We start from the raw sequence: 72,089 nt of genomic DNA, 5'->3' as shown, positions 1-72,089 counted from the left end.
AAGCTCTTGGTATCTCCTGCAATTCATTCATCGAAATTCCTGTAAGATATATTCTGTCTCCTCAGGTCAAAAAATGAGCATAGTAACCTGTTTAATAACCTTACTGTAGATGCTATTTTGGCTTTGTTACACTTTTTCTTTCCTTTTATATCTTTTGACTTCACTGTTAGCTTGATAGTCGTGCTTTTTTTTTCTGCTTTCACCATTAAACAATTTGCATACGATTAATTATGTATATATTATTTATATATATGTTATGTTAGTGAGCAATATAAAGGCATAGAGTTGATGAAGAAAGATATGAGCATATGTTACCTTTGTTATTGCAGTATATAATAGAGAAGACTGCTTTAGGGATGAGGTTTTCTTTTGAACAGATGTGTTTGGGATAACCACTTTGCAATGTTTGGTTGTGATTGTATGTGAAGTTGTCTTATGAAATAAAATATCTCTGAAGATGTTCTTCTTGATTCTATTATTTGGAGGCATTAAAGAGATTGGATGAGTAAGCTACAATAGAAATTAGAGGGGTACCTTTTGTTGCTACAAATTTTCTTTTATCTATTAAGAAAAGAAAAACCTACTCTACCTAAAGTATTTCCTGTTACAGTTCAATCCCATTGCAACCACCAACTACAAATTGTTATCTCTGATTTTTCCTTTCTGCTATTTCATTCTCATATTTATTTCTTTATATTTTTTATTTCTACATATGAAAATCTGTTTGTTTTTCAGTTTTAAGCTTTTTGAGTTAGAGAGAAGAAAATTTAGCAAATTACTGCTTACTTATTGGTTCTATTTGATGAAAACATTCTGCCATGTGTTAATACTTTATAGAAAATTTATCTGGTTATCCACCAGTCTAAAATAGAAGTAAGAGTGGAGTTAATAGAAGTCTAATGTTTGTATGGAAAGATGAGGGAGATAAGGTGATGCCAAAACCAGTTATAGCCTAAGGGTGTTACTTTGTAATAGAAGAATAGAAAAGAAAAAGAAATGCTAAGCTATGTATTCTTGTAACTGGTTATTGGTTATTGTTGAAGTTGGAGAAAACTCTATGTCTTTCATGTTCTCTTTTCTTCCTTCAAATTGTGTTCTTTAAGTAATGGTCAGAACATGTAGCTTCGAGATGCTTTCTAGGAATCTTTACAAGTCCCTGATGTCCTCTATGGTCATATTAAAAAAGTGAATATTGTTGTCATCGGAATGTAAGATCCTTAGTATTGAAAGTTATCGAAACTGAGATTGCATTTATTTGCGAGTAAACTAGGCAACTCATGGGTAGAGATTTTGTATCTTTTATAAACTCAAGTGGAATGAAATTGCCTGTACTTCTGACCTTTTCTGGAACTAATTTTTATTTCAATTAAACTATTAGTTAGCTCTATATATGTTCTTTTACACCAGCTTTACATAGGCATCAGTAAGCATTGAAGCAAGTCCTTAATTTGAATTGCAGGATCTATGACAGAGTTCTTGTCAGCTAATCATTTGTTATTGATTCGGCAGATATAAAGCCATGAATGATAGAAAATTTTCACCTACTAAGTAGACAATGTAGAAGTTGGTTGCTAGTATCACACTATCAAGAATATTGTTCAACTATAGTACAATTTAATTCTCTTCTTATGAGTGGCAAAAAACATGTCGTGCAATTCAAATGGAAGTATTTTTTGTAATGTGATGTTTTAGTTCTTTGTAATTAACAATGATATTTTATGAGTATTAGCAATTTTTATGTATCTACATTTGAAACTATGATTACCATTTGGTAACATCAAGGAATAAAATATAAATATTATCTAATTATATTTATTAAAATCTAAGATTTGGTGAAGGAAAATTTGGTCATTGAAGTATTGTTATTGAAAGAAGCATACAATTAGTGAAAGGAATTTCGGTTGCTAAAAGCATTTTATAACGACTGAAAATGATAATTAGCGAAAGGAAATTTGGTCGTTAAAAGAAGGTATAACGACCAGATTTCTTGTTGTCGCTAAAGGGTAATTAACGACCGGACTAGAATCCGGTCATTTACTTTTAACGTCAGAGCCTATAACGACCGGTGACGACCGGATTTTTTTGGTCGTAATTGACTAATAGCGACCGAATTTAGTCTTTTAACAACCAAATATCCCTTCGTTAAAGACCTTTTTTCTTGTAGTGCTTGGACCGATCACTGAGAAATTCACGAGATGCCCCTCGTTGAACAACCGGGATACCTCCTCTCTAAGCTTCTTGCAATCCTCGGTCATATGCCCACGAGTACCATGATATTTGCACATCAAGTTGAGGTTCCTCTGAGAAGGATTGGTCTGTATAGGCTTGCGCCATCTAGTATCTCTAATTTGGCCAATGGATGAGACGATGGTCGAGGCATCGATGCTGAAGTTGTACTCCAATAATTGGGGTGCCTCCACCGGTCCCAAATGCTTATCAAACCTAGTTTTGCTCATGAGTCCCCGGGAACTTTGACCTTGATCTATTCTTTGATCATTCTGAGGTATGTTATGCCTTCAAATGTTCCTTCGATCCTCGACGTATGACCGATATCTTTCCTTATTCGACCATGTCCCCTATCTGCATTTCCTGAATCCTTTGCTAGTAACCTTCTTGGATAAACTAAGCCCGAGGGGGCTCCCAACTAGTCATCCTCGACCCTAATTTTTGACTGGTACCTGTTATGCACATCGCCCAAGTCACGGTAGGATACTCGATCAAGTTCTATATTAGCTACTTCAAAGCTATCGAACTTCGTTCATTTAGCTCCTGAGTGAAGGCTTGTACGGCCCAATCATCGGAGAATGGTGGTAACTCCATTCATTCTGACTGGAAACGGGACACAAACTCCCTCAGCATCTCGTTTTTCCTTTGCTTTATTTTGAATATATCAGACTTCCTTGTTATACTTTTATGGCACCGCCGTGTGCCTTTACAAATGAGTCTTCCAAAGTGGCAAACGAATCAATTGAATTCGGGGTTAAGTTATGGTACCAAATCATGGCACCCTTAGACAGAGTTTCCCCAAACGTTTTTAGCAAAACAGACTCATTCTCATCGTCTTCCAAATCATTTCCTTTTATGCCACAAGTATATGTGGTGATGTGCTCGTTAGGATTAGTGGTTCTGTTGTATTTAGGGATATCTGGCATCCAAAACTTCTTCGATATGGGCTTCGGAGCCGCACTCTGGGGGAATGGTTTTTGCACGAACTTCTTTGAGTCTAGTCCTTTCAAAACCGGGGGTGCTCCCGGTATGTGGTCGACCCTAGAGTTGTATGTCTCCACCTTTATGTCATTTTCTTCAATCTTCTTTTCTTCGGTCTCAATCCATTTGGCGAGCTCTTCGAGCATTCTCATAACTGTGAGGTCAGTCCCCGAGCCGCTTTCAGCAGGCCTTTCAAGCACTGGTTCAGCACGCTGAGTGTTCAGTGGGTCAGCTGTGTTTAGAGTTCTATTCTGACTCTGAAGTTGAGCGATAGCGACTTGATAGGCTTACAACATTTCGAATATCACCTGGAGGCTGACTCCTCCTTTTTCCATTCCTCGTGTCCTTTGGCCATCGGGTCGAGTTTCCCTGTGCACATTCCCTACAGGGTCTGCACCTGAATCCATGTTTAGAGCATTATGCAAGCTGATATCAACCGGCTCCATATTTGGCACTTCCTAAGGGTTTATGGGTGGTACATCGACCCTATACCGTTGTTTTCTCTAAGACCTTCGTCGTTGTGAATAGGTGCATTCTGTGTGCTAGACATGTCTAAGCCTGAGAATAAAAAAAATTGACAAGAAAAAGTGTAAAGATAATGTGTGTAATGACAATCAGTAAAGATATAATCACTATTATCTTTAGTCCCATGGTGGGTGCCAAACTGTTTACCTTGAAAAATTTGAGTAACAATTAAAGATAATTTGTGGTTTTAAAAATATGTGATTTAATCTAATACTAGTGAATATACAAGTAATATTAGGTTTAAGTAAGAAGAATAGATGAAGCAAACCAGTGTTGTTAGGGACCTCAAGCTCGATTATCTCGGGGGCCTCGAGGTGAGTTAAGAGCAAATAAAGTAAGAACAATAAAGTTAAAACAATAAAGCTAAAGAACAATTGTGGAGCACGAGAAAAGCAAAGTAGAATGTTCTATTACAGTGAATAATGTGTTCTTTATAAATGATTGGAGTCTCCTTTATATAGAAAGAGAAAACCCCAATATAGTACATTCCTAATTGGGGTAAAGGATTCTATTGGTACAGCTGTATAACAACCTAGTACGGACTCGTACTATTTCGTACAAACCCCATACTTTAATTTATGCCCTGATGCACGTGACCTTGAGAAATTCCCGCTCTTTCTTGAGTGTCATCGAAGTGTACTGTCCTCGAGGCAGAACATGATGGGTCTCTGATTTGCTTCTTGAGGTACGCATATCCCGGCCAGGCTCGATTCTTACTTCGAGCTTCCGAACTCGAGCTCGGAGTATGACCAAGTCTTCCAAATCGAGCTCTCTAATTTAGACCGTATACAATATAGATATCATATTGGTCTATGTTGATGATCTTCTGATTACTGGGAACAATCAACAATTGTTATGCAATACTAGATCAGACCTTATGAAGAAGTTCAAAATGAAGGATCTAGGAGAGCTCAAATTCTTACTAGGAATTGAGTTTGCAAGGTAAAAAAAAGGATTCTTATGTGCCAAAGAAAATATGCATTAGAGTTAATTTCTGAGTCAGGTTTGTGTGGTGCAAAACCAACTGGAACACCATTAGAACTGAATCAGAAGCTAACCTTAGTAGAGTATGATAATCACTTCAAAAGTGACAATGTCCAGACATATGAGAATCTTGACAATCTGGTGCTTATCAAAGACTCATTGGAAGGATGTTGTATCTTACTATGACAAGACCTGATATTGCATTTGCGGTTCAAGTTCTCAGTCAGTATATGCATTGTCCTAAGAAGTCTCACATGGAAGCAACATTGAGAGTTGTAAGGTACATAAAAGAAGCTCCCGGCTTGGGCCTTTTCTTGCATGCAGATTCTTCAAATCAACTAAGTGCCTTTTGTGATTCAGACTGGGGGGGTATGTATACAAACTAGAAGGTCAATTATAGGGTACTTGGTAAAGTTTGGAAGTATATTGATATCCTAGAAATCTAAGAAGTAGAGCCCTATGTCTTGGAGGTCTACTGAAGTTGAGTTTAGAAGCATGGCTTCAGGGGCAACAAAAGTTACCTGGCTGGTACGACTATTCAGTGAACTTGGTGTTAATATTGAGCTTCCTATAACTTTGGTGTGTGATAGTAAAGTTGCAATCCAAATTGCAGCAAATCGAATCTTTCATGAAAGGACAAAATACTTTGATATAGACTTCCACTTTGTGAGGGAAAAGCTAAGTCAAGGTCTGCTGAAGACTGAGTATGTCAACACTGAGAATCAACTAGCAAATATACTTACAAAAGAGCTGGTTATTACTGGAAAGAGATGAAAAAATATGCGAAAGACTTCGTTCAAAATTGCAACGTATGTGTCACACCTCCTTTTTCCGCACCCGCGAGGGTGCAAGGGAGTTTTTCCAATTAAAGGACAATCGAGACGGGATTGGTTTATTTATTTCAGAGTCGCCACTTGGGAGATTTAGGGTGTCCCAAGTCACCAATTTTAATCCCGAATCGAGGAAAAGAATGACTCCATATTACAGTCTGCGTACCAGAAATCCGGATAAGGAATTCTGTTAACCCGGGAGAAGGTGTTAGGCATTCCCGAGTTCCGTGGTTCTAGCACGGTCGCTCAACTGTTATATTCGGCTTGATTATCTGATTTTATACAAATATGAACTTATGTGCAAATTTTATCTTTTAACCGCTTTATTATTATTGTTTTTAAAAGAAATGTGAACATCGCTTAAAACACGTCTTTGGACTGCGTCACATGAAATGCACCCACAATCCGGAACACGTTTTATTTGATGTTTTGGGATTTGGATTCGGGTCGCATGAAATGCACACCCAGGCTTAAGAAAGTAAAATATTAAACACGCGCCTAAAGAGACTATCGCGTTATTATTTTGGGGAAGACCGTGAAATTCGCTAAACGGTCCTTCCGAATTCTAATTAAACCATACATTTTGTGAGGGCCCCGCAATCTATACGTTTTATTTGGCGAGGCTCGTCTCATTTTTATTTTTAAAGGATAAACCTACAATGACTATATTTTCTATTAAGTTCTTCTCTAAAATAAAAGAAAATCTCTTAATTATTTACATGCTGAAAAACGTAACTTATTAGTTATTAGTTTACGGCTAATGCGAATGGAAAATTGCGATCGAGTTTGTACAAAGAAAAACTGCTTTCATTTTATATTCTGTTATTCAATAATACTAGAACATGAGATTGACCATAATATCAAAACAGATTAATTATTCTCCGATTAATTTAAACTAACATTATTAGATGAAGAAAGTATACATATGCAACCTCATTATTCATTAATCATTCAACTACATCTTTATACGAAGAAAGAAAAATTATATTCAACCACAAATCTAAACAGGAGGAATTCAACAGGAACAAAGCCTGATTAATATTTCATTTTTTGCTTCAAGCCGAGATTGTACAAATGTGTACCTGGAAACAGCAGTACAAGAACAAAAGAAGGAGAAGTCAGCAGCAGTAATAACACAGCAACAACAGATTCAGCAACACCGCAAACCAGTACAGTAGGAATAGCAGAAAACCCAGGAGACTATAAACGACTCCAAGTATAGAGAAGAAGTAAAAGGCAGGAAGGTTCTGACTATTTCAGATCTTAAGCGAGGCAATGAAGCAGTAACTATTCTTTTTCAACTTTAAAACTCTCCAAAATGAATTTTGCCCCTGTATATTTAGTGTATCCAGAATGTATATCGGGTGTATACTTCTCACTCCGCCCCCTCTTTTCTTCTTCTCTCTATCTAGTTTTTCCTCTCTTTTTTTCCACCCTTCTTCCTAAATTTTCTCTTCTATTTATAGCACAATTTTCGAAATTTTCAGATTTGTTTTTTTATTATTTTTTTAATTAAAAGAAATCCTACTTACAAATTGCTTTTATTTTTTTAGAAAACGAAATCCCACCTTTATTTACTTTTATTTTTAAAATTCCAACTTTAATTACTTTATCTTATTTAAAATCCCACTTTTTATTTTTTTAAAAGAGAATCTCACTTTATTTAACTTTTCTTTAAAAAACAAACCACTATCTTTTCTTTTTCTTTTAAAAATGCTACTTTCAATTACTTTAAATTTTTTAAATTTTCAGATACCTTTATATTTATTTTTTAATTCCAACCTTATTTTACTTTTAAATTTTTTAAAACTTTTTACTTTTTTTAAATTTTCTACATTCTTTTACTTTTTTTTATTTTTTATTTTTTTAAAATCATTTCCGAAATTACTATATATATATATTTTTTAAAATAAAAAATAATAAATAAAATAAAATATTTTCGGATTTTTTTTTATATATAAAAAAAACAAAAAATAAAACTATTAATAGTGATAATTCACTTTTTATTTTTTTATTTTTTTGGTTTTGTTTTGTGTTGGACAAAAATGAAGAAGAGGTGTTGGGTTAATGGAGCGGACCGGATCGACCCGGTTTGAAACGGACCGGGTCATGGGGAAATTTGGGCAATTATTTGGGCCTGTGGTTTGAAATTGAAGAAGTGGCCCAATCCGATTTTTCTTTGTATTTTTGTTCTCTTTTCTTCTTTTATTTTTCTAAAACTAAATTATAAAAGTACTTAAATTATTATTAAGAACTAAATTAAGTTATAAAAGCGCAAATTAACTTCCAATAACAATTAACGCACAATTAAGTAATAATTAAGCATAAAATTGTTCATTTGGACATTAAATGCTAAAAATGCAAAAGATGCCTATTTTTGTATTTTTTATTAATTTAACAAATAAACATGCATAGACAAACATACAAATAGTTACACAAAATATCACAAAAATTGCACACCAAGAAAAATTATTTTATTTTTGAATTTTTTGGGAGTAATTCTCATATAGGGCAAAAATCACGTGCTTACAGCTGCCCCTCTTTGCCCGAAGACACGAATGGTTTTCGTGCAAAGATAAAGCGAGCGATTTTTGCCCATCCGAGTACTCCGTGTGAAGCATTTTTTTTATTTTTTTATTTTGAAAAAGATTTGACCGAACCTTTGCTTCAAAGGTTTCCTACATATCCTGGGCTAAACAGGAATCAGGTCAATGTAGTTCGGGAAGTTTTGGTAGTTGGGACTACCGTGGGACTACTATGTTACTGCTGTTGCATGTTGTTATCACTACTTACCGATCTCCTTGTTACACCGTGCTTAAAAGAAAACAAGAAGCTAGGCTAGATTGAAATTTGTTCTTGTTGCCTTGCTTTCTTGTCGACTTGTGTTTCCTCCGGTGCTTTTCTTCCGTGAATTTTGGAATGATACTGGCCACCTGCTTTTCTGAATACCAGTTTTCATCATTTTGCTCGGTCCGCTGGGGACATGGCTTTCTTCATTAAGCTTTTGGCGGTTCCTCTGGTGGGTACGACTTTCTTCATCAGACTTGTTATGTTGGGCATGATTTAATGTTCACTAGCTGCTTCTTTCAAGACGCGTCTTTTCTTCCTTTTGAGTCATGCGCCTGAATTTGTGTTGGGACCTCTTGTTGCAACCTTCTGTTTCCGGTGCTGAGATTTTATTGTTTCCTGTTGGAGATTCTTGTTGTAACCCTCTGTTTTATTGTCTTCTGACTTGATCTTGAAATGTATGCCTCTGTTATTATGGGCGGGCTCCCAACTTCAACACTTGAAAAGTAAAGACTGGAATGTATGCCTCTGTTATCTGGGCGGGCTCCCAACTTCAACACTTGAAAAGTAAAGACTAGAATGTATGCCTCTGTTATCTGGGCGGACTCCCAACTTCACTACTTGAAAATTAAAGATTGAAATGTATGCCTCTGTTATCTGGGCGGGCTCCCAACTTCAACACTTGAAAAGTAAAGACTGGAATGTATTCTTCTGTTATTATGGGCAGGCGCCTGGCTTCATCATCTTGAATTTAACAACCTCTATTCTCCAGGTGGGATCCTACAACCAAAACAAACAAAACAAACGAGAATTTCCTAACCCAGTTTGCACTGGGAAGATTTGTGAGTCGTTAGCAAAATTGTAACCTATTTATACTACTGATGCAATGATGAGAGTAAACTAAAGACTAGGCTAGGATGTGCATCTCCTACGAGTAAAACCAAAACTCTTGCTAGCAAATGTGTCTGCTAAAAAAACCTCAATGACTCAAACTAGAAAGTGCTTCTTCTATGGTTGAATCAGAATGAGCTAAACTAGGAAGTGCGTCTCCTAAGGGTGAAAACTTCAAAGAACTAGACTAGGAATTGTGTTTCCTATGGTCGAACTCAAAATGAATCAAACTACGAAGTGCATCTCCTAAGGGTGAAATCTCTATTCCGGAAGTGTGTCTCCTGAAATAAAGTATAACCTGAAAAAGCCAAACTAGGAAGTGCATCTCCCAAAGTAAAAGTATAACCTGAAAAAGCCAAACTAGGAAGTGCGTCTCCTAAAGTAAACTTAATTCAGGAAGTGCGTTTCCTATGCACGAAATTAAACTTAGGAAGTGCGTCTCCTAGGGGTTAAATAGTCTTAGGAAGTGCGTCTCCTATGGGTGAAACCTTAATGATTTTGAACTAGGAAGTGCGTCTCCTATGAATGAAAATAATTTAGGAAATGTGTCTCCTATGCGTGAAATCTTAATTTAGGAAGTGCGTCTCCTATGGGATAAAAGTAAACTTAGGAAGTGCGTCTCCTATGGGCAAAACTAAACTTTAAGGAAGTGCGTCTCCTATTGGGTACAATAAACTTAGGAAGTGCGTGTCCTATTGGTAGAACTGAACTTGGGAAGTGCGTCTCCTATGGTAAAACTGAACTTAGAAAGTGCGTCTCCTATTGGTAGAACTGAACTTAGGAAGTGCGTCTCCTATGGTAAAACTGAACTTAGGAAGTGTGTCTCCTATGGTAAAACTGAACTTTAGGAAGTGTGTCTCCTATGGTAAAACTGAACTTAGGAAGTGCGTCTCCTATTGGGTACAATAAACTTAGGAAGTGCGTCTCCTATTGGGAAAAACTAAACTTAGGAAGTGCATCTCCTATTGGTAAAACTTACTTAGGAAGTGCATCTCCTATGGGTACAACTATACTTAGGAAGTGCGTCTCCTGTTGGTGAAATAAACTTAGGAAGTGCGTCTCCTATTGGTGAAATAAACTTAGGAAGTGCGTCTCCTATTGGTGAAACTTTTCTTAGGAAGTGCGTCTCCTATTGGGTAAAACTAACTTAGGAAGTACGTCTCCTATTGGGTGAAATAACTTAGGATATGCGTCTCCTATTGGGTGAAATAACTTAGGAAGTGCGTCTCCTATTGGTACAATTAAACTTAGGAAGTGCGTCTCCTATTGGTGAAACTATTCTTAGTAAGTGCGTCTCCTATTGGTAAAACTTGGCTTAGGAAGTGCGTCTCCTACTAGTGAAACTATTCTTAGGAAGTGCGTCTCCTATAGGTGAAACTATTCTTAGGAAGTGCGTCTCCTCTTGGTGAAACTTATCTTAGGACTAACTTAGGATGTGCGTCTCCTCTTGGTGAAACTATTCTTAGGAAGTGCGTCTCCTCTTGGTGAAACTATTCTTAGGAAGTGCGTCTCCTTAGGATGTGCGTCTCCTATTGGTGAAACTTAGCTTAGGAAGTGCGTCTCCTTAGGATGTGCATCTCCTATTGGTGAAACTTAGCTTAGGAAGTGCGTCTCCTATTGGTGAAACTTAGCTTAGGAAGTGCGTCTCCTATTGGTGAAACTATTCTTAGGAAGTGCGTCTCCTATTGATGAAACTATTCTTAGGATGTGCGTCTCCTATTGGTGAAACTGACTTAGGATGTGCGTCTCCTCTTGGTGAAACTTACTTAGGAAGTGCGTCTCCTCTTGGTGAAACTTAACTTAGGATGTGCGTCTCCTGTTGGTGAAACTAACTTAGGATGTGCGTCTCCTGTTGGTGAAACTAACTTAGGATGTGCGTCTCCTCTTGGTGAAACTATTTTTAGGAAGTGCGTCTCCTTAGGACGTGCGTCTCCTATTGGTGAAATTTTTCTTAGGAAGTGTGTCTCCTCTTGGTGAAACTAACTTAGAATGTGCGTCTCCTCTTGGTGGAACTTACTTAGGATGTGCGTCTCCTATTGGTGAAATTGACTTAGGAAGTGCGTCTCCTAATGGTGAAACTTATCTTAGGATGTGCGTCTCCTATTGGTGAAACTTAACTTAGGATGTGCGTTTCCTATTGGTAAAAATAAACTTTAGGAGGAAATACATCTCCTATGGGTAAAAAACAAACTTAGGAGGAAATGCATCTCCTAAGGGTGAAACTAAAACAAACTTAGGAGGAAATGCATCTCCTATGGGTGGACCAAAACAAACTTAGGAGGAAATGCATCTCCTATGGGTGGAACTAAAACAAACTTAGGAGGAAATGCATCTCCTATGGGTGGATTAAAACAAACTTAGGAGGAAATGCATCTCCTATGGGTGAAACTAAAACAAACTTAGGAGGAAATGCATCTCCTATGGGTGGACTAAAACAAACTTAGGAGGAAATGCATCTCCTATGGGTGAAACTAAAACAAACTTAGGAGGAAATGCATCTCCTATGGGTGGACTAAAACAAACTTAGGAGGAAATGCATCTCCTATGGGTGGACTAAAACAAACTTAGGAGGAAATGCATCTCCTATGGGTGAAACTAAAACAAACTTAGGAGGAAATGCATCTCCTATGGGTAAAAATAAACTTAGGAGGAAATGCATCTCCTATGGGTGAAATAACTTAGGAAGTGCGTCTCCTATGGGTAAAGCTTAGGAAGTGCGTCTCCTATTGGCAAAACTAGACTTAGGAAGTGCGTCTCCTATTGGTAAAGGCTAGGCTTAGGAAGTGCGTCTCCTATTGGTAAAGGCTAGGCTTAGGAAGTGCGTCTCTTATTGGAACAGACGTGGAATGTATTCCCTTGTTATACAGGTGGGCGCCTAATGGTAAAGACATGAAATGTATTCCCTTGTTATACAGGTGGGTGCCTGAAATATGAAATGCACAGACAAAAAGTATTCCTCTCGTTATTCAGGTGGGCGCCTGTCTATACTAAGACATAAAAGTATTCCTCTCGTTATTCAGGTGGGCGCCTGTCTATACTAAGACATAAAAGTATTCCTCTCGTTATTCAGGTGGGCGCCTGTCTTCGAGAAAATTTTCACAATGAGAAAATTTTCTGCCCCGGTTTGATGATTTTCTTTATGGCCTGTCTTTCCGCCATCAATAACGTTTATTTTCCCTGTTTCTAAATCAAAGAAAAATTTGTTAGTTTAAAAACATGGTAAGCGGTCATGCCACTCTTGTTGGGGATGGTTTCCTCTTTCTCCTTTCCCAGCTTTGTGTTCCATTATGCTATCAAACTTGCTGGGGATGATATTAATTGCTGACACTGGCCCATCCCTTTTATCAATCTCATCTTGATAGGGATACCCTTCTTGACACGGGTTTTGCGCCTGTTCCTTGTACCACTTAGATGTACTAGTTGATGGCCTATTTTGAAGTCATTTCCCACTGGTTCCGACCAAACAGACTCTACTAGGGAATTTTCCTATGAAAGGAAAAAAATAAAAAGAAACAAAATAAAGACAAAGGAAAAGATGACTCTTTAACAAAAGAAACTATAAATAAAAATCTATCAAACGCAGATACCGACTCTAATGGCCATGACATGCGTATGTGGCCTATCCTCTGCCGTCAATCGTCTCTCAAGACCTTCCCTTGACGATTCCCCATCTGATTCCCAATCTTATTCGACTTGTAGTGCCCGAAAGGTTTTTTCACTATCAAGCCTCTCTCATTTTGGTTTTCTCTCAGCTTTCATCGCCTTATGGTGCCTGTGAAGGTTTTCACCGATAAGACTCTCTCATTTGTATTACTTTCCAGCTGGGGATTTGGAGTGTCGCCGGTATGACTCTTTCTGTTGGAGATTAGAGTCCTTTCTGCTGTGGAACAGAATGTTATGTTCGCCGGTAAGACTCTCATTTGTCTGACTTGGCATCTTTTGAAGACTGGTCAGAAGGTCTTTCTTTGGACCGTAATGTGGGTTTTGGATAGGCTAGAAAGAAAGGGTATAAAAGGCTAAAAAAAAATACATTAATTTTGGGTTATTAGTTACAACCTTCGGAATTAGATTTATTCACAATAAAAGCAACCTTTGCCCCAGTTTCTTGCATGGGGATATCTTAATTGATTGATTTTTTTTCATTTTTTTCAAAACTATGACCGAGCCGTGAAGCGCCTACGTATCCTCTTTGAGGAATCAGGTCAAACGTAGTTCCCAATTCCTCTTTTCATTCCGACTTTCTTTTGTTTGTTTTTTTTCTTTACTTTTTTTCTTCTTTCATTTTTCTCTTTTTTTGTTTTGTTGTTTTTTTTTTCATGCCATATGCTTGCATTTTCTAGTCGTTTTTTCTGATTCCGAACGAGGGGTATGACAAAAAATAAGTAAGGCTCAAAAGGGGTAACGAAGGATAAAGTGTTTAGGTAGCAGAATAAAATGTCTTCGTCATTCCAGTCTTCAAACTATGCCAAGTGCAAACAACACAATTTAAACAACGATTTGTAGCCTCTTCCGATGGTGCTGGACTTGACAATTATATTCAACATTTGCTTTTTCATTGGTCCTTTCTAAAGAACCGTTGGGCGACACTCTCATTATCATGAACGACCCTCATGCCAATTTGGCGAATCTTGATTTTAACGATTTTTCTTCATATTTTACTTGCCCCAGTTCCATATGACTCGAGCTCTGAATAATCTCAACCGTCCTTATTTCCTTTAAATGGTCTGATCGGGGTTTTATAATTAACTTTAAGATTAGGCCCCAAACTGTGTGCGCATGTCATATCACTAGAATCGTCGTTGAAAAAATGATAAAAGGACTAAACAAAAGAAGATTGGAAATAATAAAAGACCGGATTTTGCATTAGACTACCGGTGAAATGGTTTGAATAACAAAACAAACAAAACAAAGCGGAATAAAATCCTAAAACAAACTGGACAAAATTTAAACAAACGCTATGACAAAACGGAAAATTAAGACAGTCTGACACAAGACAATATCCGAATTTTAACCCTAAAAGTCCGAACAACAGAATGACCACAAAATAAGCCACCAAATGCCTCTTTCTTGCTAACCAAGGAACGGAGCGTCCTCCCACTTTATCAAAACTAGCATCTTAGCCACTGAGCTTTGCATCAGTATTGTCAAGACCATGGCCAGCTTCAATATCATCAACCTCCGTCAACAAGTTCCCAATAGGATTTGAGTGCTTCTGTTATCAGGCCTGATCCCCGCAGAGTGTGCATCATGAGATGCAAGTAAAGGATTCTGGGTGTCATTGTCCGGCTTACCACAAACCAACCACCTTAACTTTATTTGCAAAACAAACAGGTTAGAATGGACTCAGTCGGTCCTCATTATTGACAACATCTTTTTTTCTCTTTCTTTTTTCGATGTTTTTCTTTTTTTTTCTTTTTTTTCGCTTTTTCTTTTTCATTCTTTTTTTTCATTTCTTTTTTTTCTTTTCTTTTTGCTGTGGTCGAATCTTATGGAGATTGCCTACGTATCATGACCCCGCATGAATCAGACCTTGCGTAGTTCGGACCAATAAAGATAAACAATACTCAACATTTTTTTTTATTTTCATATTAAAACAAACTGGGTTTCAAAGGTTTAAAGATGACCTACAAACTTGAAAATCAAACAACCCGCATATTCTAATCAAAAGATTTACAAACTCAAAAACAAACGCTAGCTTCCTTTCCCCGTTTGTCAAATGCAACCAAACGGCTATTTTTGCAAATGTGGCCCCTTCCAAATTTCACATGAATTTTGAGGCCGAGGAGGATTATTTTATGACACTTTACAAACTTGTCCGTTATTTTACGAAAATAGCCTTTCGACAACTGAAAGATACTCTAAGGCTATTTCGGCAAGAACAGTTTAAGACGCGGCTGAAGTTGGCTTGGTTATTTTTGACAAAACCCAAAGGTATTCACCTGACCGCTGACTTTTTTTCCAAACTACAATAAAAACGTGGTGTTGCAAACACGGCCCTTCAGCGCCTCGGGGACGAAGATTTATAAGGCTGTGTGGGTCGACTAGACCAAAAATCCTAAACATGACCCAAAGGTGGCTATTTATGCAAAGTCAGCCTTCCGGCGTCCCTTTCGGGAACATTCGGCTATTTATGACAAAACAGCATCACCTGACTTATTTATGACTCTTTTTATCATTTTTTCAAATTAGAAAACTCAATATTGCAAGCACGGTCTTTCAACGTCTCGGGGACGAAGATTTTTAATGCTGTGTGGGTCAACTGGACCAAATCTTAAAAAATGACCCGAAGGTGGCTGTTTACGCAAAGTCAGCCTTCCGGCGTCCCTTTCGGGAACATTCGGCTATTTATGGCAAAACAACATCACCCGACTTATTTACGACAAAAATCAATATTTGACATATTATTTGTTTTTTATTATTATTATTAATTAATTGTTTTTGGCTTTTTAGCAAAAGATGGGGTTGGACCCGATGAGGGTTGCCTACGTATCTCACATCCGGTGAGAATCAAACCCGCGTAGTTCGGGCTGATCATGAATAAGTAAATGAACTAACATTTTTATTTTTTTTAATTGAAATTTGTGAAAGAACTGCTTCAAAAGGAGAAAGGAAGTATTTTTTTTGATTGATTTTCTTTTGAAAGAAAGACTTGTAAAAATTCCTTTTCTTTTGATTTGAACTTTGAGAATTTCAAAAGTAAAAGGAAGATATTTGTTTTTCTGAATTTTCATTTGTTTTTATTCTAAAGAAAAAAGAAAATATTTTTGGAATTTTACTTTTAATAAAAGAAATGCTTCTAAAAAGTATTTTTTGAATTTTGAATTTTCTTTTCAATTTGAAAGAAGAATCAAAATATTTTCGGATTTTTTTTATTTTTTTTTTAAAAATTTTTTAAAAAAAGAAAGCATTTTTATTATTTTTGTTTTATCAACAATGGAAAATAAAGATATTTATATTATTTTTGCAAGACATATCTTTTTGGAATTTTACTTTGAATTTTCTTGGCAAGACAAATACCTTTTGCAGCAAATAAAGATATATATATCTTTCGGAAATAAAAAAAACTTTTCGGATTTATATATATATATATATTTTTATATATATATATATATATATATATATATTTGCGACAAATAATGAAAGACTCTTTTTCATTTTCATTTTCATGGCAAGACAAATTATTTTTTTGAAAAACAAGACAGAACAACGACTCTTTTTTTCTATTTTTCCTTTGCTTTTAATAAAACAAACTAATAAGACATTCTTATTTTCTCAAAATTTCGGCAGAGTTTTGACAGTATTGGGGTATTGGTTTTTTTCAAAAATAAACAATCAATTCCCTAACCGCTATTTTTCGATTTCACAATATTCATAATATTCAAACACCGGTCAGCGAGACAAAATAAATGCACGGAAAACAAATAGGATGCATCAGGATGGTCTTTTCATATCAGGTTGCTAGTCCTAGACGGACCCAACCCCTGTGTTGAGTCCCCTAAGTCAAATGCAACATGATGCAAATAAGCGTTCCTACTAGGGATCCGACATGAAGTCACGTTATTCTATGTTCAAAACCTGGGTCGGTGTTCTAGACAGTGTACCCGAGCGGACAACTCGAGTTGAGGAAGGAGCTCCTTTTCGGGAACCAAAAGGCCAGCCGGCTTAGAAACTTTCCGAGCCTCTTTTATTTAGGGTATGACACTAACAGAATAGGGAGTCTCAACCAGTGAGCACATCCCCGGAGGTAAGAAGAGAAAGGTTTCGGCACAATTTATATACAGTTCAGATAATATCAAAGCGGTAAAAGCAGCATTTAGCACATTAGGCTCAAAACATGTAAAAATCAGATAAAGCCAAATATAACAATTTATCTAAGCTCGAATTCTTAACCCTGAACCAGTGGTTCTGGGTTTTATCCCCAGCGGAGTCGCCATAGCTGTCACATCTCCTTTTTCCGCACCCGCGAGGGTGCAAGGGAGTTTTTCCAATTAAAGGACAATCGAGACGGGATTGGTTTATTTATTTCAGAGTCGCCACTTGGGAGATTTAGGGTGTCCCAAGTCACAAATTTTAATCCCGAATCGAGGAAAAGAATGACTCCATATTACAGTCTGCGTACCAGAAATTCGGATAAGGAATTCTGTTAACCCGGGAGAAGGTGTTAGGCATTCCCGAGTTCCGTGGTTCTAGCACGGTCGCTCAACTGTTATATTCGGCTTGATTATCTGATTTTATACAAATATGAACTTATGTGCAAATTTTATCTTTTAACCGCTTTATTATTATTATTTTTAAAAGAAATGGGAACATCGCTTAAAACACGTCTTTGGACTGCGTCACATGAAATGCACTCACAATCCGGAACACGTTTTATTTGATGTTTTGGGATTTGGATTCGGGTCGCATGAAATGCACACCCAGGCTTAAGAAAGTAAAATATTAAACACGCGCCTAAAGAGACTATCGCGTTATTATTTTGGGGAAGACCGTGAAATTCGCTAAACGGTCCTTCCGAATTCTAATTAAACCATACATTTGTGAGGGCCCCGCAATCTATACGTTTTATTTGGCGAGGCTCGTCTCATTTTTATTTTTAAAGGATAAACCTACAATGACTATATTTTCTATTAAGTTCGTCTCTAAAATAAAAGAAAATCTCTTAATTATTTACATGCTGAAAAACGTAACTTATTAGTTATTAGTTTACGGCTAATGCGAATGGAAAATTGCGATCGAGTTTGTACAAAGAAAAACTGCTTTCATTTTATATTCTGTTATTCAATAATACTAGAACATGAGATTGACCATAATATCAAAACAGATTAATTATTCTCCGATTAATTTAAACTAACATTATTAGATGAAGAAAGTATACATATGCAACCTCATTATTCATTAATCATTCAACTACATCTTTATACGAAGAAAGAAAAATTATATTCAACCACAAATCTAAACAAGAGGAATTCAACAGGAACAAAGCCTGATTAATATTTCATTTTTTGCTTCAAGCCGAGATTGTACAAATGTGTACCTGGAAACAGCAGTACAAGAACAAAAGAAGGAGAAGTCAGCAACAGTAATAACACAGCAACAACAGATTCAGCAACACCGCAAACTAGTACAGTAGGAATAGCAGAAAACCCAGGAGACTATAAACGACTCCAAGTATAGAGAAGAAGTAAAAGGGAGGAAGGTTCTGACTATTTCAGATCTTAAGCGAGGCAATGAAGCAGTAACTATTCTTTTTCAACTTCAAAACTCTCCAAAATGAATTCTGCCCCTGTATATTCAGTGTATCCAGAATGTATATCGGGTGTATACTTCTCACTCCGCCCCCTTTTTTTTCCTTCTCTCTATCTAGTTTTTCCTCTATTTTTTTCCACCCTTCTTCCTAAATTTCTCTTCTATTTATAGCAAAATTTTCGAAATTTTCAGATTTGTTTTTTTATTATTTTTTTAATTAAAAGAAATCCTACTTACAAATTGTTTTTATTTTTTTAGAAAAAGAAATCCCACCTTTATTTACTTTTATTTTTAAAATTCCAACTTTAATTACTTTATCTTATTTAAAATCTCACTTTTTATTTTTTTAAAAGAGAATCTCACTTTATTTAACTTTTCTTTAAAAAACAAACCACTATCTTTTCTTTTTCTTTTAAAAATGCTACTTTCAATTACTTTAAATTTTTTAAATTTTCAGATACCTTTATATTTATTTTTTAATTCCAACCTTATTTTACTTTTAAATTTTTTAAAACTTTTTACTTTTTTAAAATTTTCTACATTCTTTTACTTTTTTTTATTTTTTTATTTTTTATTTTTTTAAAATCATTTCCGAAATTACTATATATATATATATATTTTAAAATAAAAAATAATAAATAAAATAAAATATTTTCGGATTTTTTTTTATATATAAAAAAAACAAAAAATAAAACTATTAATAGTGATAATTCACTTTTTATTTTTTTATTTTTTTGGTTTTGTTTTGTGTTGGACAAAAATGAAGAAGGGGTGTTGGGTTAATGGAGCGGACCGGATCGATCCGGTTTGAAACGGACCGGGTCATGGGGAAAGTTGGGCAATTATTTGGGCCTGTGGTTTGAAATTGAAGAAGTGGCCCAATCCGATTTTTCTTTGTATTTTTGTTCTCTTTTCTTCTTTTATTTTTCTAAAACTAAATTATAAAAGTACTTAAATTATTATTAAGAACTAAATTAAGTTATAAAAGCGCAAATTAACTTCCAATAACAATTAACGCACAATTAAGTAATAATTAAGCATAAAATTGTTCATTTGAACATTAAATGCTAAAAATGCAAAAGATGCCTATTTTTGTATTTTTTATTAATTTAACAAATAAACATGCATAGACAAACATACAAATAGTTACACAAAATATCACAAAAATTGTACACCAAGAAAAATTATTTTATTTTTGAATTTTTTGGGAGTAATTCTCATATAGGGCAAAAATCACGTGCTTACAGAGTGTTAATCAGCATGGTTAACCTTAGTTTATTTATAAAGTGTAATGCTAAACCATAATTAGTGAGTTAGTTAAGAAAGTTATTTTTAGTTCTTATAAGTAGTGGTTATTGTACAGTAAGTAAAAAGCTTCTTTTTCAGAAATGAATACAGCCTTTCTCTAATTTCCTCTCTTCTAGATTCTTCTTCCTATTAGCTCAGATCTCTCTTCCATGGCAGCTAACATGATATTTCCGAAACATGTAATTTTACATAGACAACTAAAACCAAATCAAAATTCAGCTCACTTAAACCAAAACAAAGCAATTAAAAAAACTTTTTGTTTTTGCACAAACTACTGAACTAAGTTCCAAAATACATATGAAGAAGAAAAGATCACAATGAATGTAAAGGTGTTAATATTCTAAGTCAAACCCTTCAAAATATTTTCAAAATTTCAAGATTGTAGCATAAAACACAAAATCCTTATCTTCAAATACAAAACACACAAGTAAATTCAATTACCAAATAGGGAAAAAAACTTTTCTTTTTTACAAATTAACAAGTTTCGAGTTGCACAAAATTTCAATCCAGATTCTCGCATTATTTATGTCACGACCCCAATCCCCGGTCGTGATAGCGCCCAACACGATGCTAGGAAAGCCCGACAAATTCGTCACTCACAATCCCTTATGTAGAATTCATTACCAATTAGTAGGATTTAATGCCAAATTAACATGATTATAACTTTGTAGTAATAGATAAACAGTACGGAAAATCTATAGACTACACCGTTGATCGACTGGTTTTACCGCAAATATGCCTTTTCTAGATTTAGGGGGGTAATAATATAGGAAGAGCGCAACCACTCATTATAAGCGTTGTTATGGTATTTGTTTGGCACGAGTGGAGTATGATGTTGATCATGATTATGCAATAATTAAAAGCATGTTGGCACATATTTACACGTTAAGAAAGCAGTAAATACAACAGTTTCATAATTTAAAGTAGTAGTAAAGGAAAGAAACAAAGAAAACCCGTTAGTTTTGCAATTGACAAGGGAATTGAATACTTAAAGAAATTAAACAAGTAATTGCCACATAAAGAGGTATAAATTCACAATAACAGTCTGAAATGGTAAAAGCCTAAAGTCCCCAGCAGAGTCGTCATGTTGTCGCGCCCCCTTTTTCTCGGGAAATCGGATTTATGACATTTGGTATGGGACAACTCGTTCCTTTTGGGAGCTAGGTTTTGCAATTTTGAAGAGTCGCAGCCTAATGATTTAAGGTGCATTAGGACACCAATGAGGTTCAATTCTAAGTTTCGTTTGAATAACCAGAGGGGTAAGGGCTTGAAATTATCCCAAGGGGAAGGTGTTAGACACCCCTCGGGATCCACTAGTGTTGTTTCTCGGCCAAACAGTTTATTGTGAATTTAGCACATAGACAAGTATGGGCTCAAATATTAGGGGATTTAAACGCATAAAAAGAAAGAACAATTAAAAGAAGAGTTTTGAAAAAGAGTTTGCAAATAAAGGGAAAGGGGATCCTAAGTTTATATTTAATATGGATCACATCAATGTGATACCCAGTATGACACTCCTCAAAATAGGGGATACACGTGGTATTAGCGCACCGATCATCATATCCATATCTACCCTTCCCATCCCATTAAGGTATTAAAGCGCGAATTGGTCTCGATTACTATTACATGTTATTACCCGTCCCATTCCTATCAGCCCCGGAGGAGCTTAGGACTACTATTCCTAAAGGGGAGGGATATTAGGCTAATTGGTTTCAAAGGATAAAAATTTAAGGCGACATACAAAACACATACTGTAAGTTGTGGAAAGCATATAAACAGATAAATGCCCATATACACCTCCTAAAACAAAAGCACATAACTAGCATGACTTGCACATACTTTTTAGGTCTAATTAAAATATTAAAGACGAGAACGGTTTGATTATTGAAGCAGATCTTTTTATTACATAACTCAGATAATAAGTCCGAATTAGGCCTGCCTACTGGTTGTAGCAACTAACAAAGGCGGATTCAGTTTTTTTATGGTTATTACTCTAAGGCTTGCCTAAGTGTTTCGATGGGATCATATAGGCATGATATCTAATTGATTCAGAATGTGGCGAAAAAGTAATAACTCAAAATGAATTGTTTGAAATCCTATAGGCATGTTTGCTAAACCTCGTTAAAAAAGGGGAATTAGATTATTTAAAACTGATTCAGAATAGACTGATCTTATATTGAACTATTTTCAGATTCTGCAGGCGATGATATCTACTATTGCTGATTTTAAACCCTATGGACACGATATCTAATGTTGAATATGAATGGAAACGAACCAGATTTACTTGGGAATCCCTATAGGCATGATTTCTATATATTACTGATTTCGATATTATGAACATGACACTTATTTATAGTCGTTTAGAACCTAAAGCATGATATCTAAGTGGCATGCAGTATGTAAATAAGTCCTATAGGCAGGTTATCTAGGTGTGACATTGACCATGAAGAAATTGAGATAAACCCTACAAAAATGGTGTCTAAAAAATGCATAATTGAACACAAAGAATTTAAAACAGTCCTATAGGTATGCTTTCTACCCTTGAGCATACATAGTTACCCTTTTCACTAGCCAGTCCCCAAATGTTTATTACAAATTATTACAAACTATAAATAATGAATTACATCAGAAAAGTACAAAGAAAAGTTACAACCAGAGGAAGCCTGATTTTTGACTTCCTCTCTGAGTTATGGAATAAACCACCTCAAAAATGCCATTGATCCAAAGCCTTTCTCGGACTTGAGTGTGTCAGAGTTCCCTAAGGGTCTCAGTAGGACCCCGGGCAGTGCTCACACTCAAGTTACATAACCAGAATAGGGATGAGTGTAGTTTGGAAATGCCAGCCCTTATGTGTCCAAGTTCAGAGGTAGCTCATGGGTCCCAAGGTAGGGCTCACATAAGGGGGCAAAACTTATGTCTAAGAAGATGGTGAAAGTGTAGAAACAGAGTTTCAAGAACTGAGGGAATAGAGGAGGGGAAAGGATGATATGGAGATAGCCATTAGCATTTTACAGAGTTAACAATTTCATACAAAGGGGTCTGGGGATTGGGAATCAATTGCAATGAGCCTATACACTTAGGTATGGGTTAACATTGGGCATGCACATCAATGGGAAGTGCTGACATGCCTGTAATCGAATCACAACATATGAGATAAACATGGAGGTTATGATCCCAGGGGAATCGAGTTTTGGGTCATGCACAACAATGTCCAATGTTGTCATGCCTCAAACCAACCACAAGTATTAAACACATTGGGGTAGGGATTTAGGATTCACAAGTCATGATACATTAATTTAGAATAGGAAAAAGGGGAAGTTACAACATGCTTTAATAATGGTATTGGGCTAAATACAAACAGTAGACAAGCAAGGATGCAAGAAACAGCAAATAAGCATGTTGTTATTGGTGCAGAAGCTTAATTAGAACATACCAGTAAGAAATGCAAATGCAAAGAAAAATAAGCAAGTTTTCCACAGCCTAGGTACAGACATGGAAACAATCATGATTCAGAATCAATTATACAAATGATTGCCTTTAATTAAGGGATCACTTGCTTAACGTGCAGTGACAGGTTCAAAATAAGGAAGAAAATCAATTTGTCAGCAGGGTGACAATTGTCATTAAAGAAGCAGTAAAACATTAAGTAAGCAATCGAGTCTAGGTATAAAAATACTCTAATTTAGGAAAGGATTTAGTACGGCAAAACAGGAAAGGAAATCAGTTAACCTTAACAGGCGAGTGAAATCAGAATTTCACAAAGGAAAAGTTTGAAATCAGTCACAATTTTGAAGATCAGTCAAAGAAGGAAACTCAGCATATAAATAAGGTGCATAAGCACTATACATGCGAGGCCAAGCGTGTTGGCAAAAGGAAATAACATACAATAGTAGCACAAAATCAGTAGATAGCAACATTCGAAGCATGATAGTCTAGTAGGTCAAGTCACATTGAATCAGTAGTGAAGAAAACATAGAATATCAAAGGCATGCGAAGATCTAACAGTGGAAGGTGAGGAAAATCCCCTTTGAAAAATTAGGGTTTCGAGCATAATCGAGTTTTAGAGATGATAGAAAACTAGAGTCAGAAGAATCACACAAAGGAATAAAAGGTTTTGAAATAAATAACTTCAAATCGAGTCATGCACTTAATCGAACAATCTCAGACTCAAAGCCATAGGATTTTCAACAACAGTAGAGTTTTAAAAGAGGATAAACAAACAAATCGGACAAAACTCAAGAAAACAAGCATTCGTCTAATAAACAGTCAAAAGAAATTAGGGCTTTTAACATGCAAACTTAGGTAGAAGAACGATATGAGCAAACATAGCAAAACATGTCAAAAATCAGAGAAAAGTTTTGAAATAACTTAACAAGAACCCTAATCGGAAAAGATAAGGGGTTTTGACAATAGAGTTTTAAAAAAGAAACTTCGAAAAAAACGCTTAGAAGTCTAAAGCAAACATAGATCTGAAGCAGATCTAAGAGAAATCGAAAAAACCTTAGAGGGTAGGGTTTCAGAAGAACTCCAAGTGATGCGAAAGGCCTTGAAAACCATCGATCTAAGCAGGAGAGTCAAAAGTCTGACTCGAATAGCCATGGCTGGCCGGAGAAAGGTCAGATATGACTGGAGAATAGTCATCGAGTAAAGACTGGACAAAACATTTTTAGGATCTAGTCATGAGACCACAGGAACGAACACGTAGGGGCCATGAGAGGTTGATACAGGTCTCCGATGACCTTGGAAGGCCATGTATTAGAGCGAATTAGGGTGGCGGAGGCTAGGGTTTGATGTGGTTGTAGAGAGTATTTGGGAGAGGAGGGGTTTCAGAGGCGGCATGTTGTGAAGAATGAAAAGGGTTTTGGGGGTCTTTGGGTATAATTAGGAAAGGATTAATGGGAGTCGTTGATCTAAACGATCAACGGCTGGGATTCGATGGGAGTCCGGGTGGGTCACTTAAATGGGTTATGGGTCAATTTGAATGAGAATTGGGTTAGGGTAATTGGGTTCAATTTGGGTTCAAAATCGAGCTATAATTGAAATAAAATGGGGCTAACATTTAAATAGCCAATATTTCCTATTTGATTTATAAAAAATAGTAAAATAATTTATGTAAATAAATTAAAGGTACTAAATGATTTATAGTACATAATTATCAAATTAAAAATACTGGATTTAATTTTTTATAGATATAAAAGTAATTAAATCTAAAAGAGGCTAACATTGCAATTACATGTAATTTAGTTTTAAAAATACTAAATAAATTTGTAAAGATATGCAAAAATTATATTAGATATATTTTAGTAAAAATATAAGGATCCAACAAATGAATCACCAAAAATGATAATTGTGGGAATTATTATTGGTTTTTAATGAGTAAAATCGGGGAATAAATTGGTTTTAAAATCTTTAAAAAAAATAGGAAAAATGATAAAACATTTGGACATACTTATACATGCATATTTATGCTATTTTGAAAGTACTTTATATATAAAAATATACAAGGAAAAATTGGGTATCAACAATGAGTACACCACAACGGTACTCAGTAATTGTCAAGCCTAACCTCAGTTGGGTAGTGACGAGGAAGGTCAGGGCCCTACCGAGGTTAAATAAAATATAAAGATGACAGTATAAGATAAGCAGTGCAATTGGGAATCTACAGTAAGAATCTATACAGGATAATAAGAGTACAATAACGGAAACAGAGAAGAAGGCAAACCACAAGGAAGTACCACTCATAACAAGGATGATAACCGGGGATCTCTTGGTATCCCGAGGATATCTTAGTACCCTCAATATATACTAGGGATATCTTGGTATCCCGAGGATCTCTCGGTATCCTCAATGTATGCTAGAGATCTCTTGGTATCCCGAGGATCTCTCGGTATCCTCAATGTATGCTAGGGATCTCTTGGTATCCCGAGGATCTCTTGGTATCCTCAATGTATGATAGGGATCTTTTAGTATCCCGAAGATCTCTTGGTATCCTCAATGTATGATAGGGATCTCTTAGTATCCCGAAGATCTCTTGGTATCCTCAATGTATGATAGGGATCTCTTGGTATCCCGAGGATCTCTCGGTATCCTCAATATATGCTAGGGATCTCTTGGTATGCCGATGATCTCTTGGTATCCTCAATATATGCTACAGATCTCTTGGTATCCTCAATATATGCTAGGGGTCTCTTGGTATTCCGAGAATCTCTTGGTATCCTCAATATCTCAGTCCAGATCATAAATACGTACAGGGGATCTCCCGGGATGTCGTCCCGTAGTCCCAAAGTAAAACACACAACAATGGCACAAGGAATACTCAAATAAACTCAACTTCATAACAAGGTAACACAGACAATTCTAACCTAGCACGCTTCACATAAAATAAATAAGGCAGTTAAAGCAAATAAAGCAATTAAGTCAATTAGACATGTTTCTCCAACTAACAACAGGTTTAAAGGTGCAAGTAACATAAATAGAAAGGGGAAAACACAATTAAAGTTACTTAATGAAAATCGGATATTCAGCAATTAGCATAAGTATGCACTCGTCACCTCACGTACAAGGCATTTCAATTATCACAATACCAATCCTTAGGGGAAAGACCCCCACACAAGGTTAAACAAGCCACTTACCTCGAACTGGCTCAAAAATCAATCTGAAACCTCGCTTTTGCCACGAGTACTCGACTCCAAATGGTCCAAATCTATTCAATTCAATTTTATAATGTAAATAACACTTCAAGTAACTGATTCTACAATTAAAGTCTAAGTTAATACGTGAAATTATGTAAAATGTCCAAAATACCCCTCGGGTCCACGTCTCAGAATCGGGTGAAATTTACATTTTCAGAGACCTCGTACTCTCACCAGTCTATACATCACAAGAACACTGAAATCGACGTCTAAATAACCCCTCAAATCCTCAATTAAATGCCTCTTAAACTCAAGCCCTAATTACCCATTTTTCCCAAATTTCTCACCACTAATTAGGTCTTTAATAACATAAAACGAGTTATGAAGTTAAGGACGTTACCTCCAAGTGATTCCCCTTTGTTTTCCTCGAAAATCTCTCTCAAAAGCTTCAAACCCTGATGAAAATGGTGAAATAATCCCTCAAATACGCAAAGGCAACTATTTATACGTTCTGCCCAGCGATTTCCACATTTGCAACCAATGCGGTCCCGCTTCTGCAGAAACTTCGTCACATCTACGATTATATTTTCGCAGATGCGACACCGCTTCAACCAAACCGAAGATGCAAAAATATCAAACGGAAGATGCAAAAATACCAGAAGCAGCAAAAATACAACAGCTGTAACATTTTTAAATTTTCTCGTTAACTATCCGAAATCATCCTGAGGTCCCCGAGACCTCAACCAAAGGCATCAACATATCCAAACACATAATTCAAACTTGTAGAAATCTTCAAAACACCTCAAACAACATCAAAACAACCAAAACACATCGGATTCAAGTCTAAGTTTGTAAAATCTTCTGAATTTCGCTTTCGATCAAAAACCCAACCAAAACACGTTCAAATGACCTAAAATTTTGCACACACATCCCAAATGACGCAACGGAACTACTGCAACTCTCGGAATTCCATTCTGGCTCTCGGATCAAAATCTCACTATCGAACCGGAAACTTCCAAAATTCAACTTTCGACATTTCAAGCCTAAATTAGCTACGGACCTCCATAACACAATCCGAACACGCTCGCTCCTAACCCCGAAATCACCCAATGGAGCTAACGGAACCATCGATTTCCGTTCCGAGTCCGTCTCTACACTGTTTCGACTATGGTCACTTTTCCAACACTTAGGCTCTCATTTAGGGATTAAGTGTCCCAAAACTCTTCGAAACTCAAAACCAAACATCCCGGCAAATCAAAATAGCAGAATAAACTTAGGAAAAACAGTTAATAGTGGATCAGGGCGTTAATTCTTAAGATGACCGGCCGGGTCATCACAGGCTTGATGGTGAAAACCCTTCGGGCACTACAAGTCGAATAAGGACTGTGAATCAGATGGGATAATCGGAGCATTGAAGCCCGATTTCATGACTCAAAGGTACAACAAGAGTTGAATATTAGACTTGCTTGACAGATTAGGTCACTTAATCCAAAGGTGCATGTCATGGTCATTAGAGTTGGTGTCCACACCTGATAAGTTTCTACTTTGTAATTTTTTTGTTAGGTATCGTCTCTTTCCATTGTCCCTTACTCTATTCCTTTTGTCTTGTTTACTTCCTCTTCTTGAGTCTGTTTGGTCAAAACAAGTGAGAAATGACTTCAAAATTTGCTACCAGCTTTCCAATTGCACAAAACAGAATCTTTCTTGCACATCAAAGTGGCATAAGTCAGGAAAGAACAGTATACGCACTAAATGAATAACAATCGGTGTGCTTTAGGATTCATGAGAGATGCAAAAGTTTGGTGAATGGCAATTCATGAGCATAATGCAACAGATAAAGCGTATTGGGTTTGAATGGATCAGAGGTGTTTTTTGTGATAAGGGTGACAAAGAAAGTGTTTTGTCAATGAACAAGCAATGTCTTTCAAGTTGAAATCAAAGTTATCATGGAAAGTGAAGGAGCAATCGCTGCAAAGTCAAGGCCACAAACCAACCACCATGTTTAACCTCACAAGTTTTCTTTGTCTAAAACAGGGATGGAAGCTATGTTCATATCAAAGTTTGGAAGCTTGAAATTTTCAGGTGTAATGCCCCAATTCTGCTTATGCAAAGGCTATTGGGAAGATCACACATCACCCCTAGGAGAAACACTTCCTAGTCTGGGTTTCCAAGTTATATTTTGTTGTAGGAGACGCACTTCCTAAATTGAGATTTTACCACTAGGAGACGCACTTCCTATTTGGTTCATTTAAGTTCATTCCTAGGAGACACACTCCCTAGTTTGAGTCATTGATGTTTCACCCCTAGGAGACACACTTCCTAGTATGGGTCTTTCGGGTTATATTTTTGTTTTAGGAGACGCACTTCCTAAATTGACATTTTTCCCTAGGAGACGCACTTCTTAGTCTGGTTCATTTAAGTTTATTAATAGGAGACGCACTTCCTAGCTTTGTTCATTTAAATTCATTCATAGGAGACGCACTTCCTAGTTTGAGTCATTGAAGTTTCAACCATAGGAGACGCACTTCCTAAATTGAGAGTTCATTCATAGGAAACACTCTTCCTAATTTGAGTCATTGAAGTTTCACCCTTAGGAGACACACTTTCTAAATTGAGATTTTACCACTAGGAGATGCACTTCCTATTTGGTTCATTTAAGCTCATTCGTAGGAGACACACTTCCTAGTTTGAGTCATTGATGTTTCACCCCTACGAGACGCACTTCCTAGTTTGTGTTTTTCAGGTTATATTTTTATTTTAGGAGACGTACTTCCTAAATTGAGAGTTCAGTCATAGGAGACACACTTCCTAGTTTGGTTCATTCAAGTTTCACCCCTAGAAGACGCACTTCCTAGTCTGGTTCATTTAGGTTTTATTTTTAGCAGACGCATTTGCTAGTCAAAATTTTTTATTTTACTCATAGGAGATGCACATCCTAGTCTAGTATTTAGTTTACTCTCATCATTGCATCAATAGTATAAGTGGTTTACAATATTGCTAACAACTCACAAATCTTCCTAGTGCAAACTGGGGCAAATTGTTTTTTTGTCTGTTTTGTTGTAATCAGGAGCCCACATGGAGAACAAGGGAAAAAGCAGTTCAAATTTCAAGGAAAAGCAGTGCAAGTATTGTAAATCGGGCACCCACTTGGAGAACAAAAGGAAAACATGTTCAAAGGAAGATAGTTCAGGTCCAGCAATTAGGAGCCCACCTGGAGAACAAGGGAAACAAGTCAAGTTTCGAGGGAAAAGCAGGGCAAGTATTGGAAATGAGGCACCCACCTGGAGAACAAGGAGGAGCATTTCAAGTCTCAAGGAAAAACAGTGTAAGTGTTGGCAATCAGGCGTCCACCTGGATAACAAGGAGAAGCGGTTCAAGTTTTGAGGGAAAACAATTCAAGTTTCAGAGGAAAGGAATACAATTCAAATATTTGTAATCAGGCGCCCACCTGGAGAACAAAGGGAAAGCAGCAATGTTCAAAGGAAGACGATTCAAGTTCAGCAATCAGGCGCCCACCTGGAAAACAAAGGGAAAACAAGTCAAGCTTCGAAGGAAAGGAAGATAATTCAAATGTTGGTAATCAGGTGCCCACCTGGAGAACAAAAGGAAAGCAATAATGTTCAAAGGAAGACGGTTCAAGTTCAGCAATCAGGCGCCCACCTGGAAAACAAAGGGAAAACAAGTCAAGTTTCGGAGGAAAGGAAGATAATTCAAATGTTGGTACTCAGGCGCCCACCTGGAGAACAAAGGGAAAGCAGCAATATTTAAAGGGAGACGATTCAAGTTCAGCAATCAGGCGCTCACCTGGAAAACAAAAGGGAAAACAGTTCAAGTTTCAAGGGAATACAGTTTAAGTTTTGGTAATCAGGTGCCCACCTGGAGAACATGGAAATTAGTTAAAGTTTCAAAGGAAGACAACACAGGTTTCAAGGGAAACAGTTTAAGGTAACAAAGGGAATACAATTCAAGTTTTGGTAATCAGGCGCCCGCCTGGAGAACAAGGGAATACAGTTCAAATATTGGCAATCAGGCGCCACCTGGAGAATAAAGGAAGTCATTTCAGAATGCAATTCAAGTCAGCAACAAAAGAAGCTTGCGGCAAGAATGTGAGTCAATAGTCCGAGATGATCAACGGAAGTTAGTCACAATCCAGATTAAAAAAAAAGGGAAAGGCAAGAAGTGAATCCAGATGCAGACGTTGATGAAAATGTGAGCTGCTCAAGACATGACTGAATTCAAAAGCATGGTATGTCCAGTTTTGGTCCAAAAAGCTGAAGAAGAATGAACTAGCACTTGCAACTAGCAAGCGTCAAGGTTCAAATCCAAAGTCTACGTGAAGAACCATTCAAGACTCAAGATCAAGTTTCAGAAGACTTATAGATAGGAATCTTGTAACTCATAGTTGACAGGTTTAGTTAGTCTTTTTTTTTAATTTTTGATGTAATAACAGGATCGCGGACCAGAACCTTGGCAGAACGGCACCTCGACCGCCTCTCCACCTCAGTATACTCCATCATCTCATTCACTTCTGAGCTACACGTGACCTGATTCCTCTATAGCCAAGGATATGTAGGCAGCTCAGATACCAGGGGTTGGTCGCATTCTCCTTCCTCTTAGTTTTAGTCTCCTAAATAAGGGTCGGGTCAAAAAACTTGTCTAGTCGTTCTTTGTCTGAAAATACTTCGTATTTCCATTCAAAGAGGGATAGTTGTAGACATGTGGATTTTGACCTTCCCCAAGATTTTTTATATTTAGGACGTAAATATTTAATTTAGGCCTAATATCGCTATTTCAACTAATTTTGACTCTCTTACTTTATTTTATCACAAAAATAAAAATTACAAAAAATATTTTCTTTCATTTTAGCTAATTGATATTTTATCTAGTTACTTTTAGTTTATCTCACTTTTCATAAAATAGAAAAATACAAAAAAAAAAAATAGTGTTGGTATTTTATTTTCCAAAAGATAAGAAGAAAAGCTTTACAAAAAATACATCTCACTTTAATATAATATTTAAGGTGTAGATTTTAGTTAATTATGCTTCTTTTTATAAACTATTTGAATTATTAAAAGTAGCAATCTAATTATCTTCTTTTATATCTAACTACTTAGTTTTGTTACTTAATAATATTTACCAAAAGAAAGAACAAACAAACAAAAAAAAAAGAAGAAAAAAGAAAAGGAAGAAACGAAGAGGAGGAAAAGAATAAGAAAGGCAAAAGCAGAAATGCAAAGGAAACCAAATTAAAAAATGTGGACCCTCCATAACAAACTACACACACCTCACGTTTCTTTCCTTTCTTTTAGGGATTTTCTTTCTTTTTATTCAAGAATAAAAATTCTCACGTGACGGGAGCACAAGGGGATGCTACCCGTATTTGATTTTCTTCTTCTCTAAGCATTTAAGGAAGGATATGCAACTATTTAAAAGGGAGGGGTACACACAAACAAAAAAATCAGGGAACAGTAGCAGAAAAATGACAAAAACCTAGGGCCGCAATTCACAAGGAGACCCTCCCCCATCGTTTTTCCCTTCTTCTTCACAGCAAATCCGCGTCTGTAACACCAGACAACAAACCCCTCCCCAGATCTTCATCTTTTTCAAGAGACCCCCATTCCCTTCAAAAGAGATCAATCGAAATCTACACAAAAAAGAATAAGAGGAACCACACACACAAAAGAGAAAAATGGCAGAGAGAACGCTTTCTGTTTCTTCTTCAAAAAACAATCGGCCATACACACACTAAAGACAGAATACGTGATCTGAAAGAAGAGCAAAAATTAAAGAGAACGTTTGAAAAAAAGAGCAAAAATCTTCATCTTCTTGATTAGGAAAATCCATCATCAAAGATCCATAGCTATCGCAACAACTTAACCCACCGTACAACACAGTAATGCCACCTTAGCTCCTCCTTAAACCACTGGCTGAAACTGACCCAAACACTAGAATAAAAGAGCTTTAGTCAAGGTTTGAAGTTCCATTTGATGTTTTCGGCACGAGTCTCGGTCAAGGTTTGTTTGTACGAGAGCTTAGCAGTCCGTTATTCTTTATGTATTGAAGATTATATTTAGACTAAATTGTTTGTCATTCAAATTAATAGGCTAGCTCGTTCATAAGAAATTAGCATGTTTATCGGTTTTTTGGTAGAATTCATTGATTGTGCTTGATCTTTATGTGTATCATGTCTTAATTGAGGTATATTACTCCTGAAATATGCCACTATTTTTGGGTAAAATGTTGAAGGATTATTGTGTGTATACAGAGTGAAAGCGAGACAATTGCACATATAAGGCAAATAGAAATTTTATAGCATATTGTGTCTTCATGATTGCTCAACGTTGGTGCCAGAAATAATTAGTACTATATGGATTTCCAAAGTAGATAAATGAATTAGAGTTATCTGGATATGATAAATGGGTACCTAATTTGCTTGGTTTGGTTTTGCGACTAAGGAGGAGTTTTAGAAAGATGAGGTGATATTACAAGGCGTCTGTCATATTTTCAATCCACTGATTTTTGCCTTGGCTTGTTTTACTTTTATTCGTCACTTTTCACTATGTCAGTTCATTTAGTTCATGCCTTCTGAATAACTACCAATTAGGTGTTTATTTGTTTAATTTGTATATGTCTCTATGTTTACAATTTGATCTTTTGATTTAGCTTAATTGGATCGTGTTTTCTAATGTTTACATGTTTATTTGAATGGAATGGTCAGGGATTTTGGGAGATAATTTGTTAAGAAGGATATGAGCATGAAATCTCTTTTAGCAAAAGTGTTCCATAATCACAGGCCTTTCAACCGTAATCTTAAAGTAGTTTAGAAAACAATTCATAAATATCATAGATTGTTTTAGGCACAATTAATTAAATAATTTGCATGGCTAGGGGTATGGTTCCCGTGACATAGTTGTGATTTGTAATTACTAAAATCCGGGGGTGCATTTCATATGACCCGATTCTAATTTCCAACAAGGTTAAATAGAACATGTTGTGAACCTCGGGTGCATTTCATGTAGCGTGGCTTGCGATATGTTTTAAATAGTGTTGAATTAATTCTTTCAATAATTAAAAGTGGCTAAAAGGTTAAATAATGCACATAGGTTTAAATGTGTTTTAAAATCAGATAAATAGGCCAATAATAATAGTTGAACAACCGTGCTAGAACCACGGAACCGGGAATGCCTAACACCTTCTCCCGGTTTAACAGAATTCCTTACCCGGATTTTTATGTTCGCGGACCGTAAATAGAGTCAAATTTTCTCGATTCGGGATTTTTAACCGGTGACTTGGGACACCATAAATTATCCCAAGTGGCGACTCTAATTTTAATATAAATAATCTCGTTTCGATTGTCACTTAAATTAGAAAAAACTTCCTTATACCCCGGGGGTAGAAAAAAGGAGGTGTGACAGCTCTAGCGACTCTGCTGGGGATAAGAACGCAGAACTTCTGGTTTAGGGTTTAGAATTCGAGCATAGAATATATGTTATAGTTGGCTTTATTTATTATCTAATTTTTATTACATGTTTGGGCCTAATGTGCTAAATGCTGCTTTTTGTCGCTTTGATATTATTGAACTATATATAAATTGTTGTGAAACCCTCCTCTCTCTGAGTCTTCTAAATCATCTGGGAAGTGTACACTTCGTGTGACTTCTCTTCTGTTAGAGTCATATTCCAATTTTAGAACAAGGTTCGGATAAGCTGCAAAGCCGGTGAAGCTTCTGTATTCCCGGTACGCTGCCCCCCTCGGCTCGAGCTGTCCGCTCGGGTAAGCCTGGTCTAGAACAAATAAACCTAGGTTTTTATAGCTAGAATAACATAGTCTCATGACGGATCCCTAGTAAGAACGCTTGTTTGCATCATGTGCATTTGACTTTGTGGACTCAACACAGGGGTTGGGTCCGTCTAGGACAGGTGTACCCAAAATAACATACCATCTTGATGCATCCTATGTGCTACATGTTGCATTTCTTCAAGGGTAAAAGGGTCATTTGGCATACCAATAATAGTTGAGGGCAAATGAAAAAAGAAAAAAGAGAGGGTGAAGTGTGAAAATAAAGCAAGTAGGGCCCAATTATGTTTCTGTCACATTTTTGTTAAGAAAAAAAACACACGAAAAATTCAAAAAAAGATTTTGCACTTTTTCATCATTTTCCGAAAATAAAAAAAATCAAAAAACGGGGGAAAATAAAATCCAAAAAGAGTTCACATGTTTCTTCGTTTTTTCAAAAAAAAAAAGAGAGAAAAATATATTTTCTCTAATTAGTTGTTTTTTATAATTCTCGCACGTATCCAATCTGCCCGAACTACGCATACCTGATTCTCGTCTTTCAGAGCGAGATACATAGGCAACCCACATAGGGCTTCCTAGTAAATCTCAGGTTCTTGGCTTTGCGGGGTTTTAGCCAAATTTTTGCACTTTTAGCCACATAGGTTAATTTTAGAAAAATAGTCACAATCATGTCTTGCAGGAAGGGCTATTATCTCACATAGCGTTCTAGGTCTTTAACTTATTTGGTTTTAATTTTCTCATACAGGTGTGGATCTACTTACCGGAGTTTGGGCATGACAGACGCCTTAGGACCATCCAGTCAAGAACGCTCATTCAGGAGTTTGTTTAAGGATTTTTTTTAATGTTATGTTTTGAGTTTTTTTATGTCGTCTGTCATCTTTTACCTTCTAGTTTTGTATAATAATACTAAGTCTTTTAGGTGATATTAGAGTCTGTCATAGGCTAGTTAAGTTTGTTGAGTCTTTTGTTATGGTATTTCCTATTTTGTATTTGAAAAAAAGATGTGTAATAAATCAAAAAAAAAAATATTTTGCGTTTTTATATTTCTGATAGATGTTTTCTTTAGAATACTAACTCTAGAAGTTCAAAAAATCTTTTGGGGTTTTCCTTAGGAAATTAATATCTAGAACTCAAAATAAAAAAATGTTTTATACTTCCTTTTGGTACATTAAGACTAAAAATTCAAAAAAAAAAAAGAATTTTCTTTTAGTACTTATTTAAAAGCTTTCATTAAGATATTAATTTACAAAAATCTAAAAAGATTTTCTTTTAAGGTTCTTCTTTGGGAAATCAATAAAAACCAAGAAAAAATTATTCTTTTTATTTTCACTAGAACTTTAGGACATTATACATAGAAGAAAAAAAACATACTTTATCTTTAGTTTATCTTTAAAGTTTCTTCCTTAGGTAATCAAAAACTGAAATCCAAAAATATTTTTTTTATCTAGTTCATTTCAAGTTTCGAAATCTTTCTTCAGGGATATAAAATGAAAATTCAAAATATTTTCTTTGGTTTATTCTTTAGATTTCTTTCCTAAAAATAAGAATCAAAAAAATATTTTTCTCTTTTAGGGTTTTTTCTTTAATAATTTCCCATAGAGTATTTGTTTCAAAAAGAAAAATAAAAAAAATGTATGCCCGTTAAGCTTGAGTTTGGACTAGGTTATAGAATATTAAGTCTAGAAAATTCAAAAAAAAAAAGGATTTGCTTCTTTTATTTCTCTTTTCTCATCATAGTAGTCATTAAGGTAAAAAAAAGAAAAGAAAAAAAAAAGAAAAAGAAAAAGAGAATGTTAGTTTGTTTACTTTATTTTCGATTTTCCTGAACTACGCAAAGATCTGATTCATGCGACATCATGATACGTAGGCAACCTACATAGGGTTCGATCGAATAATTTTTTTATTAAAAGAAAAAAAAAAGAAAAAAAAAAGAGATGAAATTATGAGATATGAGAAATGAGAGGAAAGAAAAGAGTGATAACTAGAAAAAAGAACAAGAAAAAGGGAAAAAAATGAGCAAGCTAAGAAGTGCTAGCAAAGAAAGAAAAGAGAAGATTGAAATGAACAAATTGAGATGATGCCAAGTGACCTTGTGACCCTAAAAGTCATTCTAGAACCGTTAATTGTTGCTAGGAGCATTGCACGCAATGTGATATTTTTAGTTGTTAAATGCCCTAATGCTAACAGGATGTCCCATTTTGTTCCTTTTGTTATCTTCATTGAGAAGAAGGGTGGTTGGTTTGTGGTTTTTTAAGTAACTCGTTCATATAACACAAGATCAAAGAGCAAGGTAGCCATGGCTGGCAAAAAGTTGGATAGAAGGGTTATTGATCCGTCTAAGGGAATTGTTGAATCAGAATCTGAGTCGAAAGAAGAGGTCCAAAGGGTGAAACAGCAGATGGTAGGAATGTATCAGTCTTGGATCAAGGGGCATCCTCTACCTTCATTCCCCAATAACTACACTGAAAACCCTGCAACTATCCCACCACTATCACAAGCCCAGGTTCCCACTGCTATTGATATCACCCCACAATCTTTTCAAACTCCACCCCTCAAAAGCATATCATATCCCGCTCCTTTGGCCACTCATGCTCTTGTAGCTCCTCCTCTAGCTATTTTTTCTCGATCCTCCAACGAGACTATGTTCAAAGTCCCCGATGCCTAACACTATGCTCCAGAACCAACTTCCAAGGTTTCAGATCCCTACTCTCACGCTCCTCATTTTGAGCCTCCCGGTGAAGATGAAAAACCTTCTAAGATAGTGGAGCAAGATGATATATCCATAAAGGTGAAAATTTTAAAGCAATATTTAAGAAACATGCAAGGGATAGGGAGCCAGATGAGCGTGGCTTACAAAGACTTGTGCTTGTTTCCTGACATCCAACCGTCTGCTGGTTTAAAGATGCCGAAGTTTGATTTGTATGATGGACATGGAGATCTCATGGCCCATTTGAGAGGCTACTGCAGTAAGATGAGAGGTGCCTCTGGGAATGACAAATTATTGATGGCATATTTCAGTTAGAGTCTGAGTGGGGCAGCTCTAGAGTGGTACACCCGTCGAGACGAGCAAGTGGCACACATGGGATGATATGGCTCAGGACTTTGCCCAGCACTTTCAGTACAACATAGAAATTGTCCCGGATCGCATGTACCTCACCAAGATGGAAAAAAATCCTAATGAAAGCTTTACGGAATACGAACTCAGATGGAGAGAGCAGGCTGCTAGAGTCAATCGCCCGATGGAAGAAAAAGAGATGGTTGAGTACTTTCTTCAAGCTCAAGAGCCAACTTACTTTGGGCATGTGATCACGGCTGTGGGTAGGACTTTTAATGATGTGGTAAAAATGGGATAAATGGTAGAAGATGGGTTGAAGTCGAGCAAGATCATGAGTTATTCTGTTTTAAAAGCAACAACACAAGCAATTCAGAACGACACAATAAGCTTGCTGGGTCAGAAGGAACATGATGATGTTGCCATGGTTGTTTTAGAGTCACGACATGGTCCAAAGGGTCCGCCTCACCAATAAGCCTAGCCTCAACGCCAGCCCCAAACCTATCCCCGAGCTCCACATAATCCACCTCAGTATTATCCTTCGAACAATGTCCGGTCATCTGTCCAACCACCAAGTCACTCCCTATGGCGAGCACCAACATCGCATAATGCATTCTTGCCTTCACACCATTTTCGAGCACCCAACAACCCTAGAAAATAAGGGCAGGGAGGGGAACAAAGGCAAAGAAATAGTTTCACACCAATTGGGGAGTCCTACACAAACTTGTTTGAAAAGTTAAAGCATTTTGGCCTGATTGAACCGCTCCTTGGCTATACTCCAGACTCATATGCAAAAGGTTTTGATCTTACTGTACGATGCATGTACCACTCTAACGTCCAAGGGCATAGCATTGAAGATTGTGGTGCTTTGAAAAGGGAAATAGAAAGAATGATTCAAGAAGGGACAATTGTGATCAAGGACAGTGACAGGGAGCATGCGAATCCTCTTGGGAACTTGCTGACTGAAGTTAATGATGTTGAAGTTGGTAATGGTCTTGGTCATATTGATGTGTAACCCAGTGGCTAAGATGCCATGCTTGGTAATTGGAAAGACGCTCCATCTCTTAGCTAGCTGGGGAGGAGTCTTGGTGGTTTATTTTGTTGTCATTTCTGTTGTCCGGGTTATTTTCAGGGTTGTAATACGGATATTGTCTTGTGACTCAAACCCTTCTATCCTTTTATTTTGCCTAGTTTGTTTAGTCGTAGTAGCCCGTTTAGTGTTGTCTTGTTCGTTCCAGGGTTGTAACCCCAGTTTAGTTTGCTTGTTTTGTTGTTCAAACCCTTTTACCATCTGTCTAATGCAATTTCCTGTTTCTTGTTATTTCTAGTCTGTGTTTGTTTAGTTATCTTTCCCTTTTATAGTTCTTTTCCTGCTGACTCGAGTGACATGACATGCACGCGCAATTCTCAGCCTGGTCTTAAAGGTTAGTTTAATCATGAAGCAATGAAATAATTTTGAAGATGGTAGGGACATTTGAGGGAAATAAGTAAGGCATTTTGAGATCCCTTCAAGCCCGAATTGTGAGAAATTGGGGTAGATAGAACATAAAGAAACACTATTGAAACGCATCCTGCCGCATCAGGTTGAAGCTAAAGGCGAGTTTGCCCCAAATTGGCAGGGGCCGTTCATGGTAACGAGAGTGTCGTCCAATGGTGCTTCATATTTAACAGATGTAGAAGGCAAATATGTGGATATGGTTATCAATTTTGATGCAGCCAAAAGATATTATGTATGATTTCTTAGATTTGTTTAATTTTGTTGTTTGTATTTGGCATGCTTTGAAGATTGGAATGACGAAGGCATTTTATTCTGCTATCCAAAAACTTTATCCTTTGTTACACCTTTGAGCCTTATTTATTTTCTTTTATATCCCTCTTTTGAAATCAGAAGCAGAGTTTAGAAATATGATACAGAAAAAAGGAGAGAAAAGAAAAAAAAGAAGAGAAAAAGATAAAAGAAAAATGGAAAAAGAGTAAAGAAAAGAATTGAAAAGAAAAAAAGAGAGAGAAAATACAAAACAAAGCAATTCCTATGTCATGAACTACGTTTGACCTGATTCCTTTTAAGGATACGTAGGCAGCCTCACGGTTTGGCCCCATCAAAATAAAAATTCAAAAGTCCCCAAGCAAAGAAACTGGGCTAGAAGTTGTGGTTGTTGTAAGAGATCTGATTCCAAAAGTTGTAATTTTGAGCCCTTTTAAGCTGTTTTGAGCCTTTATCCTTTCTTTCTAAGCCCATCCAAAAGCCCACATTACAGTCCAAAGAAAGACCTTCCGATCAATCTTTGAGTAGTTCCAAGTCAAGCGAGTTAGAGGTATGATTCACATCAGGGTAAACACATCATTCTACACAAGGAAAACAAAAATGAGAGAGTTATATTGGTGAAAACCTTCACAAGCACCATAAGGCGAGGTAAGTTGAGAAAAAGAACAAAATGAGAGATGCTTTGTCACGACCCCGGTTCGCCCTCTGTGAACCATCGTGACGACACCTAGTCTCTACAACTAGGTAAGCCTAATTTGCGAAAGAAAAACCAAAATTTGCGTAAGTAAATAATTTAAAACAGAAATCAAGCAGTAATAGTGTTCAAATGTGCCGCTCGACATACACCATATATAAACCTCAAAACCAATATCCAAATCCAAGACCCGGAACCCATGAATCACAAGCTAAGAAAAGTTAATACTACATAGCTTTAACTCCGGAAGTTGTCTAATAAGAACAGAAAGTACAGAAGGGCTAAATACAAAAAAAAGCAGGAATAGAAAGGGAATCCTCGGTCTGCGGACGCGGTAGATGTACCTCGAAGTCTCTAAGTAGTCGCCTCTCTCGAGAATGGTACCTGAGTAGAAGTACCTGGATTTGTACATGAAAAACATGCGCAGAAGAGGCATGAGTGTCGCGACCCCTTTTTCTCGCGAAATCGGGTTTATGACATTTGGTATGGGACAACTCGTTCCTTTTGGGAGCTGGGTTTTGCAATTTTGAAGAGTTGCCACCTAATGATTTAAGGTGCATTAGGACACCAATGGAGTTCAATTCTAAGTTTCGTTTGAATAACCAGAGATAGGGTAAAATCTTGAAATTATCCCAAGAGGAAGGTGTTAGGCATCCCTCAGGATCCTCTAGTGTGGTTCCCGACGAGACAATTTATTGTGAATTTAGCAAATAGACAAGTATGGGCTCAAATATTAGGGGATTTAAATGCATAAAAAGAAAGAACAATTAAAAGAAGAGTTTTGAAAAGGAGTTTGCAAATAAAGGGAAAGAGGGTCCTAGGTTTATATTTATTATGGATCACATCAATGCGACACCCGGTATGACACTCCTCAAAAGAGAGGATGCACGTGGTATTAGCGCACCGGTCATCATATTCATATCTACCCTTCCTACACCACTAAGATATTAAAGTGCGGATTGGTTTCGATTACTATTGTATGCTATTACCGTCCTATTCCTATCAGTCCCGGAGGAGCTTAGGACTACTATTCCTAAAGGGGAGGGATATTAGGCTGATTAGTTTCAAAGGGTAAAAATCTAAGGTGACATACAAAACACATACTGCATGTTGTGGAAAGCATATAAATAGATAAAGGCCCATATACACCTCCTTAAATAAAAGCACATAACTAGCATGACTTGCACATACTTTTTAGGTCTGATTAAAATACTAAAGATGAGAGGAGTTTAATTATTGAAGCAGATCTGCTTATTACATAACTCAGATAAGAAGTCCAAATCAGGCCTTCCTGCTGGTTAAAGCAATTAACAAAGGCGGATTCAGTTTTTTTATGGTTATTACTCTAAGGCTTGCCTATGTGTTTCGATTGGATCCTATAGGCATGATATCTAATTGGTTCAGAAAGTGGCAAAAAAGTAATAACTCAAAATGAATTGTTTGAAATCCTATAGGCATGCTTGCTAAACCTCGTTAAAGAAGGGAATTAGATTATTTAAAACTGATTCAGAATAGACTGATCTTAAATTGAACTAGTTTCAAATTCTGCAGGCAATGGTATCTACTATTGCTGATTTTAAACCCTATGGACATGATATCTAATGTTGAATGTGAATGGAAACGAACCAGATTTACTTGGGAATCCCTATAGGCATGATTTCTATATATTATTGATTTCGATATTATGAACATGACACTTATTTATAGTCGTTTAGAACCTAAAACATGATATCTAAATGACATCCAGTATGTAAATAAGTCCTATAGGCAGGTTACCTAGGTTTGACATTGACCATGAAGAAATTGAGATAAACCCTACAAGACATGGTGTCTAAAAAATGCAGAATTGAACACGTAGGATTTAAAACAGTCCTATAGGCATGCTTTCTACCCTTGAGCATACATAGTTACCCTTTTCACTAGCAAACCCCCAAATGTTTATTAAAAGTTATTACAAACCAGAAATAATGAATTACATCATAAAAGTACAAAGAAAAGTTACAACCAGAGGAAGCCTGATTGTTGACATCCTCTCTGAGTTATGGAATAAACCACCTCAAAAATGCCATTGATCCAAAGCCTTTCTCGGACTTGAGTGTGTCAGAGTTCCTTAAGGGTCTCAATAGGACCTCGGGCAATGCTCACACCCAAGTTACATAACCAGAATATGGATGAGTGCAGTGTGGAAATGTTAGCCCTTATGTGTCCAAGTTCAGAGGGAGCTCATGGGTCCCAAGGCAGGGCTTACATAAAGGGGCTGAATTTAAGTCTAAGAAGATGGTGAAAGTGCAAAAACAGAGTTTCAAGAACTGAGGGAATAGAGTAGGGGAAAGGATGATAGGGAGACAGCAATTAGCCTTTTACAGAGTTAACAATTTCATACAAAGGGGTCAGGGGATTGGGAGTCCATTGCAATGAGCCTATACACTTAGGTATGGGTTAGCATTGGGCATGCACAACAATGGGAAGTGCTGACATTCCTGTAACCCAATCACAACATATGAGATAAACATGGAGGTTATGATCCCAAGGGAATCAGGTTTGGGTCATGCACAACAATGTCCAATGCTGTCATGCCCCAAACCAACCACAAGTATTAAACATATTGGGATAGAGATTTAGGATTCACAAGTCATGATACATTAATTAAGAATAGGAAAAAGGGGAAGTTACAACTTTGGTACTAGGTTAAATACAAACAGTAGACAAGCTAGGATGCAAGAAACAGTAAATAAGCATGTTGTTGTTGGTGCAGAAGCTTAATTAGAACATACCAGTAAGAAATGCAAATGCAAAGAAAAATAAGCAAGTTTCCCACAGCCTAGCCTTGGCTTTTAGCTGTCTAGGTAAGGCAGCAATATAGTAGTAACAGAAAAAAAAGAGAGATTTAATGGAGTGTGTGTTTGAACTCAAGTTGTTTTATGCCTTGTGTTCGTGTCCTTGAAAGAAAAGAAGTACATGGTATTTATAGTTTTTGAAAATGAGTAAGAGAGAGGTAATAAGCTACAAATATGGAAACAATCATGATTCAGAATCAATTATTCAAATGATTGCCTTTAATTAAGGGATCACTTACTTAACGGGCAGTGAGAGGTTCAAAATAAGGAAGGAAATAAATTTGTCAGTATGCTAACAATTTCCATAAAAGAGGCAGTAAAATATTAAGTAAGCAATCAAGTCTAGGTACAGAAATTCTCTAATTTTGGAAAGGATTCAGTAACGTAAAATAGGAAAAGAAATCAGTTAACCTTAACAGGCAAGTGAAATCAGAATTTTATAAAGGGAAAGTTTGAAATCAGTCAAAAGTTTGAAGATCAGTCAAAGAAGGAAACTCAACATATAAATAAGGTGAACAAACACTATACATGCAAGGCCAAGCCTGTTGGCAAAAGAAAATAGAATACAATAGTAGCACAAAATTCAGTAGATAGCAACATCCGAAGCATGATAGTCTAGTAGGTCAAGTCACATTGAATCAGTAGTGAAGAAAACATAGAATATCAAGGCATGCGAAGATCTCACAGTAGCAGGTGAGGAAAATCCTCTTTTAAAAATTAGGGTTTCAAGCATAATCGAGTTTTAGAGATGATAGAAAACCAGAGTCAGAAGAATCACACAAAGGAATAAAAGGTTTTAAAATAAAGAACTTCAAATCGAGTCATGCACTTAAACAAACAATCTCAGACTCAAAGCCATAGGATTTTCAACAATAGTAGAGTTTTAAAAGAGGATAAACAAACAAATCGGACAAAACTCAAGCAAATAAGCATTCGTCTAATAAACAGTCAAAAGAAATTAGGGCTTTTAATATGCAAACTCAGGTAGAAGAACGATATGAGCAAACATAGCAAAACATGTCAAAAATCAGAGAATAGTTTTGAAATAACTTAACAAGAACCCTAATCGGAAATGATAAGGGGTTTTGAAAGCAGAGTTTTAAAAAAGAAACTTCCAGAAAAACGCTTAGAAATACAAAGCAAACATAGATCTGAAGCAGATCTAAGAGAAATCGAAAGAACCTTAGAGGTTAGGGTTTCAGAATAACCCCAAGTGATGAAAAAGGCCTTGAAAGCCATCGATCTAAGCAGAAGAGTCAAAAATCTGACTCAAATAGCTATGGCTGGCTGGAGAAAGGTCAGAGACGACTGGAGAACAGTCATCAAGCAAAGACTGGACAAAACCCTTTTTGGATCTAGTCATGAGACCACAGGAACGAACACGTAGGGGCCATGATAGGTTGATACAGGTCTCCGATGACCTTGGAAAGCCATGGATTAGAGCGAATTAGGGTGGTAGCGGCTAAGGTTTGATGTGGTTGTAGAGATAATTTGGGAGAGAAGGGGTTTCAGATGTGGCGGATTATGAAGAATGATAAGGGTTTGGGGGGGGGGGTCTTTGGGTTTAATTAGGAAATGATTAATGGGAGTCGTTGATCTAAACGATCAACGGCTGGGATTATATGGGAGTTCGGGTGGGTCATTTAAATAGGTTGTGGGTCGATTTGAATGGGAATTGGGTTAGGGTAATTGAGCTTCAAATTGGGTTCAATTGGGGTTCAAAATCGAGCTATAATTGAAATAAAATGGGGCTAATATTTAAATAGCCAATATTTCCTATTTGATTTATAAAAATAGTAAAATAATTTATGTAAATAAATTATAGGTACTAAAATTATTTATAGTACATAATTATCAAATAAAAAATACTGGACTTAATTTTTTTATAGATATAAACGTAATTAAATCTAAAAGAGGCTAACAATGCAATTACATGTAATTTAGTTTTAAAAATTCTAAATAAATTTGTAAAAATATGAAAAAATTATCTTAGCTATATTTTAGCAAAAATATGAGGATCCAACAAACGAATCACCAAAAATGATAATTTTGGGAATTATTATTGATTTTGTATGAGTAAAATAGGGGAATAAATTGGTTTAAAAATCTTTGAAAAAATAGGAAAAAATAATAAAACATTTGGACATACTTATACATGCATATTTATGCTATTTTGAAAGTACTTTGTATATATAAATATACAGGGAAAAATTGGGTATCAACAACTGCACATCTTTACCCGGGAAGGATGAAAGAGTTGTTGGGTAAAGATATGATGACCAATTTTGACCAAGCGAAACGGTTTGAAGAGGTTTAGGTTGCGGAGACTTTCAAGAACGGACGCAATATCCAGGACGGGGTGAATGGCGAAGGTCTAATAGGGCTGCGGGAATTGGAACAGGATCGCTCCTGCCGAGATGGCTATTGCTCGCCAGTTTACCTGCAAATAAGCAATACAAGAATATATCGTGCATAGATTTAAATACGATGCAAATTCCCGTCGGACCATGAATGTCGTCTTCAGACGATGAGAATGATGTCCTTAGACCATGATGTCCTGGGCCATGAAGCATGCAATAAAGGATTTGCAGGCCATGAAATGATACTCTCGGGCTATAAGGATGGTGCCTCCGAGCTATGATTCCTTTGAATAATGATACGCGAGAAAATTAAAAGGGATCCTCAAGCCATGACATGGTGTTCTTGGGCTATAAAAATGGTGCCTCTGGACGATGACGCCTTTGGATAATTTGGCGATCTTTCAGCCCATGATATGCAGTATGTGGCAATCTTTCAGCCCATAAGATGCAGTATGAGGCGATCTTTCAGCCTATGAGATGTAGTATGTGGCGATCTTCCAGCCCATGCAGATGTAGTATGAGGCAATCTTTCAGCCATGCAGATGTAGTAGGTGGCGATCTTTCAGCCATACAACATAGTAGGTGGCGATCTTTCAGCCATGCAAATATAGATGAGGTGGCGATCTTTCAGCCATGCAATGTAGATGAGGTGGCAATCTTTCAGCCATGCAAATGTAGATGATGTGGCGATCTTTCAGCCATGCATATGTAGATGAGGCGGTGATCTTTCAGCCATGCAAATGTAGTAGGTGGCGATCTTTCAGCCATGTAGATGATGTGGCGATCTTTTAGCCATGCAATTGTAATAGGTGGCGATCTTTCAGCAATGCAGATGCAGATGGAGGTAGAGTTTAACCTTGGAAGGCAGAATGGTAGCCTTATGCAATGCAGAAAATGCAGATGGACACAGCGTTTAGTCTTGGAAGGCAGAATGGTAGCCTTATGCAATGCAGAAAATGTAGATGGAGACAACATTTAGTCTCAGAAGGCAGAATGGTAGCCTTATGCAATGCAAAAATAGAGATAAAGACATCGCTTAGTATCGGAAGGCAGAATGGTGGCCTTATGCAATGCAGAAAATGCAGATGGAGATAGCGTTTAGTCTCGGAAGGCAGAATGGTATCATTATGCAAGAAATCAAATGACAAGTGGCAATAGAACTTTCTTAGCTGATATGAGGTTGCGATATTGTGACTGCTGGGGACATTGTGACACACGGAATGTCATTGGTGTGTATGGATAGCAAATGTGGGTAAGTGCAACGGTTCTGAGAGTTGTATTACTGAAATGTTCGTCTCGTGAGTGTATGATATGTTTGATGATTGCACAATCCAAGTGCCTGCATCCAAAGAAAAATCGTGAGTTTTGTAAAGGGGAAGGTTAGTCCCTGTTGTCTCTGCTTGACCTGCTCGGCTTTGATCTGGTGATACTGTATGTATCATTGGGGTAGCATTGCTAAACAAAGCAATTTCAGTAGTAAACATGCATGATTTCGTAAAAATATGACATAATAATAATAATAATAATAATAATTTTTTAGATGAACCGATGACTGTGACATGGTTCGGGACATTGCAACCTCTCTTGCTACGGAATTTTGAGGGCCTTCTTCAAAATTTTGCCCCAGTTTAATGGGTCGATGCTTCTGACTGTTTCCTGCGAAGATCGGCTAAAATTACTTCAGAATTTTGAGGGTTATCTACTCAAAATTCTGCCCCATTTTCCAACTGCGGGGGAAATAAATTTTTTATTAAATTGTGACTGAACCCATAGGGCTACCTACGTATCCCCTCTTAAACGAGAATCAAGTTAGGTGTAGTTCAAATTATATCATATAAGAAAAGCATAAAGATCACACATAGTAATGCTTGACTGAATCTGAATTGATCGGCTTTGGCTAGACTTCTGCCTTCCGAGACTAAACGTTGTCTCCATTTCTAATGATACCATTCTGAATCTATAAGGGCTAGTTGCTCGTAACGTCTTTTCACCCACTCTGCGTCGTCGAGCTCAACTTCCTGCATGATCCTTAGGGAGGAAATTTCTACCTCAACGGGAATGACGCCTCTATACCGTAAACCAGCATATAGGGGGTTGTCCCGATTGATGTGCGGACTGAGGTGCGATAACCCAGTAAAGCAAATGATAACTTCTCGTGCCACTGTTTATGCTTCTCTATCATTTTCCTCAATATCTTCTTGATATTCTTGTTGGCGGCTTCTATGGCCCCGTTCATTTGAGGTCTGTAGGTTGTGAAATTCTTGTGTTTGATCTTGAAGGTTTCACACATAGCTTTCATCAAGTTGTTGTTGAGTTTGGAGCCATTATCAGTAATGATCGACTCTGGAATCCCGAATCGACAAACAATGCAGTCGCGGACAAAGTTTGCCACGACTTTCTTGGTTACTGCTCCATAAGATGCTGCTTCGACCCATTTGGTGAAATAGTAGATTGCTACCAAGATAAATCTGTGTCCATTGGAAGCGGCGGGCTCGATTGGTCCAATAACATCCATCCCCCAGGCGGCGAACGACCTAGGTGAACTTGTTGCATTAAGCTCATTTGGAGGTACCTTTATCATGTCTGCATGTATCTGACAGCGGTGGCATTTCCGGACATACTGGATGCAGACCGTTTCTATAGTCATCCAAAAGTAACCAGCCTAGAGTATCTTCTTGGCTAAGACAAAACCGTTCATATGTGGACCGCAGGTCTCGACATGAATTTCCTCTAGTAGCTTGGATGCCTCCTTTGAGTCGACACACCTTAATAGTCCCAAATCGGGAGTCCTCCTATACAGGATTCCTCTGTTGTGAAAGAAATTATAGGACAATCTCCGAAGTGTGCATTTCTGAGTGGGGTTTGCAAATTCTGGGCACTCGCCTTTTGCCAAATATTCCTTGATATCATGAAACCAAGGCTTTCCATCTGCTTCTTCTTCGACGTGGGCATAGTAAGCTGGCTGATCATGGATCTTTATTGGAATGGGATCAATGAAGTTTTTGTCTGGATGCTGTATCATGGATGATAGGCTAGCCAACACATCGGTGAACTCATTCTGGATTATGGGAACATGCTGGAATTCAGTCTTTGTGAACCTTTTCCTCAATTCCTGTACATGATGCAGGTACGGGAGTATCTTGGAGTTCTTGGTTGCCCATTCTTCACGCACCTGATGTACGAGTAGGTCCAAATCTCCAATCACTAGCAATTTTTTAATGTTCATGTCAAAGGCCATTTTGAGCCCTAGAATGCAAGCTTCATACTCGGCCATGTTGTTGGTGCATGGGAACCTGAGTTTGGCAGACACCGGATAATGCTGACCGATTTCTGATACTAGGAATGCTCCTAGGCCAACTCCTTTGAAATTTGATGCTCCATCGAAATACATTCTCCAACCGTCATAGGATTCTGCAATATCTTCTCCTATGAATGATACCTCTTCGTCAGGAAAATACATTTTTAGCGGTTCGTATTCTCCATCCACGGGATTCTCAGCAAGGTGGTCTGCTAGTGCTTGTCCCTTGACCGCTTTCTGAGTTACATAAACAATGTCGAACTCACTCAACAGGATTTGCCACTTGGCTAGCTTGTCAGTGGGCATGGACTTCTAAAAGATGCACTTCAAAGGATCCATCCTTGATATGAGATATGTGGTATAGGCACAGAAATAGTGCCTCAGCTTCTGAGCTACCCAAGTCCAAGCACAACAGGTGCGCTCTAAAGAGAGTACCAGGCCTCGTACGGGGTGAACTTCTTACTGAGGTAATAGATGGCCCGCTCTTTCCTCCCTGTTTCATCATGCTGCCCCAGAACACAACTGAATGCTCCATCTAATACTGCAAGGTAGAGTAATAGAGGTCTACCTGGCTCGGGCGGGACCAAGACTGGTGGTGTTGACAGGTATTTCTTGATTCTGTCAAAAGCTTTCTGGAAGTCAGTAGTCCATTTGGTAGGAGCGTCCTTCCTCAACATCTTAAAGATTGGCTCACAGATAATTGTAGATTGCGCTATGAACCGGCTGATGTAGTTAAGCCTTCCCAAGAAACTCATCACATCCTTCTTGTTCTTTGGCGATGGCAATTATTGAATAGCTTTGACTTTTAATGGATCCAGTTCTATTCCTCGACGACTCCCAATAAACCCAAGTAATTTTAAAGCAAGAACCCCAAATGCACACTTTATGGGATCCAGTTTTAGGTTGTACCTTTGCAGTCTATTGAAGAACTTCCTCAAATCTTCTATGTTATCGGTGGATTTCTTAGACTTGATGATGACATCATCTACAATACCTCAATCTCCTTGTGTATTTTATTGTAGAAATTGGTGGTCATGGCCCTCATGTAGATGGCCCCTGCATTCTTTAACCCAAATGGAATCATCTTGTAACAATACATTCCCCACGGCGTAATGAAAACCGTTTTATCAGCATCTTCTTCATTCATCCAGATCTGATGATAACAAGCGAAACAATTTACAAACGATTGCAACTCATGCTTGGCGCAATTGTCGATCAGGATGTGTATGTTTGGCAAAGGGAAGTCATCTTTCGGACTGGCACGGTTGAGATCCCGGTAGTCGACACAGACTCTGACTTTCTTGTCCTTCTTCGGTACTGGTACGATGTTGGCTAATCATATTGGGCATTCTACTACCCTGAGAACCTTAGCTTTGCCCTGCTTAGTGACTTCTTCCTTGATTTTTAGACTCATATCAGGCTTGAACTTTCTGAGCTTTTGCTTTACTGGTGGACATGTTGGATCGGTTGGCAGTTTGCGAGCCACAATAGATGTACTCAGACCAGTCATGTCATCATACGACCAGGCGAATATGTCTCCATATTCTCTTAGAAATTCTTGTATTCCTTATTTTCTGACGACGATAAGTGAATGCTGATTCACGTTTCTTTGACGTTTTCTGCATCTCCCAGGTTTACAACTTCTGTCTCATCCAGGTTGGACTTAGGTCTGTTCTCAAAATTCTCAACTTCCTTAACAATCTCTTCTGGTATGTCATCTTTCTTTGAATCTATGTCTATTTTTTGCATTGTCTCATTGTATGTCACAGTCATTGGCTCATCAAGGTAAGACATAGTAACGTTGTATGAGTAAAGTAATAAGAGAAAAATAATAATAAGCGTCGAATTATAAGAAAAGTTAAAATTCTTGGATAAATTGCATAATTGTTTTGGAACATTGGAGCTCTTATTGTGGGAATTAAAATGCGAAAGAAAATCATTTAGTAAATAAAATAGTGCATGATTCTTGTTTTAGCCTTGCTACCCCGAGGCTCGTCTGGCTCTGGTTGTCCTGATCGTCCAGTTATTGAGGCGTGCTCCTCTGCTTACAACCTATATGGAAGGGCCTTCCTTCCCCTCCTCCTCGAGAACAACACAACAGTCCATGTCATTGTCTTCTAAGAATAAGTTATTCATCGTTGCTAGTGCTTCTTCTTCATCTGTCCCATAAATAATATCGGCCAGTTTGAAAGTCTACTCCAGATATGGTATCGGCTGCTCCAGTGGATAGTAACGACCACACCATAGTGGCGACCAGTTGTTGAATTCTTCCCAGGTGTACTCACATCCCAAACCGAAAGTGGTGTCATGCTTCTTGAGTTTTATGGGCTTAGTGATTCCTTGGAGGTTCTTGCCGAGCCCTTTGTCAGATTCGTACCCACTCCAATTCAGTATACTCTTGATTTTTTTATCCCACCATTTGTCTTTGTCAGCAGCATTTACCGTTCGATGTGATGTTAAGTCTATCCACCTAGCTTCTTTCTTCCTTCGATTGACGGAATGGTCTGGCGACTATATATAGGGTTGCTACCGTCGCCTTGAATGATCACCTCCTGGTGATTCCATTCAAACTTTACCGCCTGATAAAGTATTGATGCTACGGCCCCAAAAGCATGAATCCACATCCGTCTCAACAACAAATGGTAAGATGCTGGCACGTCTATCACTTGGAAATCAACATCGAACCAAGTTGGCCCCATTTGCAAACACAGACTAATCTCCCCAATGGTGGACCTTTGGGAGCCATCCAAAGCTTTCACATTGATAGCTCTGTCCTTTATTTAATGCAGTCCCTTACCCAACTTCTTGAGTGTTACCAACGGACAAATGTTGAGACTCGACCCTCAATCGATTAGGATTCTGGTGATAAAATTGTCTTCGCATTGCACGGTGATGTACAGTGCCTTGTTGTGACCCAAACCTTCAGGTGGTAGCTCGTCCTCATGAACTATGATCTTATGATGTTCCAATACCTGTCCTACCATGTTAGTAATTTCTCTTCCAATGATGTTGCTTGGTACGTATGCTTCACTCAGCACCTTCAATAGAGCATTCTTGTGCGCCTCAGAATTTTGTAGCAAAGTAAGAATGGAGATTTGCGCCGGTGTTTTGTTCAACTGGTCGATGACCGAGTACTCCATGGCCTGTATCTTTCTCCAAAGATCGTCTGGACCTATCTCAATAATGGGTGTCCGGTTGGAGGCCTGCTTACTTGACTCAACTAGATGTTTCGGGGTATAAACCCTACCAGTTCTCGTCATACCCTGTGCCGCAATAGTTTCCTCAAACCTAACCTTGCCTTTCCCTTGCCTAGACTGTATAGTCTCATGGTATAGCCTTTGTATGGAATGGCGTAATGTTTGACGTCGCCACTGGGATTGGCATGGCTATCTTTACTCCGAATGGAGCATGTGCCTTGGGTGGTAAAACTACAACTTCAAATGGTACGGGTACATTTGCTGGAGACACGAATTCGACCTCAATTGGTGTTGGTGTCTTTGCAGATGACGTTGCTTCAAACTCAACTGGCATAGACATATTTACCTCGGCATCCCCAGAGGGCTGAATCTGGACCACGATCGGATTAAGAGTAACTATTGGCTTCTTTGGGTCATCACCTTTTGCTATCAATCCGATTGATCCCTCGGGATCCCAATCATCCTCTATTTCAATCATGTGGATACCTCCATCCTTATGGTCTGGCAAAGGGTTGTTGTGGACATTTGGAGCGGGTTCCTTTGCCACAATAATCTTACTATCAATCATAGACTGGATCTTATCTTTCAGAGAACGACATCCATCGATGGTGTGTCCCTTCATGCCGGAATGGTATGCACAGGATTTGTTCGGATTAACCCACTAAGAAGGGTTCTCAAGAATTGCAGCAGGGATGTGGGTGACATAACCAACAGCTTTGAGTCTCTCGTACAATTGGTCAATAGGTTCAGCAATGGCTTTATATTGTTTTGGAGGTTTGCGATCAAAATTTGGTTGAGGTCCGGGGAAGTTTTGGCGAGTAGGAGGTGATTGATAGTGGGATAGTTGAGCATTGTAGGTTTGGTAAACATGTGCGGGTTGGGAATATCTGGGTGAAGTAGGCTGATATGCGAGAGGTGGAGGTGATTGATAAGTGGGTGGTGGAGTTTGGTAGGAGGGTGAGGGTGCTTGGTAGTTCGGAGTTGGTTGATATGTGAGTGGAGGTGTTGGGTAAATTTGGTATTTGACAGGAGATTTGGTTCTCTCTGCAACTATTACGACTCTTACGTCCCTTTTCTTGGACACACCACCTGACTGCAAGGCCTTATTTGTAGCTTGCAAGGCCTCGAAGTTTGTAACCATTCCGCTTTTGATGCCCTCTTCAATACTTTCACCCAACTTGATAATGTCAGAAAATTTGTGGCTCTCGATCATCATTAGTCGTTCATAATAATGCGGGTCCTAAGCCCAGACAACGAATTTGTTCATTTGTTCCTCCTCTAAGGTGGGTCTGACCTTAGCAACTTCGGACCTCTAGCGAGTAGTATACTCGCGAAATGTTTCTGTAGGCTTCTTCTTTAGATTATGAATATAGAACACATCTGGCGCATTTTCTGTATTAAACCCAAACCTGTCCATAAAATCGCACGCCATGCTTACCCAGCTTGACCATTTCTTTGGATCTTGGCCTATGTACCAAGACAAAGCATCTCCCTTCAAGTTCCTCATGAAAAGCTTCATACAAATTCTCTCGTCTTTCCCTGCTCCAACCAGCTTGTCAAAGTACATTCATAAACGGACCCTTGGATCCCCTGTACCATCAAATATTTCGAACTTCGGAGGTTTATACCCCTCGGGCAGTTCGACATCGGGCTGTATGCAAAGATCCTTGTAGTTCATCCCTTCAATCCCCTTACTTCCTTCAACGCCTTGAATTCGGCTAGTCAATTTCTTAAGTTCTTCAGCCAAATTCCTGATGAGCAAATCCTTGTCATTAGACTCGGGTGTGCTTGAGATGGGTTAGGTAGACTGTGGCATAGTCTCCACGTAGATAGGGGTGTTATGGTGGGTGTGAAAGTGGTCATTTGTGGGGTTTTGGAGTTCTGGGATAAGTAACGGGGTGTTGTTTGAGGTATGGCAGGTGTTGTAGTGATGGTGAGACGCGGGATGGTTTTGTTGCTTTGGGATATTCTGTGGAGGTGTGGGGTTCTGAGCATTTGGGAAATTGATATCTGGAGTGGTGAGGGAAAATGACAAATTTGCCAGATTCCGAACCTGATCAAGTTCTTCTTAGAATTTCATCAGCTTTTGTTGCTTTAGAATTTCAGCAGCTTTTCGGTGACTCTCTTCTTCACTTTTCCTTCCAATTCCAGCAGACTGTATTCCAGATATTCCAACTTTTCGCTAGCTTTGGCGGCCCTCTCTTTCAACTCATTGATTTGGTCACTTGATGGAAGACTCCTCCACCAGTCTAGCAAGAGTGGGAGTGTGCTAAACATACCGAAATTGGGGACCTCGTGCCTCATTTTCTGTAAAACAAAAGGGTTAGACCCTACCCCCACCAGACTCGACTATTTATCATCAACAATTAGCATGAAGCATTTAGTTCTCCAAATAAATGCACAGAAAGTGAGGATGTTCGTTTGGGTTTAGGAAAACCCAGTGGACTTTGGACAAGGCTATCTTAAAGAGTCATTATGCGGACAACATAACTGACTCGTCTAGGTTTGACCATGATGCACACACAGTTTAAATAGAGTGAGGTTTCTATGGAGTTTTAGACTAGTACCCTTGAGCAAAAAACTCAAGGGGGAAAGGCACGAAACCATCGACTACACCGTTGATCGACTGGTTTTACCGCAAATATGCCTTTTCCGAATTTAGGGGTAATAATATAGGAAGAGCGCAACCACTGATTATAAGCATTGCTATGGTATTTATTTGTCACAAGTGGAGTATGATGTTGATCATGATTATGCAATAATTAAAATCATGTTGGCACATATTTGCACGTTAAGAAAGCAGTAAATATAGCAGTTTTCATAATTTAAAGCAGTAGTAAAGGAAAGAAACAAAGAAGACACGTCAGCTTTGCAATTAAAAAGGGAATTGAATGCTTAAAGAAATTAAACAAGTAATTGCCACATAAAGAGGTATAAATTCACAATAACAGTCTGAAATGGTAAAAGCCTAAAGTCCCCAACAGAGTCGTCATGCTGTCGCGCCCCCTTTTTCTCACGAAATCGGATTTATGACATTTGGTATGGGACAACTCGTTCCTTTTGGGAGCTGGGTTTTGAAATTTTGAAGAGTCACCGCCTAATGATTTAAGGTGCATTAGAACACTAATGAGGTTCAATTCTAAGTTTCGTTTGAATAACCAGAGATAGGGTAAGGGCTTGAAATTATCCCAAGGGGAAGGTGTTAGGCACCCCTCGAGATCCACTAGTGTGGTTCCCGGCCAGACAATTTATTGCGAATTTAGCAAATAGACAAGTATGGGCTCAAATTAGGAGATTTAAATGCATAAAAAGAAAGAACAATTAAAAGAAGAGCTTTGAAAAGGAGTTTACAAATAAAGGGAAAGGGGTTCCTAGGTTTATATTTAATATGGATCACATCAATGCGATACCCAGTATGACACTCCTCAAAAGAGGGGATACACGTGGTATTAGCGCATCGGTCATCATATCCATATCTACCCTTCCCATCCTGTTAAGGTATTAAAGTGCGGATTGGTCTCGATTACTATTGTATGCTATTACCCGTCCCATTCCTATCAGCCCCGGAGGAGCTTAGGACTACTATTCCTAAAGGGGAGGGAAATTAGGCTGATTGGTTTCAAAGGGTAAAAATCTAAGGCGACATACAAAACACATATTGCATGTTGTGGAAAGCATATAAACAGATAAAGGCCCATATACACCTCCTTAAACAAAAGCACATAACTAGCATGACTTGCACATACTTTTTAGGTCTAATTAAAATATTAAAAACGAGAGGGGTTTGATTATTGAAGCAGATCTGTTTATTACATAACTTAGATAAGAAGTCTAAGTTCGGCCTGCCTGCTGGTTGTAGCAACTAACAAAGGCGGATTCAGTTTTTTTATGGGTATTACTCTAAGGCTTGCCTAAGTGCTTCGATGGGATCATATAGGCATGATATCTAATTGATTCAAAATGTCACGAAAAAGTAATAACTCAAAATGAATTGTTTGAAATCCTATAAGCATGCTTACTAAACCTCGTTAAAGAAGGGAATTAGATTATTTAAAACTGATTCCGAATAGATTGATCTTAAATTGAACTAGTTTCAAATTCTGCAGGCAATGGTATCTACTATTGCTGATTTTAAACCCTATGGACACGATATCTAATGTTGAATATGAATGGAAACGAACCAGATTTACTTGGGAATCCTTATAGGCATGATTTCCATATATTACTGATTTCGATATTATGAACATGACACTTATTTGTAGCTGTTTAGAACCTAAAGCATGATATCTAAGTGGTATGCAGTATGTAAATAAGTCCTATAGGTAGGTTGTCTAGGTGTGACATTGACCATGAAGAATTGAGATGAACCTTACAAGACATGGTGTCTGAAAAAATGTAGAATTGAACTCGTAGGATTTAAAATAGTCCTATAGGCATGCTTTCTACCCTTGAGCATACATAGTTACCCTTTTCACTAGCCAGCCCCCAAATGTTTATTACAAATTATTACAAACCAGAAATAATGAATTACATCAGAAAAGTACAAAGAAAAGTTACAACCAGAGGAAGCCTGATTCTTGACTTCTTCTCTGAGTTATGGAATAAACCACCTCAAAAATGCCATTAATCCAAATCCTTTCTCGGACTTGAGTGTGTCAGAGTTCCCTAAGGGTCTCAATAGGACCCCGTCAATGATCACACCCAAGTTACATAACCAGAATTGGGATGAGTGCAGTATGGAAATGCCAGCCCTTATGTGTCCAAGTTCAGAGGGAGCTCATGGGTCCAAAGGCAGGGCTCACATAAGGTGGGCAGAACATAAGTCTAAGAAGATAGTGAAAGTGCAGAAACAGAGTTTCAAGAATTGAGGGAATAGAGGAGGGGAAAGGATGATAGGGAGATAGCCATTAGCATTTTACAGAGTTAACAATTTCATACAAAGGGGTCAGGGGATTGGGAGTCCATTGCAATGAGCCTATACACTTAGGTATGGGTTAGCATTAAGAATGCACAACAATGGAAAGTGCTGACATGCCTGTAATCGAATCACATCATATGAGATAAACATGGAGGTTATGATCTCAGGGGAATCAGGTTTGGGTCATGCACAACAATGTCCAATATTGTCATGCCACAAACCAACCACAAGTATTAAACACATTGGGGTAGGGATTTATGATTCACAAGTCATGATACATTAATTCAGAATAGGAAAAAAGTGAAGTTACAACATGCTTTAATAATGGTACTGGGTTAAATACAAACATCAGACAAGCAAGGATGCAAGAAACAATAAATAAGAATGTTGTTGTTGGTACAGAAGCTTAATTAGAACATACCAGTAAGAAATGCAAATGCAGCAAAAAATAGGCAAGTTTTCCATAGCCTAGCCTTGGCTTTCAGCCGTCTAGGTAAGGTAGCAATATAGTAGTAACAGAAAAAAAGAGATTTAGTGGAGTGTGTGTTTGAACTCAAGTGTTTTATGCCTTGTGTTCGTGACCTTGAAAGAAAAGAAGTACATGGTATTTATAGTTTTTGAAAATGAGTAAGAGAGAGGTAATAAGCTACAAACATGTAAACAATCATGATTCAGAATCAATTATACAAATGATTGCCTTTAACTAAGGGATCACTTGCTTAACAGGCAGTGATAGGTTCAAAATAAGGAAGGAAATCAATTTGTCAGCAGGCTGATAGTTGCCATAAAAGAAGTAGTACAACATTAAGTAAGCAATCGAGTCTAGGTACAGAAATGCTCTAATTTTGGAAAGGATTCAGTACGGCAAAACAGGAAAAGAAATCAGCTAACCTTAACAGGCGAGTGAAATCAGAATTTCACAAAGGAAAAGTTTGAAATCAGTCACAATTTTTAAGATCAGTCAAAGAAGGAAACTCATCATATAAATAAGGTGCATAAACATTATACATGTGAGGCCAAGCCTATTGGCAAAAGAAAATAACATATAATAGTAGCACAAAATTCAGTAGATAGCAACATTCGAAGCATGATAGTCTAGTAGATCAAGTCACATTGAATTAGTAGCGAAGAAAACATAGAATATCAAAGGCATGCAAAGATCATACAGTAGCAGGTGAGGAAAACCCCCTTTTAAAAATTAGGGTTTCGAGCATAATCGAGTTTTAGAGATGATAGAAAACTAGAGTCAGAAGAATTACACAAAGGAATAAAAGGTTTTGAAATAAAGAACTTGAAATCGAGTCATGCACTTAAACGAACAATCTCAGACTCAATACCATAGGATTTTCAACAACAGTAGAGTTTTAAAAGAGGATAAACAAACAAATCGGACAAAACTCAAGCAAACAAGCATTCGTCTAATAAACAGTCAAAAGAAATTAGGGCTTTAACATGCAAACTCGTGTAGAAGAACGATATGAGAAAACATAGCAAAACATGTCAAAAATAAGAGAAAAGTTTTGAAATAACTTAACAAGAACCCTAATCGGAAAAGATAAGGGGTTTTGAAAGAAGAGTTTTAAAAAAGAAACTTCGAGAAAAATGCTTAGAAGTCCAAAGCAAACATATATCTGAAGCACATCTAAGAGAAATCGAAAAAACCTTAGAGGTTAAGGTTTCAGAAGTACCCCAAGTGATGAGAAAGGCCTTGAAAATCATCGATCTAAGCAGAAGAGTCAAAAGTCTGACTCGAATAGCCATGGCTGGCCGGAGAAAGGTTAGAGATGACCGGAGAATAGTCATCGAGCAAAGACTGGACAAAACCCTTTTAGGATCTAGTCATGAGACCACATGAACGAACACGTAGGGCCCATGATAGGTTAATACAGGTCTTTGATGACCTTGGAAGGTTATGGATTAGAGCGGATTAGGGTGGCGGCGTTTAGGGTTTGATTTGGTTGTAGAGAGGATTTGGGAGAGGAGGGGTTTCAGAGGCGGAGATTGTGAGGAATGAAAAGGCTTTAGGGGGGTCTTTGGTTTTAATTAGGAAAGGATTAATGGGAGTCGCTGATCTAAATGATCAACGGCTGGGATTAGATGCGAGTTCGGGTGGGTCATTTAAATGGGTTGTGGGTCGGTTTGAATGGGAATTGGGTTAGGGTAATTGGACTTCAAATTGGGTTCAATTGGGGTTCAAAACGGGCTATAATTGAAATAAAATGGGGTTAATATTTAAATATCCAATTTTTCCTATTTGATTTATAATAAATAGTAAAATAACTTATGTAAATAAATTAAAGGTACTAAAATGATTTATAGTATATAATTATCAAATTAAAAATACTGGACTTAATATTTTATAGATATAAACGTAATTAAATCTAAAGGAGGCCAACATTGCAATTACATGTAATTTAGTTTTAAAAATACTAAATAAATTTGTAAAAATATACAAAAATTATCTTAGCTATATTTTAGTAAAAATATGAGGATCCAACAAATGAATCACCAAAAACGATAATTTTGGGAATTATTATTGGTTTCTTATGAGTAAAATAGTGGAATAAATTGGTTTAAAAATCTTTAAAATATAGGAAAAAATGATAAAACATTTGGACATACTTATACATGCATATTTATGCTATTTTGAAAGTACTTTGTATATAAAAATATACAGGAAAAAATTGGGTATCAACAACTACCCCTCTTTACCCGGGAATGATGATTGTCAAGCCTAACCTCGGTTGTGTAGTGACGAGGAAGGTCAGGGCCCTACTGAGGTTAAATAAAATATAAAGATGACAGGATAAGATAAGAAGTGCAATTGAGAATCTACAGTAAGAATCTATACAGGATAATAAGAGTACAATAACGGAAACAGAGATGAAGGCAAACGACAAGGAAGTACCACTCACAACAAGGATGATAATCGGGGATATCTTGGTATCCCGAGGATCTCTTAGTACCCTCAATATATACCAGAGATCTCTTGGTATCCCGAGGATCTCTCGGTATCCTCAATGTATGCTAGGGATCTCTTGGTATCCCGAAGATCTCTCGGTATCCTCAATATATGTTAGGGATCTCTTGGTACGCCGAGGATCTCTTGGTATCCTCAATATATGCTATGGATCTCTTGTTATCCCGAGGATCTCTTGGTATCCTCAATATATGCTAGGGATATCTTGGTATCCCGAGAATCTCTTGGTATCCTCAATATCTCAGTCCAGATCATAAATACATACAGGGGATCTCCCGGGATGCCATCCCGTAGTCCCAAAGTAAAACACACAAAAATGGCACAAGGAATACTCAAATAAACTCTACTTCATAACAGGGTAACACAGACAATTCTAACCTAGAATGCTTCACGTAATACAAATAAGGCAGTTAAAGCAAATAAAGCAATTAAGTCAATTAGACATGCTTCTCCAACTAACAACAGGTTTAAAGGTGCAAGTAACATAAATAGAAAGGGGAAAACACAATTAAAGTCACTTAATGAAAATCGGATTTTCAATAATTAGCACAAGTACACACTCGTCACCTCATGTACAAGGCATTTCAATTATCACAATACCAATCCTTAGGGGAAAGTCTCCCACACAAGGTTAGACAAGCCACTTACCTCGAACCGGCTCAAAAATCAATCTGAAACCACGCTCTTGCCACGAGTACTCGACTCCAAATGGCCCAAATCTAATCAATTCAATTTCATAATGTAAATAACACTTCAAGTAACTGATTCTACAATTTAAGTCTAAGCTAATATGTGAAATTATATAAAATGACCAAAACGCCCCTCGGGCCCACGTCTCAGAATCGGGTGAAATTTAAATTTTAAAGACCTCGTACTCTCACGAGTCTATACATCATAAGAAAACTGAAATCGGAGTCCAAATGACCCCTCAAATCCTCAATTAAAGGCCTCTTAAACTCAAGCCCTAATTACCCATTTTTCCCAAACTTCTCACCACTAATTAGGTCTTTAATCACATAAAAACGAGTTATGAAGTCAAGGACAATACCTCTAATTGATTCCCCTTTGTTTTCCTCGAAAATCTCTCTCAAAAGATTCAAACCCGGATGAAAATGGTGAAAGAATCCCTCAAATTCGCGAAGGCAACTATTTATATGTTCTGCCCAGCGATTTCCACATTTGCGACCAATGCGGTCCCACTTCTGTGGAAACTTCGTCACATCTGCGATTATATTTTCGCAGATGCGACACCGCTTATGCGGTGTCCCTTTTGCATCTGTGGAACCTGAAGGAAAGGCCAAAATCCGCTTCTGCGGCGCCGCATCTGCGGTCCCCAAACCGCAGATGCAAAAATACCAGAAACAGCAAAAATACAACAGCTGCAACATTTTCTAAATTTTCTCGTTAACTATCCGAAATCATCCTGAGGTCCCTGGGACCTCAACCAAAGGCATCCACATATCCTAAAACCTTATTCAAACTTGTACAAATCCTTAAAACACCTCAAACAACATCAAAACAACCAAAACACATCGGATTCAAGTCTAAGTTTCTAAAATCTTTCGAATTCCGCTTTCGATCAAAAACCCATCCAAAACACGTCCGAATGACCTGAAATTTTGCACACACATCCCAAATGACGCAACGGAACTACTGAAACTCTTGGAATTCCATTCTGGCCCTCGGATCAAAATCTCACTATCGAACCGGAAACTTCCCAAATTCAACTTTCGGCATTTCAAGCCTAAATTAGCTATGGACCTTCAAAACACAATCTGAACACTCTCCTAACCCCGAAATCACCCAACATAGCTAACGGAACCATCGAATTTTTGCTCCGAGGCCGTTTCCATACTGTTCCGACTACGGTCACTTTTACAACACTAAGGCTCTCATTTAGGGACTAAGTGTCCCAAAACTCTTCGAAACTCAAAACCGAACATCCCGGCAAATCAAAATAGTAGAATAAACTTAGGAAAAATAGTTAATAGGGGATCAGAGCGTTAATTCTTAAGATGACCGGCCGTGTCGTCACAAGCTTGGTGGTGAAAACCCTATGGGCACTACAAGTCGAGTAAGGACCGTGAATCAGATGGGATAATCGGAGCATTGAATCCCGGTTTCACGACTCAGAGTTACAACAAGAGTTAAATATTAGACTTGCTTGACAGATTAGGACACTTCCTAGGAGACTTTCTAGTCTGGTTCATTTAAGTTCATTCATAGGAGACACACTTCCTAGCTTTGGTCATTTAAATTCATTCATAGGAAACACACTTCCTAGTTCGAGTCATTGAAGTTTCACCCATAGGAGACACACTTCCTAAATTGAGAGTTCATTCATAGGAGACACACTTCCTAATTTGAGTCATTGAAGTTTCACCCTTAGGAGACACACTTTCTAAATTGAGATTTTACCACTAGGAGATGCACTTCCTATTTGGTTCATTTAAGCTCATTCTTAGGAGACACACTTCCTAGTTTGAGTCATTGATGTTTCACCCCTACGAGACGCACTTCCTAGTTTGGGTTTTTCAGGTTATATTTTTGTTTTAGGAGACGTACTTCCTAAATTGAGAGTTCAATCATAGGAAACGTACTTCCTAGTTTGGTTCATTCAAGTTTCACCTCTAGGAGATGCACTTTCTAGTTTGGTTCATTTAGGTTTTATTTTTAGCAGATGCATTTTCTAGTCAAAATTTTTGGTTTTACTCATAGGAGATGCACATCCTAGTCTAGTCTTTAGTTTACTCTCATCATTGCATCAATAGTATAAGTGGTTTACAATATTGCTAACAACTCACAAATCTTCCTAGTGCAAACTGGTGCAGAATTTTTTTTTTGTTTTATCTGTTTTGTTGTAATCAGGAGCCCACCTGGAGAACAAGGGAAAAAGCAGTTAAAATTTCAAGGAAAAGCTGTGCAAGTATTGGAAATCGGGCACCCACTTGGAGAACAAATGGAAAACATGTTCAAAGGAAGACAATTCAGGTCCAGCAATCAGAAGCCCACCTGGAGAACAAGGGAAACAAGTCAAGTTTCGAGGGAAAAGCAGGGCTAGTGTTGGAAATGAGGCACCCACCTATAGAACAAGGAGGAGCAGTTCAAGTCTCAAGGAAAAACAGTGCAAGTGTTGGAAATCAGGCGCCCACCCCGAGAACAAGGAGAAGCGGTTCAAGTTTTGAGGAAAACAATTCAAGTTTCAAAGAAAGGAATACAATTCAAATATTGGTAATCAGGCACCCACCTGGAGAACAAAGGGAAAGCAACAATGTTCAAAGGAAGACGGTTCAAGTTTAGCAATCAGGCGCCCACTTGGAAAATAAAGGAAAAACAAGTCAAGCTTCGGATGAAAGGAAGCTAATTCAAATGTTGGTAATCAGGAGCCCAGTTGGAGAACAAAAGGAAAGAAACAATGTTCAAAAGAAGACGGTTCAAGTTCATCAATCAGGCGCCCTCCTGGAAAACAAAGGGAAAACAAGTCAAGTTTCGGAGGAAAGGAAGATAATTCAAATGTTGGAACTCAGGCGCTCACCTGGAGAACAACGGGAAAGTAGCAATGTTCAAAGGAAGACGATTCAAGTTCAGCAATTAGGCACCCATCTGGAAAACAAAGGGAAAACAGTTCAAGTTTTAAGGGAATACAATTTAAGTTTTGGCAATCAGGCGCCCACCTGAAGAACAAGAAAAACAGTTCAAGTTTCAAAGGAAGACAACACAGGTTTCAAGGGAAACAGTTTAAGGTAACAAAGGGAATACAATTCATGTTTTGATAATTAGGCGCCTGCCTAGAGAACAAGGGAATACAGTTCAAATATTGGCAATCAGGAGCCATCTGGAGAATAAGGGAAGTCATTTCAGAATACAATTCAAGTCAGCAACAAAAGAAGCTTGCGACAAGAATGCGAGTTAATAGTCCGAGATGATCAACGGAAGCTAGTCACAATCCAGAATTTAAAAAAAAAGGAAAGGCAAGAAGTGAATCCAGATGTAGACGTTGATGAAAATGTGAGCTGCTCAAGACATGACTGAATTCAAAAGCATGGTATGTCCGGTTTTAGTTCGAAAAACTGAAGAAGTATGAACTAGCACCTGCAACTAGCAAGCGCTAAGGTTCAAATCCAAAGTCTACGAGAAGAACCATTCAAGACACAAGATCAAGTTTCAGAAGACTTATAGATAGGAATCTTGTAACTCATAGTTGACAAGTTTAGTTAGTCTTTTTTTTATTTTTAATTTTTGATGTAATAACAGGACCGCGAACCGGAACCTCGGCAGAACGACTCCTCGACCGGCTCTCCACCTCAGTATACTCCATCATCTCATTCACTTCTGAACTACACGTGGCCTGATTCCTTTATAGCCAAGGATATGTAGGCAACTCAAATACCAGGGCTCGATCACATTCTCCTTCCTCTTAGTTTTAGTCTCCTAAATAAGGGTCGGGTCAAAAAACTTGTCTAGTCGTTCTTTGTCTGAAAATATTTCGTATTTCCAGTCAAAGAGGGACAGTTGTAGACATGTGGATTTTGACCTTCCCCAAGATTTTTTATATTTAGGACGTAAATATTTAATTTAGGCCTAATATCGCTATTTCAACTAATTTTGACTCTCTTACTTTATTTTATCACAAAAATAAAAATTACAAAAAATATTTTCTTTCATTTTAGCTAATTGATATTTTATCTAGTTACTTTTAGTTTATCTCACTTTTCATAAAATTGAAAAATACAAAAAAAAATAGTGTTGGTATTTTATTTTCCAAAAGATAAGAAGAAAAGCTTTACAAAAATACATCTCACTCAGTTTAATATAATATTTAAGGTGTAGATTTTAGTTAATTATGCTTCTTTTTATAAATTATTTGAATTATTAAAAGTAGCAATCTAAATAGCTTCCTTTATATCTAACTACTTAGTTTTGTTACTTAATAATATTTACCAAAAGAAAGAACAAACAAACAAAAAAAAGAAGAAAAAAGAAAAAAAAGAAAAGATGAAGAGGAAAAGAACGAGAAAGGCAAAAGCAAAAATGAAAAGGAAACCAAATTAAAAACTGTGGACCCCTCCATAACAAACTACACACACACCTCACGTTTCTTTCCTTTCTTTTAGGGATTTTCTTACTTTTTATTCAAGAATAAAAACTCTCACGTGACTGGAGCACAAGGGGGACGCTACCCGTATTTGATTTTCTTTTTCTCTAAGCATTTGAGGAAGGATCTGGAACTATTTAAAAGGGAGGGGTACACACAAACAAAAAAATCAGGGAATAGTAGCGGAAAAATGACAAAAACCTAGCGCCGCAATTCACAAGGAGACCCCCCCCCCCATCGTTTCTCCCTTCTTCTTCATAGCAAATCCGCCGTTGTAACACCAGACAACAAACCCCTCCGCAGATCTTCATCTTCTTCAAGAGACCCCCATTCCCTTCAAAAGAGATCAATTGAAATCTACACAAAAAAGAATAAGAGGAACCACACACACAAAAGAGAAAAATGGCAGAGAGAACGCTTTCTGTTTCTTCTTAAAATAAATCGGCCATACACACAGAAGACAGAATACGAGATCTGAAAGAAGAGCACAAAAAAAGAGAACGTTTGAAAAAAAGAGAAAAAATCTTCATCTTCTTCATTTGGAAAATCCACCATCAAAGCTCCATAGCTATGGCAACAACTTAACCCACCGTACAGCACAGTAACGCCACCTTAGCTCCTCCTTAAACCACTGGCTGAAACTGACCCAAACGCTAGAATAAAATAGCTTTAGTCAAGGTTTGAAGTTCCATTCGATGTTTTCGGCACGAGTCTTGGTCATGGTTTGTTTGTACGAGAGCTTAACAGTCCTTTATTCTTTATGTATTGAAGATTATATTTGAGCTATTTAAAAGGTCCATTCCTTTCCCTCTCTGCTTTTTGTTGTTGATGAGAAATGAATCAAACCTAAGACTAAATTGTTTTTCATTCAAGTTAATAGGCTAGCTCGTTCATAAGAAATTAGCGTGTTTATCGGTTTTGTGGGTGAATTCATTGATTGTGCTTGATCTTTATGTGTGACGACCCAAAGGGTCATCACCGTAATTATTCATTGTTCCATGCTTCTGAGGCCTTGAAAACCTTGCTGTTAGTTGCCTCGATTTGCGTGTGCAATCCGGGCACGTAGCCGGAAAGCTTTTATGTTGAAATATGTGAATTATGTGAAAAATTTGATGAATTTTGATATTAATATGCATAATATTGACTTCGGTCAACATTTTGGGTAAACGGACCCGGACCTGTGATTCAATGGTCTTGGAGGGTCCGTAGAAAATTATGGGACTTGGGCGTGTGCCCGGAATCAAATTACGAGGTCCCAAGCTCGAGAAATGAATTTTTGTGTGAAATTGTTCTCTGAAATTAATTAAGGAAAAGGAAGAAGAAAATTGATCAGAAAACTGTGGTATCGGGCTCGTATTTTGGTTCCGACGCCTGGTACGAGTCTTAAATATGTTTTAAGCACTATCTGTAAAGTTTGGCTAAAAACGGACGTCATATGACGTGTTTCGGACTTAAAATGGGGAATTTGAGTTTTATGAAAGTTGAAAGAAAATGATGTGTTTCGAGGCTTGATCCTATGTGTATGATGCCGTTTTGGCGATTTGATCGCACGAGTAAGATCTGTAAGGTGTTTTCGAGATCATATGAATGTTTGGTTTGGAGCCGCGAGGGCTCGGGTGAGTTTTGAGTGGGGCTAGAGAGGTATTAGACATTAAAAATGCAGGTTTAGATATTGCAGGCCCCAGTGCGGCCGCGGCGGCTGTGCGCTCCGCGTGGTGGGGTTCAGAGGGTCGACCAACGCGGCCGCGCACCAAATCAGTGCGGTCCGCGCTGGGTGGGTTAAGAGAAAGCCCACTTCTTCCCTCCTTCGGCGCGGTAGCGGTACATTTCTGCGCGGTCCACGCCAACCCCCAGCAAAGTATATAAACTCGGTATTTTCAGTCATTTTTCCACTTTTCAAAAACCCAAAACCTAAGAGGCGATTTTCCAAACAACTTTTCTTCTCCAAAATGATTGGTAAGTGATTTCTAACTTAATTTCTTTATTCTTTGACATCTTTTAACATGATTTCAACTTCAAATCAAAGATTTTCACGAGGTGAAATTGGGTGTTTTGGGTAGAACCTATGTTTATTTTAAAAATTGAGAAGTTGGACCTCAATTTGGGGTTCGATTTCAAAACAAATCATATATTTGGATTCGTGGGAGAATGAGTAACCGGGTTTTGGTTCGAACCTCGAGTTTCGACCACGTGGGTCTGGGGGTATTTTTGACCTTTTTGAAAAAAAAACCTTGTAAAATTTATATTCAAGCATTGGGATTGATTTATTTAGAAACTATTAATGTGATCAAGTAACTTATGACTAGATTAGAGCGGATTGGTGGTAGAATCAAGAGGTAAAGCTATACTAGAAGTGCGAGTTGAGTTTGGAGCACTCGAGGTAAGTGTTTGTTCTAACTTTGGCTTGAGGGAATAAGATTAGGATGTTATTTGCTACTTGCTAATGTGAAGTACGGTGTATAGGTATGGTGACGATTATCTATGCACTGGAGTCTAGCATGACCGTGAGTCTTAATTGCTTTTCATTCAAATGACGTGATACAACTGTCTTGGTTAACAGATGAGTTTCATATAATGTGAACGGTTGAGGTAGAATTGTGATTGGTGTATTTTTGGAGCGTTAGGTCGAACAGGAATGTGTTAGTTGAGGAAGAAGTTATTTAAAAAGAGAATGTGTTGTGATTACTCCCTTGCCGGGATGTGTAGACTGATATATACTCTCCCTTGTCGGGATATTTTGGGATGTTAGTTGTACCCTTGCTGGGTTAAAAGTATTGAGTTGTTATTCTCCCCTGAAGGGGTCTACTATATGAAGTCAGATATTATAAACTATATTATGGGATCGTGTGGCACGTCATCCACTTGTACATCATTAAAAAGGGATCGTGTGGCACGCCGTCCCCGTATGATTTTACGAAATTGGATCGAGTGGTACGCCTACCACAAATTAGAGTGATTATTGGTTATTGGCCTCCGTTGCCGGTGACATATGGTGCACTGTGATAAATATGAAATGGGAACGAGTGGTACGCCTACCACGTTATATATGATATTATGGGATCGTGTGGCACGCCGTCCACTTATATATGATATTATGGGATCGTGTGGCACGCCGTCCACTTATATATGATATTATGGGATCGTGTGGCACGTCGTCCACTATATATATATATCATGGAAACCGGAGTTTCTTATGTTTATTTCTATATATATATATATATATATCATGGAAACCGGAGTTTCTTCTGTTTATTTTCCGATATTTCATTTTTATCTGTTACTCCCTGATAGCATGTCCCCTCCCAGCTTTACTTTGTATTATCTTGTTATTGTTTTCTTGCACTTGTTATATATATCCGTACAGGATGATTGTGGTAGGTCCTGTATAGCCTCGTCACTACTTTGTCGGGGTTAGGCCAGGCACTTACCAACACATGGGGTCGGTTGTGCTGATGCTACACTCTGTGCATTTTTGTGCACAGATCAGGGAGTGGCTTACGGACCGCAGCAATAGGACTTCTGGGAGCTATCTTCAGTCTAGGGACTCTCGAGGTAGCCTAGCTGGCGTTCGCAGGCCGAAGTCCCTTTCCATTGTTTTTTCTTTTTCGTTTGTTTATCTTGTAACGGACAAACATGAGGTATTTTCCTTTCATACATTGTTTGTAGTATTCTATAGTAGTCCGTGAGCTAGTGGCACCAGACTCTGGGTAGCATTTTGGTTCAAACTTCCGCACTTTTGGTTCTCAGTTGCTTTAGATTTAAAGTCTTCCGCTTAAATTTTGTCTCATTTATTTTATTGATGGAAGAAAGCAGGAAAAGTGTTTTATATATTTGGCTTGCCTAGCTCCGATAGTAGGCGCCATCACGACACCCGATGGTGGGAAATCCGGGTCGTGACAAGTTCGTATCAGAGCACTAGGTTACTTAGGTCTCACAACTCACGGACAAGCCCGGTAGAGTCTGAGGGATCGGTACAGAGACGTCTGTATTTATCCCGCAGAGTCTACTGAGTTAGGAAAACTTCACTTTGTTCATTCTTGTCGTGCGATTCTGTTTCTCAAGTACTGATTGTCTTCCTACTATATTCTTTCGCAGATGGCGAGACCACGTGCTTCCTCTTCTACCGCGCAGCAGCCCGAGCCCCTAGCAGTAGCTCCTATTAGGGGCAGCAGGCGAGGCCGAGGTCGGGACAGAGCTCAGCCCCGAGCAACAGTCCTAGAGGTGGAGCCTCATATTGACTATGACTAGGAGGTTCCAGCTCCAGTAGGCCCAGCTCAGGTCCCAGAGGGTTTCATAGCCACTCCAGTGCTTCAGGACGCTTTGGTCCGATTGGTAGGCTTTATGGAGGGCATTTCTCGGGCGGTTTTGCTTCCTGTAACACCAGCCAAGTGTCAGGCTGGGGGAGTAGTTCAGACTCCCGCTACTCATACTCTAGAGCCGGTAGCTCCCCGGGCCCAGGCTCCAGCAGTTCAGCCAACTATGGCAGTTCAGCCAGTTGCAGCGGTCCAGCCAGGTATTGCGACTCAGTCCAATGATGGTGCGGCTATGTCCGCGGATGCTTTATGGAGGCTAGATCGGTTCACCAGGCTCTTCACTACCACATATAGTGGCACACCTTCAGAGGATGCCCAGAATTCCATATGCAGCTGTTATGAGGTTCTTCGGACTATGGGTATTTTAGAGACCAATGGGGTCGACTTCGCCACTTTTCGCCTAGCATGATCCGCCAAGACTTGGTGGAGAGATTTCTGTTTAGCCAGGCCAACAGGGTCGCCATCATTGACCTGGGATCAGTTTTCGGAGTTATTTATGGGGAAGTTTCTCCCAGTTACTCAGCGGGATGCCCTTCACAGGCAGTTTGACCATCTCCAGTAGGGTTCGATGTCAGTTACCCAGTATGAGACACAGTTTGTTGATCTTACATGCCATGCCATTGTGATACTCCCTACCGAGAGAGAGATGGTGTGGAGGTTTGTTGATGGGTTGGTTCAGCCAATCCGTGTTCAGATGGCCATGAGTGCCGGGAGTGAGATTACATTTCAGGAGGCGGCAGATGGTGCCCGCCAGATAGAGCTGGCACTTTCTCAGGGAGGTGGTCATGGGTCTGATAAGAGGCCCCGTCATTCTGGTAGATTCAGCGGTACCTCTTCTGGAGGTAGGGATTCTTATGGTAGAGTCCATCCTCCGAGCTCCTTTAAGTTAGCTCTCCAGACTTCTCATGGTTCACCAGTAAGTCGTGGTTCTCAACCGCAGTATTCTGACCAGCAGCTCTTCAGTTCTCCATCAGCACCTATTAGTGCCCCGCCACTTCGTTACTCTTAGCAGCCGAGGGCTTGTTTCACTTGCGGCGATGTGAGGCACATTTCCAGGTATTGCCCTCGAGCTTCCGGAAGCTCTCAGCAGCAGGGACCTCGCCCTATGACTCAGGCACCAGTTGCCCCACAGCCTACCTAGCCAGCTAGAGGCGGGGGTAGAGGACATAGAGGTGGAGGCAGAGGTCTTAGAGGTGGAGCTCAGACCGCCAGAGGTAGGGGTCAATCAGCAGCGGATTATCCCAAGGATGTGATTCAGGGAGGTGGGCCCCAGACCCGTTGCTATGCTTTGCCAGCCAGGCCAGAGGCTGAGTCATCAGATGCTGTGATTACAGGTACCATTCAGGTCTGTGATAGGGATGCTTCTGTACTATTTGATCCCGGATCTATGTATTCATATGTGTCGTCCTATTTTGCACCCTATTTGGTTATGCCTAGTTAGACCTTGAGTATTCCTGTATATGTGTCTACACCAGTGGGGGATTCTATAGTGGTGGACCGGGTTCATCGTTCCTGTGTTGTGGTATTTAGGGGTCTTGAGACCCGTGTTGACTTATTGCTCTTGGATATGGTGGATTTCGATGTCATATTAGGGATGGATTGGTTGTCCCCGTATCATGCGATCTTGGATTGCCATGCCAAAACCGTGACCTTGACATTGATAGATTTACCCCGACTAGAGTGGAGTGGGACCCCAAGTCATGCCACTCGCAGCGTTATTTCTTCTATGAAGGCTCGACGCATGGTCAAAAAGGGGTGTCTAGCTTATCTGGCTTATGTTCGCGACTCTAGTGCTGAGGTCCAGTCTATTGATTTTGTTCCTATTGTTCGGGAGTTTCCCGAGGTTTTCCCTTCAGACCTGTCGGGCATGCCGCCCGATAGGGATATCAATTTTTGCATTGATTTGGCGCCGGGCACTCAGCCCATTTCCGTTCCGTCGTATCGTATGGCGCCGCCCGAGTTGAAAGAGTTAAAGGACCACCTTCAGGATTTGCTTGAGAAAGGTTTCATTAGACCCAGTGTTTCGTCGTGGGGTGCACCAGTGCAATTTGTGAAGAAAGAAAGATGGCTCGATGAGGATGTGCATTGATTTCCGGCAATTGAACAAGGTGACGATTAAGAACAAGTATCCACTGCCGAGGATCGATGATTTATTCGACCAGCTTCAGGGTGCGAGGGTGTTTCCAAAGATAGATTTGAGATCTGGCTACCACCAACTGAGGATTAGGGCGTCTGATGTCCCTAAGACAGCATTTTGCACTCGGTATGGGCACTATGAGTTTTCGGTTATGTCATTTGGATTGACTAATGCCCCAGCATCATTCATGGAGTTGATGAACCGAGTGTTCAGACCTTATTTGGACTTGTTCGTGATAGTCTTCGTTGACAATATTCTTATATACTCCTGCAGTTAGGAGGAGCATGAGCAGCACCTCAGAGCGGTTCTTCAGACCCTAAAGGATAGTCAGTTGTATGCCAAGTTCTCAAAGTGCGAGTTGAGTTCGGTCGCATTCTTGGGTCATGTCGTATCAGTAGAGGGTATTCAGGTAGACCCGAAGAAGATAGAGGCAGTCAAGAACTGGCCTCGACCAGCTTCAGCTACAGAGATTCGGAGTTTCCTGGGGTTAGCAGGTTACTACCGTCGGTTCGTGAAGGGGTTTTCATCCATTGCAGCCCCTATGACCAGATTGACCCAGAAAGGTGCCCAATTCAGGTGGTCAGACGAGTGTGAGGCGAGCTTTCAGAAGCTCAAGACGGCTCTGACTACGGTACCGGTATTGATTTTGCCCACAAGTTCAGGGCCTTATACAGTCTATTGTGATGCATCTCGCATTGGACTTGGTGCAGTGTTGATGCAGGATGGAAAAGTCATTGCCTATGCTTCGAGGCAGTTGAAGATCCACGAGAAGAATTATCCGGTGTTTGATCTTGAGTTAGAAGCCATCGTTCATGCCTTGAAGATCTGGAGGCATTACTTATATGGTGTGACGTGTGAGGTGTTCACGGATCATAAGAGTCTTCAGTATTTGTTCAAGCAGAAGGAGTTGAATTTGAGGCAGAGGAGGTGGTTGGAATTGTTGAAATATTATGACATCACTATCTTATATCACCCAGGAAAGGCCAATGTGGTGGCCGATGCCTTGAGTAGGAAGTTAGCCAATATGGGCAGTCTTTCTTATCTCCCGGTCGGTGAGAGACCGCTTGCTTTGGACGTTCAGGCTTTGGCAAATCAGTTTGTGACGTTGGACATTTCTAAGCCTAGTCGAGTATTAGCTTGCACGGTCGCTCGTTCTTCGTTATTGGAGCATATCCGTGATCGGAAGTTCGATGATCCCCATTTGTGTGTCTTGAGAAACACGGTACAACGTGGAGA

This window comes from Nicotiana tabacum, chromosome 3, assembly GCF_000715075.1.
Source record: "Nicotiana tabacum cultivar K326 chromosome 3, ASM71507v2, whole genome shotgun sequence".
Lineage (NCBI taxonomy): Eukaryota > Viridiplantae > Streptophyta > Magnoliopsida > Solanales > Solanaceae > Nicotiana > Nicotiana tabacum.
The sequence above is the reverse complement of the archived record's forward strand: the minus strand, read 5'-3'. Positions refer to the sequence as shown.